The sequence below is a fragment of the Peromyscus maniculatus genome, chromosome 14 (genome assembly GCF_049852395.1).
Source record: "Peromyscus maniculatus bairdii isolate BWxNUB_F1_BW_parent chromosome 14, HU_Pman_BW_mat_3.1, whole genome shotgun sequence".
NCBI lineage: Eukaryota > Metazoa > Chordata > Mammalia > Rodentia > Cricetidae > Peromyscus > Peromyscus maniculatus.
In genome coordinates, this window is record NC_134865.1 from 85,144,619 (window position 1) to 85,213,803 (window position 69,185).

Genomic DNA, 69,185 nt, shown 5'->3' on the forward strand with positions numbered 1-69,185 from the left:
CCCTGAGTGGGGGAACTTCAGCAGCCATTTGGGAGCTGGTTGGGAATAAGAGCCATGCTCAGGAGGCGCCAGATCCTATACCTGCCCTCACAAAACCTAGAGGCCAGCCTGGGCAGCAAGACCGCATCTGGAGCCCTGGGCTGTGCTCAAGATCACACCAACACAGTACCTGGCCATGAGAGGCCCTTTACCAGGAAGCTGAGGAAGAGGTGAGAGACCTATTCTTAGCACCACATTCACCCAACCCGCACACTCTGGCACACACAGTGTGGTGGCTGGGTAAATTTCCAAACAGGGAAAGAGGGACTGTGTATTGGTACCCCAGCCTCTCAGAGGCTGCCCCCTGGACTGGGTGCCATCTAGCTTGTCTCAGGACTGATGCAAGCTGGCAATAACTAATAAGAATTGAGACAGAATTAGCAAAAAAAAAAAAAAAAAAAAAAAAAAACCTGAGCATCAAATGATCCATTACAAATATATCTAAACATGTTAAATGTGTAAGTAGCTACAAAGAGCACATGAGCAGGAGACCCCAGCAGGGAAGGGGAAGTACAAAACCAGACCAAGCGGATGCCCGGCATGGCAGCACACACCCAGCATTTGAGAGGCAGAGTCAGGCGGATCTCTCTGGTCTACACAGTGAGTTCCAGGACAGCTGGAGCTACTTAGTGAGACCCTGTCTCAGAACAGACAAACACTAAATGGGGCTGCCCATGGTGGTGCATACTGTAGTCTCATCATCGTGGAGGCTGAGGCAGGAGGATGGTGAGCCAAGGCCAGCCCGGACCTCAGATACACAAAGGCTCACCCTTCTGTTCCTCCGGAGTGCTGGATTAAAAGCTCTGTCAAAGATGCCAGATCTAAGAATTAGAATCATCAAATAAAAACTCTCTTGAGTTTTTTGAGACAGGGTTTCTCTGTATAGTGCTGGAACTCGATCTGTAGTCCAGGCTGGCCTTGAACTCAAGAGACCCATCTGCCTCTGCCTCCCAAGTGTTGTGGAGACGGCTCAGTGGTTAAGAGCACTGACTACTCATCCAGAGGACCTGTGTTCAATTCCCAGCACAAAAAGCAACCAACCTGTAATAATAATGATAATAATTAAAAACCTCTTACATCCATACTGATCCCACACATTTTATGGGGAATAGGCACTCACAGTGTGAAAAGATCTTACAAAATCCTAGGTAGGTGAGACTACAGACAGAAGGGAGCTTATCTGAGTGGGACACACGGCAATCATGTGTCTCATGATAGGCTACACCAGGAACCCAGCTTCCCACCCGAGATGACCTAACTAAGACATCTGCCTTGGATTACTGACGAGAAAGCTTTAGAGGAATCCAAACTGAAAAACCCTCTAGGAAGCAACTGACACCTTTCAAGTATCAAGGACATAAAAGCCAAGTTAATACACAGGAATTTGTCCTGGGGCTGGAGAGGTGGTACAGCGGTTAAGAGCACGGGCTGGTCTTGCAGAGGACCTGAGTTCGACTCCCAGCTCCCCCACACAGTGGCTCACGGCTGTCTGTCACTCCTGTTCTAGGGAATCTGATACCCTCTTCTGACCTCCATAGGGACCAGTCACACATCTGAGGAACGTACATACATACAAGGCAAAACATTCATCCACTTACAACAAATAAACATGTAAAATTAGAGAAAAAACAAAAAAGAATTGGTCCAGATAAAAGGCAGTGATGGGAAGGGTTAGCTAGCGAGGAGGGACCCGGGTGGGTCCTTGCTTGTACAGTGGCCCTGGAGACTCTGATAGCACTTGAGTGGGATTTGAGGACCAGAACAGCCACACACATGCAGTGCTGGTTTCCTGATTCTGATAGCTGAATTCTGACCATGTGAGATCCTTGCATGGAAAGTGCGCCCTGAATGCTTGCAGGTGATGGACCCTGGATCAGCAATGGACTCTTAAATAGTTCAGGAAGACACTGAAAACCTTTCTGACACTGTAGGACTGTTTAGAAATATTAATGCTTGTCCATTTGGCCTTACGTAAACTTCACCTCAACGAAAGAACACCTACCTAAGAAGTTTCCAAGCGTCCCACCAAGCATATTTTCTCTTAGTGAAAATCTTCCCATCCCAGGAGCTGTCCTCCACACTCTCGGGGTGTGATTTTTCTCCCATGTTACTTGGTTCTACTTACTCCTGTGTTATTTCATAGTTTTGAATTGAAGTTAATCAATGCAAATTTTTACAGTATTGTTTTACATTTTAAACGTTTTAATTAATATGTATCAAGACATATTTTAAAAGCTGAGTGTGATGGCACATCTGGAGACAGAGGCAGGTGGATCTCTGTGAGTTCAAAGCCAGCCTGGTCTACATTGTGAGTTCTGGGGCAGCCAGGACAATATAGAGAGACCCTGTCTCAAAGGAAAAAAAAAAAAAACGAAACAAAACTTAAAATATACAGAGCTCCTGCCGGGCAGTGGTGGCGCACGCCTTTAATCCCAGCACTCGGGAGGCAGAGCCAGGCGGATCTCTGTGAGTTCGAGGCCAGCCTGGGCTACCAAGTGAGTCCCAAGAAAGGCGCAAAGCTACACAGAGAAACCCTGTCTCGAAAAACCAAAAAAAAAAAAAAAAAAAAAATACAGAGCTCCTAACTTGTGTATTCTGGAATGTAATACTTCACATTGTAATAAGATTAGCCTTCCTTACAATGTACAGCATTCTGGGGACTCAAGTTCATTTCCCATTGCCCAAGTCAGATGGCTCATAACTACCTGTAATTTTAGCTTCAGGGCATCCAATGCCCTCTTCTGGCCTCCCTGGGCACCTATATTCTTGGTTACATGCATGCGCGCGCACACAGACACACACCATTTAAAAATAAAAATAAAAATTGTACGACTATGCAACATTCATGTGAAATTGCCTGGGTCTGATGAATTTTATGGGCTTGCTCTTTGAAAATGGTCTGCTTAATTGGCTTGCTTAGATTTTTTTAGGTATCTTCAGGCATCTGTTGTAATATAATTATGATTTTAATTATAATATGTTTCTAGAAAATCATCTGTTTGAACCAGGCTTTATTTATTTGCTTGGCATTCAAAACGTTCTCTTCCAATTAACCTTTCTCTCTATCTATGATCATTTTCTTCTTTTATGTGTTTTAACATTCCTCTTTCCTTCATTGGGTTTTCTAATTGTTTCCCTATTTTGATTTTTGTCCAAATAATTAGCTCTTAGATTTGTTTACCAGTTCTAATAATCCTTTTGTCTTCAAATCTATGCATTTTTCCTTTTATCTCCAATGTCTAACCTTTTAAAAAAGTATGTGCCCAGTGTCCCCATTGCCCACTTTGGTAAGAGCATCCTCTTCTGCATTAGTCCATTGTTTGTGATGATAACAGAGCCCCTGAGGCCAAATGCTTTATTTAAAAAAATTATTTAGCTCATAGTCTGGAGGCTGTGGTTAGTCTTTGTTTTGATTTTTAAAATAAATTTCTGTCACTTAATTTTTATTAATTTTGTGTGTATATGTGTTTTGTCTGCATGTATGTATGTATGCCTGTTTATCATGTGTCTGCCTGGTGCCCACAGAGGCCAGAAGAGGGAGTTAGATCCCCGGGGACTGGAGTTACATACAGTTATGAGACATGTGGGTGCTGGGAATCAAAGCTGAGTCCTCTGGAAGGGCAGTCAGTGTTCTTAACTGCTGAGCCATCTCTCCAGCCTTGTGTGATGGTTAATTTTAATTGTCAACTTGGCACAATCTCCAATCACCTGGGTAGAGAGTCTAAATCAGGTTTGCCATGAGTGTGTCTGGGAATCATCCGATTGTATGAGTTGGTACGGGGAGAATCAGCTGAAAGTGAGTGGCACCACACCCTGGATTGTTACAAAAGGGCCCTGGATTACATAAGAGTAGAAACACTGGGCTGAGCAGGAGGCATGCATGCTCTTATTCTCCCTCTGCTCTTCACTGTGGATGTGACAAGCTACGTTGACTTCCCCACGATGATGGGCTGTGACGAGGGACTGGCGCTGAGTGAAGACTTTCTCTCCTGAGTGACGTTTTGTCTGGTGTTTTATCACAGCTACAGAAGTGAAGCCAGGGCAGAAACTGAAAGCCCAGGGTCAGGCAGTGTCATTGACTGGGCCTCGGGTGAGGGTTCACTTGGTGTACTGTGTCATGGGGGCAGTGGGACGTGGGATGGGGTTTGAGAGGAGATCACAGAGTCGGAAAGCCAGAGTGAGATTGGGGCACCATGAGAACTGCGACATACCCCAAATTGCCTAAGAGCCCCCCATTGAGCCTCACTTCTTAAATGTGACACTACCTCTTAACATGGCCACTGAGAACCAAGCTCCCAATTCATAAACCTTTGAGGGAGTAGACCATGGCCACGCTCTAGCCACTCCTGTTGGCTCCAACCTGAAAGACAGCTACCTAGCTGTGAGAACGTCAGGTGTTCTACACCCCGTGTGTTCCTCACTGTTCCTGGACTCTCCTCGGAGCAAAGTGGGGCTGAATGACTCCTCTTCTTCTCCTCCTCCTCCTCCTCCTTTTTGTTTGTTTATTTGTTTGTTTTTCTTTTTTTTTTTTTTTTTTTTTTTTTTTTTGGTTTTTCGAGACAGGGTTTCTCTGCGTAGTTTTGCGCCTTTCCTGGAGCTCACTTGGTAGCCCAGGCTGGCCTCGAACTCACAGCGATCCGCCTGGCTCTGCCTCCCGAGTGCTGGGATTAAAGGCGTGTGCCACCACCGCCCGGCTATTTGTTTGTTTTTCAAGAAAGGGTTTTCTCTGTGTAGCTCTGGCTGTCCTAGAACTCACTCTGTAGACCAGGCTGGCCTCGAACTCACTGAGATCTGCCTACCTCTGCCTCCCGAGTGCTGGGATTAGAGGTGTGCCACCACCACCCAGCCTCTTTCCTGCTTCTGGCATCCTTTTCTAATAGGCCACAGCATCCTTAACAACTCACCCTCACCCCTGGAGGTCACTGGCACCAAAAAGAAAGAGAGCAACACCTCCGGTAACTCCAGCTAAAATCATTAGGTGAGGAGAGAGAGAGACAGAGAAAGAGAGAGACAGAGACAGAGAGAGACAGAGAGAGAGAGCGCACTCCTGCACAGAAGGGCCCCAAGCCCACGCGCCCCTTCTTCCCTCCCACGCAACCCCATCTTCTAACCCTATAAATGGCAAGCCTTGCAAAGCTTTTGATGTGGAAGCCTTCTTTTCCCAAACTAGGTTTGTACTTATCCCCCTGGGACATGCTGGGATCTGATGCTAATTGCAGGTTTGCAAGCAGTGAGGGTGGCAGTGAGGAAGTGTGGGGAGGATCAGCACCTGCTTGCAAAGTAACTGCATCAGGTGAGGTCATCGCGAGGTCGTCTGACAAGCCAGGGCAGGCTGGGGGCTCGGGAGGAGGTTTTGATGGCTCCCTCCTTGCTCTCACAATTCTGGAATCCCACTCTGCCAGCCAGGACCCAAACTCTCCTAAGGGACTGGCGGAGTGTGTGTGTGTGTGTGTGTGTGTGTGTGTGTGTGTGTATCAATCTGCATCAACCGTGCATCCCTCCTGCATGTGCCTCTGGAGCACAGGGCCTCAGCAGCCTTGAGCTACAGTGACTATAGGAGCATGTCTACGCCAGGCAGGGCTCAAGCTAAGCACTCAAGACCCCTATTGCATCACCGTACTTCCTGACACTCGGTGCGGCTCAGCAGAGCTGGTCCATCTTCTCACTCTGGGCTCCTAGTGTCACTGTCCTGGGCCCTCTCTCATCCCCAACTCCACGGTATGTCAGGTGCACGAGATGATCACTCGGGCCACTGCCTCACCACTGTATCCTGTGGGTTCCGGGAGCCCTGACATCTGCAACCACTGCCCGCTGGAATCCAGCTCAGGAGTGCCTGCAGTCACTTCTGGACCCACACATTGAAGAGTTAGGCTTCAGTTGGGTCCAACACCTGGCCTCCCAGGGGCCTGAGACTGCCACATCGGACAGAAGGGCCCAGGCTAAGACAGGGGAGATGTGAATGAAGAGCACCATGCTTTCCATAAGAATAGGGGCCTCAGCTGTCTCTCAGAAATGGCCAGTGACAAGCCATTTCACCTCCCATGAATGGGAACCAGTCTCGTGACCAGCCTTGGGAAAAAGACCCATCTGAAGGACAGCCGAACAGCTGCTGCTGTGGTGCTCGAAGGGGCTGGCAGCATGTGAGCAAGCACCAGTCAGCCCCAGACAGAAACCGCAAGGCAGTCCAAGGCTAGAGCCATGCACCAGGCCAGCAAGAACCAACCAGACCCCCCACAGACATACTGACTGACAGCAGAACCAGCGGGAGCCTCCGGTGAGCCCTGTGAGAATCTGAAGGGGCCTGACCCGTGGTCCTCCATCATCAGTCCCACCAGCCCTAAGGTTTCAGAAACAGGCGTAATCTCACCACACCCGGGATCCACACTCTGCTTCGCACTGTCTCCCACCACCAGGTGCAGCCCAGTTCCCCACTTGGATCAACTGGGCGTACCCCAGAACTTTATAACAAATTTCAGTGAGCATGTCAGGTCCCAGTTCCACGCCTGGGCTCTTGAGGCAGGAACATAACGATCACACAGGAAAGCACATGGTGATGGAAGAAGCTGCTGTTATGTAACAGTTTCCTCTGAGATTGAAACATTACATCCTTAAGCAGGGAGGCAAACAACTCTAAATAGCTTCAGGAAGTTCCTGAAATTGACTAGATTCACTAGGCCCCTCCCCTCCAGAGTAATCAATAAAAACTGAGAATTCCCCTAGGATTTAAGAGAAGCAAAGCGCAAAGAAGATTCTGAGGTCACACCAGCTGCCCCGAGGAGGCAAAAACCGGCTGAGCTGCCTGGAAGAGGGTTAGACCCACTGAGGCACCTGGAAAGGGCACTCTTCAGTCAGTGGAGCTGCCTGCAGGCTGTGTGATGTGTTCCACGTTGCCAGCATTGTGAGCTGTCGTCACCCACACTGGTGTGTGCTTTGGTGGCAAAGCTGTCATTTCTGCTTGTGTAACACCATTACCTATATTCCTGTAAGTAACCCCAATAAAACTCACAGTTCCCCAAGTTGGACTTTGGTAGTAACCATACTTTGGTCTGTCGTGGGTTCCCCTATCTGGGGTGAGTAGAAGTGTGTGTGGTGTCTCCCCAAAAAGTTTTGTCACACAGCACAGGCAGAGGAAGATGTGGGTGGAAAGGGACCCTGTGTCCATGGATTGATGTACTGACAAGGTGGCATGAATACCCACATTCATCTGCAACGCATCACAACAATCTCCACTGGCTCTTTTTGGTTTTGTTTCCTACAGAAATTAGCAGCTGATCCTAAAATTCATCTGAAGGTGCCCAAATACTCCAAATGAACAAAGAAACAGCGTTCTGACTTAGGAAACGTCTGCGGTAGAGGCTGGGGAGATGACTCCGCTGGTGACGCGTCTGCCGAAGTCTGCGTTTGGCTCTCTAGCATCCATGAGGAAATCTGGACATGGCAGCATGCCGCTGAACCCAGGAAAGGGGAGGCAGGTGGATCCCGGAGCTCGATGGCTACCAGCCGAGCCAAACTGCTAGCTGCAGGATCAGTTTAGAGACCTTGTCTCAAAAAGTAAGGTGGAGCTGGGCAGTGGTGGCGCAGGCCTTTAATCCCAGCACTCGGGAGGCAGAGCCAGGCAGATCTCTGTGAGTTCCAGGCCAGCCTGAGCCTGGGCTACAGAGTGAGATCCAGGAAAGGCGCAAAGCTACACAGAGAAACCCTGTTTCGAAAAACAAAAACAAAAACAAAAAACAAAAAAACCCCAACACATACAGAAAAAAAAAGTAAGGTGGAGAGCAATTAAGGAAGACACCAAATGTCTTACTCTGGCCTCCGTATGCATGTACAAACATGCATACCACACACAAAAACAAATTTACTATAGTAAATTACAGAAATCAATACAATGTGATAATGAAAAAAAAAAAGACAATAGAGATCAATGGACTAGAACTGAGAGTCTGGAAATCATCCAACACATTTATGGTCAATTGATTTTTCACTGGAGAATGCCAGCATACAAAATGGGAGAAATAGTCAAGTCCTTGTCTGATAAAGAACTTGAATCCATAACTGTGTGTACACCATACAATTCAACGATAAAAACAAAAGGCCAGGGGCTGGAGAGATGATGGTCGAGCAGAACACTTGCTGCTCTTGCAGAGGATCTGGGTTCCGTTCCCAGAACCCACAAGGGGGCTCACAAGCATGTGTAATTCCAGTTCAGGGCATCCAACATCCTTTTCTGGCCCCAGGCACCGCACGCACGCACGCACGCATGCACGCACAGTAAAATGCTGTGCTAGTAAGAACTTGTATACATTAGATAAAAAATAAATCTTGTTTTTAAATAGCTAAACTGGATGTGGTGGTGCACACTGTTAACCCCAGCATTTAGGGGCAGAGACAAATGGATCTCAGTGAGTTCAAGGCCAGCTTGGTCTACAGAGTGAGTTCCAGACCTGTCAGGACTACTTAATGAGACTCTGTCTCAAAAACTTAAATAAAAATGGCCAACAGATTTGAACAGATATTTCTTCAAAATACACATACAGATGCTTTTCCAGTGGCAACATTGATAGAGAAATGCAAATCCAAACCACAGTGAAACCCCACATTGCACTCGGGGATGGCTGTAGAGAGACAGACAGCCATGAGGCATAGAGAGGTTGTGCAGAGTCGCTTACATGTTGTTCGTGGGCCTGGGAAGGCACAGAAGCTGCTCTGAAATGTTTGTAGAGCCTTCAAATGTTAGGCACAGATTTTCCACACTTACACTCCTAGGTGTTGAAAAGGAGAAACAAACTTCTATGCCAACATAATCTTGTTCATGAACACTCATAACTGTTATCGATGACTACCCAAGCTAGAAATGTCTCTTTGCTTCTCCTGGGGATGGATGATGTCTGGTCCACCACACATCAGCATCCAACAAGGTTCTGGTCCTGGTACCACGTATCATTATGCTGAATGAAAGATAAAAGACAGTGATTCCGTTTATACAGAATGTCTAGAAAGGATAAATCCAGAGATGGGATGAATATTTGGTGGTTCTGGATCTGAAGGTGGACACAGAAGTGACTGCCCATGAGCAGGCATGTCCTCTGTCATGTAGAGGTGATCTGAGATCAGATTACTGTTAGCATGTATGAACCTACGTTTATGAAAGATAATTTAATTGGCTACCTAAAACAAATTAATTTTATGTATGTAAAATATACTTCAATAAAATTGAGGAAGCAAGCAAGGAAAGAAGAGGGAGAGAGAGGGAGAAAGGGAAGGATGGAGAGAGGAAGAGAGGGAAGGATGGAGAGAGGGAAGGATGGAGAGAGGGAGAGAGGGAGAGAGGGAAGGATGGAGAGAGGAAGAGAGGGGAGGATGGAGAGAGGGAGAGAGGGAAGGATGGAGGACTTAGTAGCCCTAGCGGCCCTGAAACTTCCCTCTCCTTGCCTTGCTCAGCAAACCCAAGCCAATCGGCTGGAGGGTGGTTGAGGTAGCTCAAGGTCAACCAACTCCAGAATTGAGGTGGGGTCATCCTAAATAAGGTCACAAGGGCCAGCCAGGCCTGGCCCAGATCATCAGCAGCAGCAGCAGCATCAAGCCAAGCCGTAACCCTGTGCTCAGCCATACCTGCTTATCTACTGTGCCAGGGTGAGGCGGTCTATGCACTGAACCTCACGATGGGTCTACCACCCTCACAGCTGATTGCAGCCCTTTATTCCAGACACTTGAAGATGATAGCTTTGGTGACCGCGGCATGATACGGGCTAGCCAGGTTGTTACTACAGGCAAGTCTAATTGATGAGGACCGCTCCCGAGCAGAGTAGAGTCTGGTTCCACTTACGATGTTTGCTAACCATGACTGGTCCCCTCTCTTCCCATTTTGGCCTGGAACCCAAGTAAGCTGATGAGAAATCCCACTGTTGAGCCCTCAACAGAAAGTTAAAGTCATACAGACTCCAGTCTGAGAGCACTCACCCTATTCCAGCATCAATTCCCCACCCTCCGAACATCAGCCCATCTCTCTGCCGGAGCCATTCTGGACTTGTGCCCTCCTGCTCCCTGGTAAAGGGCACCATGGAGGTGACCAACCACTGCACATATCTTGGCATGTCCTCCCAGGTCAGTGTCAGTGCTGACACCAATGACAGGTAGGGCTGCCATACTGTCAGCTGGATTCTGTTCAGTACATTACCAGTGCTCCTTCCTGCTCAGCTTGGTGCAGAGGGATCAGTAATGACTGGTCCAGAGAGGTTTGATGCCAAGTTTGTGCAGAGCTCAGGAGGCCTGGACATGCTGCCCAGGGACTTTCAGCTGTAGGTAGCCACAAGGCCTACAGAATGGAGCTGGTCCACAGGCCCAACCTGTGGCACAGCCTGGGGGTGGGGGGAGGTCACGACACCTTGCCCTGTGAAAAGTCATTCAGGGCCTGGCTCTTCTTTCAGCTCCTGAATTCCAGTCCCACACAAGTGCCTCTGTATGCAGAGGCCAGCAGAACCCCTTGGTGAAGGGCGCTTGGTTGATATCTGCAGATTCCCAGACACTGGGTGCAGGTGAGTGAAAAGAAACTGGAGCAGGCTGAGCAGAGACAGGCCCGGAGTAAACGTCACAGCCACACAGGCCGAGGAGGGAGGACATGGCTGATGCCAGATCTCTCCACAGCAGTGTTCAGAACAAAGGCACTTGGTGCAAAGCAAGACTCTCCTGTCGCTGACTCTTCTTAAGCAGGCCGTGATTGGCAGGGGTGGTCACGGGGGCAGGGGGTGTCAGTGAATACGCTTAACCAAGTTGAAGTGGTCCAGCTCTGAGAAATCCCGGGTTGCATCGGTCGCATTCTTAGGACACAAACGAAACAGGGCTGACCACGACATGTGTGAGGAGTACCTTCTAGGGGTCCAGGCCCACTTCTCACCCGGGCAGAGCCCAGTGGCCCAGCCTGGCCCCACATTCTGGACCATGGTTCCACAAGGAGGAGGGTCAACCTCGAGGAACATCAAGCCAGGGAGCTCCTTGGCTATGGCGGGCAGGGGGAGGTGGGGGGTGAAGGGTGGGATGGAGCTGCGTCTACGCTGCCAGGGCTACTGGAGAATTTTTTGATTTCTGGAGAGGGTGAGAAGGTGAGGGTCAGGGTAGAGGAGGAGGAGAGGAGAGAGTGGTTTCCCCAACCAGAGTAGACACCCCGAGGGCAGGACCTGGCTGGTTCCCCAGCCCTGGTGAACTGCTAAGCAAGCGGAGGGCCAACCCCCTTCCCAGCGTTGTGCCCCTAGGAGCTGAGCGGAACTGGGACTCCCGGACTTAGGCTGGCTCAACTCCCACTGTGCTTAGGTAGACTGAGGCACACAGAATTGCTACGGTGTGGCTGTTTCGAGTGAGGAAAAAAGTGTCACATGGTTCATCTTGACCGAGGCCAAGGTCCCCCAGTTGTGGAAGTCAGAGGGACCCACAGGAATGTGGACGGGCAGTGGGAGGGGACGTGGGAGGCCATGGTCTCCACAGCTTGCTAGTCTTCCGCTGGTGGAAGAAGCTCTTGGTCATCCCAGTGCTTACGTGTCCTCCCACAACTGGTCACGCACACGGGGACTCTCTCCTGGCACCTCTCAGCCCTGCTGATGCTCAGGCCCCCACCGGACTGCTGAGGTGGAGGTGGAGGTGGAGGAGGAGGATTGTATGTCTGGGAACTCTCCTGTGATGTCTTCCGACTGACTGGCTGAAGAGCTGGGCTCTGCTGTATGTAAATTAGAAAACGTTTTTGGAAGCAATTTGGCAGCGAGGATTCTAAATGCTCTGTGACCTGCAACCCAGCAATTTAGTGTCTAGGAATTTAAACAGCAAATTGGCCGGATGACTCAATCCCCACCTCCACCATCCACGAAGCCCGGGCTGTTTCTCAAAAGCAGAAACAAGCAAGAGAAGCTAGCAAGGCTGCAGGATGCAAGGTTAGTGAGGGGGTGGAGGGGTACATCAAGAAAGAAGTGGAATGGGGAGAGTTCCGATGCCCTCCCCGCCCGTAGCAGCGGGGGACTCACACGCACAGTGTGCGTGTGACAGATGTGCTCTGCCCGTCAACGGAAAACCACAAAGCGTGCGCCGAGCATTTGACGAAGGGTGAGGCTGCGTGATCGAGGCCACGTGACTTCGCATGGTAACAAGTACACATAAAGAGGACGGAGACCCAGGCGTAGGGGAAGCCTGTGCCAACTGCTCTTGTTTCTGTGTGGTGGGGTGAGATTCCCACCCCCAACGCCCACAGAGTTTCTGTACTTTTCGGTCTTTTCACAATTCTCCCCAGTGAACAAGTGTTACTTTATAATTGGAAATGAGCAAGCTAATTTTAAAGTGGATGACAACAAGGCATCGCTGGGAGAAAGCTACACGAGCCTGAGTGAAGTATGGACCCAGCGTGCTCACAGCTCAGAGGACGGGGTTGGTTACAGTGCCAGCTCAGAGGCTGATCTGTGCAGAATACCAGGCCAGTAAGATCCCAGCAAGATCCCAGCAGGAGCCGCAGCCACTCAGGAAATCAACCAGACGCTTCTCACAAAGCCAAACAGGAACTTCCTCCAACCAGCAGCAAGGCACTGACCAGAAAGAAGCAAAACCACCTTCCCAGAGCTGGAGAGATGGACCCTGAAAATCAGGACTTCCCGGAGCAGAGGCCTCAGAACAGTGGGGAAGCAGGCTGTGCAGGCAGTTTGTGGTGCTGGGGCTGGGGGATCGTCGTCTCCTACACTCCCTGGTAGGGAGGGAAGGGAGCCATTTCCAAAGCCCAGAGCATTGGGCCTTCCTGACAGTCCCCTGAGGAGGCAGCTGCCAATCAGGTAACAGGAGAGAAGTGACAATTCGGCCCCCAACCCAGGATCATGGGCTAAAGTGACCGTCACCAAGGTCAAGGCCACTTGCTGGGGGCAGAACATGTCTGCTGCACCATGCTCACCATCCTGATGGCTGGTTGACTGCTCTTTCTCTTACCTGTTCATCATGGCCAACTTTGAGCAAGACTGGCAAGCATGTCAAAAGGCAAAGCCAAGCCTGCAGAGGCAGAGCCAACCTCAGGATGAGAATCAAGGCTGACAGAGGTGCTGGAGGACCAGACATGAGCTCCTGCAGCTGCAGCCCAGCTGTGACGGGGGTGCTAAGGTCTCTTCCAATAGAGGAAATGGTGAACGGGCCCATCCGGCAATGAGAACGTAGAGGCAGAGCCCTAGGAAAGGGTCCAAAGGGACACAGAAGCCAAGGCCACCCCGACAGAAGTGGAGAAGAGCCGCGTCCGGCTGTGCAGTGGTCAGACACAGCCGAGCAAAGGCTCGCCGAGCTCAGGGTCATGACAACAGGAACCTAACAGAAGAAGCATGAGTGAGGGTGCCAGTCCCCCAAGTGCTTGAGACTCTGAGGCAGGGGGATCCAGAGTTCTGGCCATCCTGGGCTATACAGCAGGATGGTGGCATGGAGGACGGGAAAGGGGAAGAGAAGAGCAAGAGAGAGAGAGAAGGAAGGGAGAGGTCCTTGATACGGCTCAGTGAAGCAGCTCAGCACCAGCCCTGATGACCTGGGTTCCATCCCTGGGACCCGTAGTGGAAGGAAGGAACCTTTGCCCCAGGCTGTCCTCTGCCTTCCTGCATGCAGCATGGCACATGTGCACACAGATACGAATGAATACATAAATGTAAGAGAGCACTGGCTGGTTTTGTGTGTCAACTTGACGCAACTAGAATCAGCAGAGAGGAAGGAGACTGAGCTGAGGAAATACCTCCTTGAGATCCAGCTGTAAGGCATTTTCTCAATTAGTGATCAATGGTGGGTGGAGCCATCCCTGGGCTGGTGGTCCTGGGTTCTTTAAGAAAGCAGGCTGAGCAAGCCATGAGGAGTAAGCCTGTAAACAGCTCCCCTCCATGGCCTCTGCATCAGCTCCTGCCTCCAGGATCCTGCCCTGTTTGAGTTCCTGTCCTGACTTCCTCCAGTGATGAACAGCAGTGCTGAAGTGTAAGACAAGTAAACCCTTCTGTCTTCCCCAGCTTGCATTTGGTCACGGTGTTTGGTCACAGCAGTAGAAACCCTAGGTAAGACAGAGAGAGGGAAAAAGAATGCAATAAAATAGTTCATCCAGGAGCTTTAACCACTCCCCAAAGTGTCACACCCACACATGAGGAATAAAGAAAGAAGCAGAGGAAATAGCTGATGCAATAGTAACTGATAGTTTCCCCAGAATCAATGTCAACTAGCAAGCCACACCTTCAGGAAGCTCAGAAAACACCAAACAGGACAAGTGCTGTCTTAGTCACTTTTCTATTGCTGTGAAAAGACATGACTAACGCACCTTATGAAAGGAAGCATTTCATTGGCCTATGGCCTCAGAGACTGGAGTCCATGATGACTGAGCAAAAGCATGGCGGCGGCGGCGGCGGGAACAACCGAGAGCTCACAGCTCCATCTGTAATTAGAGGCAGAGAGAAGCACACTGGGAATGACCTGAGTCTTTTGAAACCTCAAAGCCTGCTCCCAGGAGCACACCTCCTCCACCAAGGCCACACCTCCTAATCCTTCCCAAACAGTTCCACCAACTAGAGTCCAAGCATTCAAACATATGAGCCTGTGAGGGCCATTCTCATTCAGACCACCACAAATGCCAAGAAAAACAACATCGTCATTAAACTTAAAGCCTCCTGCTCTGGAAAAGACCAGGTCAAGAGTGTGGGAAGACAAGGTACACGGTGGGATGGTGTAGTATGCAGAAGCCGTGTTTGACAGAGGATTGTCACCTGACATACACAAAGAACTCCTAATACTCAACAGTAACAAAGTGAGCAAGAAAGAAATTGTCCAAAGACCTGGACAGACACTTTGATGAAGAAGACAGATGGCAAGCAGCCTGTGGAAGGATGCTGGGCTCCCATGGCTGCTGCTAGTGAAACCCAGGGGATGTAATTTGGAGAATGAGGCAGCTGCACTCTTGAACACACATCCACTCAAACCCTGGGCATGAATGTTTATAGCTTACTAGAACCTGAAAGCAACTGGGGTATTCTTACAGTGTAATGGATGAAGAAGTATGGTCCAGGGGGTGGAGCACACTTCTTAGTTGGAAGAAGTGAGCCATCTATCCGTGGAAAGGCATGGGGGGAACTGAAATGTATGTGGCTGAGTAGAAGAAAGAGCCATTCTGAAGAGTCTCGACCCCATGTGATCCCAACACGATATCCCGGTAAAGCCGAAAACATTCACAAGATCAGAGACTTCTGGGGGTCAGCAAAGAGGGGTGAGAAGGGGACCCCGGGGATAGGAGCAGGGAAGTGGTTCAGTGGATACAGCACTGGTGCCTGAGTGTGGTGGGCCAGTCCCTGCAAAGGAGCCGCTGGGCATGGAAGGTGCCAGAGGCTGAGGGGTCAGGTAGTCTATGGGAATTCCACTTCCAGCTTAATTTTACCGTGAACCTAAAACTATCCTAAAAGTAAATCTTACTAATTTAAAGAAAGACATAAGGATACACTTACCCTACAACCCAGCGTTTACACTCTTGGACATTTGTTCCAGAGCAATGGGAAGGTACAGTCGCACAGACATCTGCACAGTAATATAGACCGGCGCTTTATTTGTAATTGTCTGGAAGAGGAAATAATTCACGTCCTCTAATGGCTAAACAAACCTCGGTAAGTTCATATAATGGCATAATACTCAGAAGTAAAGGGACACGCTGTCGATGTGCACAGTAATTTGGGTGATTATTAAGGACTCAAGGAAGAGAGTCAGTCTCAAAGGTTACTTATTGTATAATTCAACGCTTCTCTAAAATGACAAGACTATCGAAACCAGCAGTCGGGCCCTCTGTCTCTGTGACTTACAAAAGGAATTTGGCTCAGGATTCCAGAGCTTTCCGCCCGTGCGGCAGAGTTTTTCAACCCGTGCGGGGCTCTGTGGCTTTGAAGCTGCAGCAAAGAAAGGCACCTCTCTCATGTCAGCCAGGAAGCTGAGGGGGCAGGCAGGGACAAGACGTCCTCTGCAGACGCACACCCCTGTGACTCACGTCCTCCAGCCAAACCCCAGCTCCCGATGGCTCCTTCTGCACGAGCTCTCCGGTTCATTAGCCCACTGATGAAGCGGGCGCCCCGCGAGCCAATCAGCTCACAGCTGTACCGCCCAGGAGTCTTTGAGGGGGCTTCCTGTCCAACCAATAGCAGATGAAGAGTGAATTAGCGGTTGTCAGAGTCTGATGAAAGGGTGGAGAGTGTGACGCGGGGTAACAGTGGGGTTCTCCCGTGGGGGGCTGTGATCACACTCTGACACAGGGTTGGCTGTCTGATTGATTCTACACTCACGATGAAATGTCATGGACACCCACAGATGCAGGCCGGGAGACAAGTTACAAACACTGGCCCACAGTTGTGACAGCTTTTGACGATTTGAGTCCTGGCTTCGAGGATGCCTGAGGGCTGTCTGAGACACCTCCACGGAGGATGGCAGGCTTGCGCTTTGCCGTGACTCCTCATGAGACATAATTACCTAAAAGTTGAGAATTAAAAAAGAAAGACAAGGAGCTGGATCAACGGAACACTTTCTGTTCTTTAATTCCCAATCCCTGCTCGGTGGCTCACTATCATCCACATCTCCAGGTCCAGGGGATCCAGTGCCCTTTTGACCTCAGCACAGACATAGTGTGCATACATACATACAGACAAAACACTCATACTTATAAAATAAGATAAATAAACCAGTTAGATGTATTTGTAAGATGACCCTTGTTTTTTAGGCATAGAAAATGTCAAGTGGACCTGAAAACTCATACAGAGAGGTGAAGGACCGAGAATGGCCAGAACAACAGTTTAAAAAAAAATTCCAAGACTTACGGTAAAGCTGTGGTCCTCAAAACCATGTGGTTCTGGCACAAAGATGAAGCCCTGATATGTAAAGTCAATTCAATGGAAAAAGGATTTTCAACAAAAAACACAATAATAGGAAACCAACTGTTTGTCACAGACAAAACTAACTCAGAACACATCATGGACTTCAGGATTAACCAAAAACTACCAAAAAGAATCTATTTATAAAAAGGGGAAGCTGGGTGGTGGTGACACATGCCTTCAATCCCAGCACTCAGAAGGCAGAAGCAGGTGGATCTCTGTGAGTTCAAGGCCAGCCTAGTCTACAGAGTGAGTTCCAGGACAGCCAGGGTTACAAAGAGAAACCCTGTCTCGAAAAAACAAAAAACAAAACAAAACAACAAAAAGTTATAATTCAGAGCTGAGAGGGGGCTTAATGGTTAAGAGCGCTGGCTGCTCTTCCAGAGGACTTGGGTTCAACTCCCAGCACCCAGATGGGAGTTCACATCTGTAACTCTGGTCCTAGGGGATTCAGTATCCTCTTCCAGCCTCCACAGGCACCAGGCATGCACATGGTGCACAGACATATGTGCAGGCAAAACATCCATACACAAAAAATAAATAAACATTTTGTTTTGAGACAGGGTTTCTCTGTGTAGTCCTCACTGTTCTGAAAGTCACTCTGTAGACCAGGCTGGCCTTGAACTCAGAGATCCTCCTGCCTCTGCCTCCTGAGCGCTGGGATTAAAGGCATGTGCCACCATCACCTGGTTTAAATAAACATTTTTAAAATCAAAATAGCTTTGGAAAAAAGAATATGTGATGGCAAACACACACACACACACACACACACACACACACACACACACACACACACACTATTCCTTAGGAGAAATCCCACTTTCTGACAGCAGGAATGTACCAGAAAAATAGTGTCACCAGGGTGCTGTGTTCCCCAGACCCATGGACTCTTGGGGTGATTGTCTTCAGGTTACTCAGCTACACACAGCTCACATTTCTGTTGGCTGAATGGTGTGAGAAAGGGATCCTTCATTGCCCAGCACGGTCTACTTAGGTCTCACTGTCTCGGGGACCTGAAGGCTGTTCAGAAGACCAGCGGACAGCAGAGGGGCACAGACTCCAGAGTCCCAGGTAGCCACACTAGAGCACTCTAGGCTGCCGTGTGGCACTAGGGGACCTCAGAGTGGCCTCTCCTGCTGTCATACCCCTATTCTTTTCCTTTCTGAAATCTACCGCAAAAGCAAGAGGAAATGAAGTTTCAAGTGCCTCTGCTCTTGCTAGATGATTTAAGCCCTGCTGTACAAGTAGGTTGCCAAGATCTAAAAGAAAATTATGTGTGGGTAGTTTGTGAAAAGAAAATAATTTTAATGGTCTGAATGTGGTTTTCTGTACTTCTGGTTTTATTTTTGTATAGACCTAGGAGGGTCAATACCCTATTCAAATGGCTTGTTATTGATGTTTGCCACTAGGTGTGTGTGGGGTGTGTGTGTTTGTTTGGGCCTGAAACTCACTATGTAGCTCCTGCTGGCCTTGGATTCCCAGCAAACCTCCTGCCTCCGCAGCCCGAGCGCCAAGATTGCAGGTGTGAGCCAGCACACCCGGTCAGATACCTTCCAGGGAAGCTGTGCTGAGTTTGATTGTAACAGCTTCAGGGCTGTGCAGATGCCAGCCTCTTGCCTGTGCAGAGTGTGAATCGGTTGGGTTTGTGATGCATTCGAGAGCTGAGTAATACCCTCCATTTTAGAACATCTCTATCCACCCCCACCCCCACCTGAGACAGAAATCTTGTTAGGAGCCCCTGCCTCTGTCCCCACCCTCACGCCACCTGTCAGTTATTCTTCTACCTCCTATCTTCACCTGTCACTCCAAACAGTTCTTGAAAAGTCATCTAGTTTGCTTCTCTGTTGCTGTGATAAGACACTGGTTAAACCAACCTTGGGGAAGAAGGGGTTTATTTGCCTTACATGTTGTAGTCCATCATGGGGGAGGCCAGGACAGGAACTCAGGGTAGTAACTTGGAGGCAGGAACTGAAGCAGAGAGAATAGAAGAATGCTGCTTATTGGCTTGCTCCTCGTGGCTTGCTCAGCCTGCTTTCTTATAGAACCCAGGACCACCTACCCAGGGGTGGCACCATCCACATTGCACTGTGCCCTCTCACATCAACCATCAATCAAGAAAACGCCCCACAGCCAGGCAGAGGCGGCGCATGCCTTTAATCGGGAGGCAGAGGCAGGCGGATCTCTGAGTTCGAGGCTAGCCTGGGCTACAGAGCAAGATCCAGGACAGGCATCAAAACTACACAGAGAAACCCTGTCTCGAAAAAACAAAAAAGGAAGGAAGGAAGGAAGGAAGGAGGAAGGAAGGAAGGAAGGAAAGAAAGAAAGAAAGAAAGAAAGAAAGAAAGAAAGAAAGAAAGAAAGAAAGAAAGAAAGAAAGAAAGAAAGAAAGAAAGAAAGAAAGAAAATGCCCCACAGACATCCCCACAGGCCAATCTGATGTGTGTGTATGTATGTATGTATGTATATGTGTACACACACACACACACGCACGCACGCACGCACGCACGCACGCACGCACACACACACACACACACCACTTTACCAAACCCTTCTCCAATAGTGCACAGGTGTAGGCCCCTGGCCCCCAGCTGGGAGCACCTGCAGGGAGTTTGTGTGGGTCTGGGCCTGGCCATCGAGTTCCTCTTTCCTGCTTGGCGGTCTGTCAGCTACCAGAGGTTGCTCATTGGCTTCTCCACTGTGCATTTCTTTGATAATTAGGTTGGCTGGCCCTCTCTTCTGCAGTCGGTCACCTCCCGACCCAGCCACCTAAAGACCCTCGTCATCTCAATCCAACTTGGGAGCCCAGAGACTTCAGAGGTGAAAGATTCATCCTCCTGAAGGTGGCAGGGAAAGGCAGGAAGGAAGAGCTGCTGAGGGTCACCGTGACTGCAGGCGACAACCTCTGAGTAGAGATTGGGTGCTGGGGCTAAGCAGTGGTTGGGGACACGTTCCTGGTGGGCCATGGGTTGGCTGTGCCGCCTGCACAGGCCTCCCCGTGAATCCACCCACCTGAGGAGGGTCTTTCTAAGCTGAGTGCTCTCTAGCCCAGGCCCCTGCTCAGTCTTTATTTATTTATTTATTTATTTATTTATTTATTTATTTATTTATTTATTTTTATTTATTTATTTATTTATTTATTTATTTATTTATTTATTTATTTTGCTTTATTGGGGCTCCATATCGTTCCTAGTCTTCAGATTTGGTGATCCAAGGCCACCTGAAAACTTGATAGCCAGAGAGTGATCTGGGTCACCTATAGAAACAGCGACATTGGATGGTGCTGCCACTCCAGAGTTCTCTTGGTAGCCTCCAGGCCTATTCTCATTGTTTTACTTAATTTTGGAGTGGGGGACGGGGTGTTTGTTTTTGAGACAGGGTCTCACTGTGTGTAACCCTGGATGTCCTAGAACTCGCTCTGTAGACCAGGCGGGCTTTGAACTCACAGAGATCCACATGCCTCTGCTTCTCAAGAGCTGGGATTAAAAAGTGTGAAGCACCATGCCCAGCCTCTGGGCCTGTTTTAAATTAGCTTGTCCGCCCAGGGTTCTCTCTTTCATGAGCTACTACTAGGCAGACACATCTGGGTTAACATCGGTTAGAAATCAAAGCCCTGGACCTGATGGTTGAGCCCACGGGCCACACATCCAAGCAGCCCCTCCTAGAGGAACCTTGGGTTTTTTCTAGCCTAGAGCCCTTGGAATAGCCCCTGCTTAGTACTGCTCACTCCCTGCCTGCCGCCTTCCTCTGAGAGCACACCCCTTGGGGCATCTCTTCCCCAGGCTGTACCCCAGCCACCTCTGCCACAAGCTTCTGTATCCTCTGGGGCCAGAAGCCAGAAGAACATTGCAGGGCAGACCTCTCCCGCACGGGCCTCACTTTCTCCTTTGTATGCTGGTATAACCCAAGTCCCGGACGCTTTCAACCCGAGATCTCCAGGATCCGGCCGACCTGGACTTCTTGGATGACCTGGGCCAGGGTCCGATGGGCAAAGGGGAGCCCAGGTGTGTTTAGGAGAGATGAAGTCCACTCTGGAGTCACTACAGAACCAAGCCAGCCGCCTCCAGCTTGGCCTGTGGGGGTTAATGGGCCCAGCCACCCTGGGACCAGGTTCCCATGTAGATTCTCCTCACTGCTCCCTGAGGCTGGTTTCTTCGGAGATACAGCAGTCAGAGCTGTCGCCAAGCAGAATCAACTGCTGCGGTCCCTGGGGCCAGGCGCCAAAGCAGCAGCCAGGAGGGGCAGCCTGCTCATGGCGATGTGAGAGTAAGTATGTGAGGCATAGATCCGCGACCTCGGGGCTGTCCTGCACCCACATCAGCCTGCCAACCAGGACTTGGTTTCCTGGGTCAGGATGGCAGCTGGGATGCGCCCCAGGATCGAGACTTCTGATACCGCCTTCTGTTCTGACAGTGTGGGAGCGTAAGGGCAGTTTGACCCGTTACAAGGAGGATTCTGTTTCAGGTGCTGGGCTTGGGGCCCTGCCCCTGCTGTCTAGACTGCAGGACCAGCCACTGAGCACAGGTCACAGAAACAGTGAGGGGGAAGGATGAGGCTATACGTCCTCTGCTGAAGAGGTGAGCACCCACTGCCTGCGCCCCAGCCAGGAACCCCTCTGGGGTTTTGCTGTCCACCTCAGAATCCAGACCCTTAACCCTGGAGCCACACAGCCCGCACCTGCTGGGACACAGGAAGTCCCCTCGTGGGTTCAGTTGCCTGGCCCCACACCTATCTCTGCATGGTGCTTGGCTCATGTGTCCCTTCCTGGTGGCTGTTCTGACCACAGCTGTCATTACTGCACGGCATTTGGTTTCTAAGGGGGGATGAGAGGGTCATACCCTGCTGGGGCGTATAGCCTCCAGACCCCAGGTGGAAGCAGGGTCTAAAAGGCGAGGTGCAGACAGACAGTGAATGGGTCAGCTCCGGGGCATCTGCCTGACGTGGGGACTGTGGAACCCACCTCCCCCCAACCTTGCCCATGGACCCAAACTATCTTTCCCACGTTCCCAGCACGAGCATGTAGGAGGAGAGGAGAAAGGAGGGGCCTGTAGTTTCCCAGTGGCACAGGCCACAGCAGGCTCCTGGCAACAAGGTGCTCTATGGTAGAGAGCGGGTATTATCTGCAGCAGGGCCACAGGCCATTCCCACAAAGCCATTTTGCCTTTCTCCAACTGGGCAGCAGGATCCGTAGGTAGAGAAATGGGAGCAACGTCCTCAGTCAGATGGTCAGCGTGGAGGCCGTGACAGTTCCGGGGACAGCCACCAGTTCCTCCTCACTCAGTCAAGGAAAACCCAGGGCTAACACCAATCTCAGCGTGACAGTGCACAGCGGATAGCTGGGCACACGAGCGAGTTTTCCTTGCTGAGGAATCAACCTCTGCGGAGCTAATTATTCAACTCTCCAGAGGGAATGGGCTATTGTGGGGACAGGCCGGCCCTGGGGACACGGCCTGACCCTTGCCTGCGGGAACCCTGCTATCAGCTGAGTGGCCTATATTCCCCTGCAGTCAGTGGCCACATGGAGATGGGGCCAACACCAGAAGCCACACGAACTTATAACCCAGCAGGGACTCCAGACCAAGGAGAATGTGGAGTGAGCCAGGGGATCTGGGCCTGGGCCACATCAGCACAGTACAACTGCCAGCATGAGCTGGCTGTAGCCAGTCTGTCCCCATCCCTGTTAGGTACCAAATTACCTGAGTGGAGACCAACTCTCAGCCACTGACCAAGCCAGGCCCGAGCAGGGGACAGTGTGTCAGGGAAGCCAGGCATCTGGAACGGATGCAGAACACCGGACAGTAGACGTGGAGGGAGGGGCAGGCCTGCACACACATGCACAAGGGGCTCTCCACGCAGGCCCCGCTCTGCTCGTGCACTTGATACACACGCAGCACGCGTGTGCCACTCCCACGTTAGCCTCCAGGAGCACCTCACCTCGGGCGAGCATGAGGTAGACTTCGCCCCATGAGCCCCCTCTGGTCTGTGGGGCCTTTTCCGGCACCAGTCAGGCAGGTGTGAGCATGATGTGCACGCCCCTTAGGAATGAGGAGCTCCTGCTCATCCTGAGACTGACTGGGTTCTCACGGGACCACGACTGCCACCACAGGCCCTCTACCCAGGGTTCCTGTCGGCTGATGGCATCTCCATCCTTCATCCCTGAGCTGCATCTGGACCGTGTGTGTGTGTGTGTGTATGTGTCATGTCATGTGGAGAGAGATGAATGGTGTGTGCGCACACGCATTTGTGAATACATACAGAGGACAGAGGTCAACCTTGCCTATCATTTCTCAGAAGCCATCCACCTTTAGTTTGAGGCAGGGTCTCTCGGCCTAGAACTTGCAAAGTAGACTAAGCACGCTGGCCAGTGAGCCCCGTGGATCTTCGTGTCTCCCCGGGGCTGAGGGGACAAGCATGTGCCGCACCTGGCTCTCAGTGTGGGTACTGGAGATCAAAGTCATTCCCCATGCCTAGGCAGCAGGCACCTTACCAACTGGGCTCTCTCCGACCCTGAACTTCTGTTGAGGATCATCGTCTAGCTCCACAGTGTCTGCTGAACTCACCTGAAAATTTTCCTTTGGAGTTCCTTTATTTTCATTTCTGTAAGTTGTTTCTTTCTCAAGCCCGTAAAGCTGCTGCAGTTTTCTGACCTGTCAGTACTTCCAAGGCATCGACTTTGAGCACGGTAGGCAGCCTCACTCTACGGTTGATGGCCGAGAACCCATGCATGTGTATGCATGTGCCTCTGCCGTCTGTCCTTCAGGCTTCCTGCAGGTCTGGGCTTCTTGGCCATGGTCTGCTCAATGACCTTGAAAATTCATTTATGAGATGGGGGATAGAATTCCAGGATGAGGGTGGTCTATATTTATTTCTACCATGTACTTGAGGACTTCGAGTTAAGTATTACCATCTAAGAAGAAATTTGAAGCCTAGGGGACTTTTTTAGCCAGCATAATGGTGGGAATGTAGGCCCCATGTCTTACCAAGTCATGATGCAGACCATGACTCCTCGGGGCAGCCTTTCATCTGGACTGCCCAGTGCATCCACATCTACAATTGCCAGCCTAGAGGTGCTTTGAAGATGGTGGGAAGACAAAGCAGGGACCATGGAGACACTCATCACATGCACTGAAGTACAGAGAAATGGCAGAAGGTATCCCTGGGGGAAAGACCAGCAGTGGCCAGGCCAGTCTGTTCACCCAGCAAAAAGTAGGGTGAGACCTCTCAAGAACTAAGCCGTCTTTCTGCTCCCCATAGCTCTGAAATCTGGCTTTGCTCTTTACTTTCTGCCAGTCTCTGCCCCTCAGAGGGGGTAAGCAGCTTGTGTACAAACTGGCAGGTGGCCCCGGGGTTGGCTCCCGACACTCAGCCCTGAGGCTCTTCCCACATGAGGCAGAAAGACAAGGGCGCAGAGAAGTCTGATTCTTCCTTGGGTTTCCTTCTCTCTAACTTGACCTGGGGTTTCTTAGACCTTGTGAGTTCATCACTGATGCGAGTTTCCTATTCCACAAAGCCTCTCTTAGCTATGTTTAGAGCTAGAAGGCCAGGCACCCACACTCCCCACACCCTATCCCCAGAAGGGTACCACCAAACAGGCGTCAGCTACTACAGGACTCCAGCAATGCCCGAGGCCCAAGTCGCCTGCTGCGCTGGGGTCAGGACCATCTGACCTCAAAGATCCCACATTAACATGGCCAAACACCCAGGCCATGCCCCGCCTCTTCCTGTGCCCCAACTACAAGCAGAAAAAAAAGGAACATCACCCAAAGAACAGGGAGGCCAAAACGTTTAAGTTATTAAATCAAATATACAGAGTGATTCATTTAATATGTACATATTTACAGAAATGCACTTTCACAAGGAGGGTGGCCGGGGCCGGCAGGTGGGCAGCGGCCTGGTGCCCACGGCAAACGCTGACAGCTGGGAGGGGGTCTGTGTGAAGGCACTTGTCACAAGCTTCAAGACTGCCGCCATCCCGGGAGGGAGACTGAGCAGTTGGGAAGAGCACTTCTGAAAGCACAGTTGGAGATCTCTGGAGAGTTCTGGGCAGGAGGAAGCAAGGACAGCAGGCTGGAGGGGCTAGCCGAGGCAGGGGCCGGGTCTGCTCGCCGGCCTTAGGCCACGCCAGTGACCTCCAACCCCACTGACAACCACAGGCGCCACCAACAGCTATGGTAACCGGCATCACACGGGCCACCACAGGTCCCACGGACAGCTACAGGCCAGCCCAGCAGCCAGTGCCACCGGCGGCCGTGAGTGTCACAGCCCACAAGCCAATGGCCTCAGGTGTTCCTAACGGCCACAGGTCCCACTGACATCCACAGGCCAGGCCACTTGCCACGGGTGCCACGGACAGCCACAGGTCCCACTGAGAGCTACAGCTAAGACGACAGCCACAGTCCCACTGACAGCCTCAGGCCATACTGTCAGCCACAGGTCCCACTGAGAGCCGTGGGCCACACTGAAAGCCACAGATCTCACTGAGAGCCACAGCCCAGCCCACAGGTCTTCTGGGCTTTTGGGCCTCAAGCCAGAGAGAAACCCAAATGAGGAATAAAAAAGAAGATTCTGTAAACAGCGACAGCCTGTGGTAACAAACATTATACGATTTGGTGAGAACACAACCACGCCCTGCTCTCCTGCCACAGTGCGTGCGGACACGGAAACTTTACAAAAATAGCGATGATCCGAGAATACTCCGTTGTTTTCTGCCTGACAGCCATTGAATAATTTATACAAGGTTAAAGAAACGTAAAAAATAAACATTTGTTTTTTGGTTTTTGGTTTTGTTTTTTACACAAAATAAAGAAACTATGCACACGGCCTTGGCCTCCTATGGTCCGGCAGGCATCTCAGTGCCGGCAAGGGTTCTGGGTGCCAGCCTGGCGGCCGGCCTACTCCCTGCCGGCGCAGCGCACATCCTTGGTGCTTCTAACCGCGCGGTTGTCCACTTTGGGCCCCGGAGCCCAGCAGGCTGGCCTTCCCAGGGAGCAGCTGGGGTCTTTGGTGAATTTGTGTGAGAGGAACTTCTCTGCCTCTGGGGAGTCCCCATCTCCACGGCCCAGCTCCTCATCCTCCTCGTCCTCCCCAACGGCCCCGTGGCCGGCTGGCCCGGGCAGGGCCTCGCCTGCCCTGCGGGGTGGCGGTGTGAAGTTCTTGCACGGATAGAGTACGTCCTTGTGGCCCCCGGCGCCCAGGCCGCTGCTGCCTGGCCGCTCAATGGGGTTGCGGATGGGATTGAGCGGGGCCCACTGGTTGTTGGCGCTCTCATCCCGCGGCAGCCGGCTCCTCTCCCGCTCTTTCCTGCGTTTTCGGGTCCACCACACGCAGATAACCACGCAGGCAAGCCACAGCACGCTGAACACGCTGCACAGAACAGGTACCAGCAGACCTAGGTGGGAGGAGAGGCAGGAAGCACCACTGTATCCCTCCGGTTCGGTTCGGTTTCTAGAACGGAACTGGGTGGCGGCAGCTGCCCCATCCCTCCGAGCAGCGTCTACCTGGCAGACTCCCGGTGGCCCGAAGTCTGGGAGCCCCGCCACCCCAGCTCACCTGTGGAAGAGCCGCCCACAGCAGCGGTTTCCACTTTGACCTCGGTGACGGCCAGCAGCAGTGAGCTGTTCCCTCGCTGTGTGATGGCGGCCACGATGGCGTGGGCCGTGCTCTGGATCAGGCTGCTGTCAGGCAGGTCCCTCGCAGGGCTGAAAGACTGTAGCAGAGGATGACACTTGGGGCGCGGCCCAAAGGTAGCCTCCGGGGCGCCTGCCATGGCCACTGCCCAAACCCTGACCAGTTCCTAGCCAGATGCACAGAGGGTTGCCAGAGGCAGGGCTGGATCTGTGCTGTGCTGCACATGGCCAGGACCTCAGCAAGTCTGGAGACCGAGAAGTGAGGTCACTGGGGTAGGATGATCTTGATGCAGACGGATTCAGGGCGGGGCCCAACCCTCCCTCTGCCAAAACCCTGTATCCTGCGTGGGGACAGCTGGCCTTTCTCGGTCCGCTCGGCTCCCCCAGCTCTGCACCTAAAGAGCTCCAAAAACAAAACCGGCCTGGCACCCAACCTGTACCCAAGGCGTTTCTTTTCTCCCCCGCCCCCGAATACTGTGCCCCTCCATCACCACATGCCACAAGGCTACCTTGATCTCCTGCCTCACCCTCCTCTTAGCTAACACCCACCCCTGCCATCCCAAGGCTGCCTCTTTCAGGGACAGTTCCAGAACATCCTCTCCAGCCTCCTTCCACATGCCAGGGATCCTACCCAAGGGCCGGTGTCCGCGGCTTCAGAAACCAGGCAAAAGACGTCCTGGGAGTCGCTGTTCGCGCCACTTCTGAAACTCTATTTCCCAGAGGTCTAGTGCGCGTCTTGTCATTTCTGCCTCTCTGCCCCGGGCCTGTCAACGCCTCTGTCCAGCCCCGCCCTCCACACCCTGCAGTTGGCACTACCTCACCTGGACAAGCTCCCTGTCCACCCCACGGGGCTCTGGACCACATCTCACAAGAGAATCCCATCTCACAGCCTTGCTGCTTTCCCATCAAGCAACTGACTCCATGGGCTGTCAGGGACCACCAACCACCTGAACATCTTGGTGCTCGTCCCTCTACACAGCTCTGGCCCCTGCCCTTCCGCCGCCACCACTGCCCCACCTGGCCCCACTTAGCGGCCCAGGTGCCCAGGGGGATGCCGACCTGGTTCCTATCTCAGCTCCCACGGCTCCCTGTCTCCATTCTGCCATGTAGATGCCTCTGCTCCTCAAGTTTGCCACTGACCCACAAGAGGCCCGAGTGTCACTGCCACTGGGGGCTTAGGGGCCTGCTCAGGACAGGTCACCACCCACACTCACCACAGCCACCTCCACGGCACTGGCCCCTGAGGATGCGCGGTCACAGAGCAGCAGCAGGAGGCGGTCTCGGGCCACGGCCCTCGTGGCAGGCAGGGCTCGGATTCCAGAGCAGATAGCGCCCACGGTGGTGCCCTAGACAGACAAGCAATAGGTCAGCACGGTCTGGGGCCGAGATCTGAGGCCACTCATCTCTCTGCTGGGGGTGGGGAGGGGGCTCCATCCACGAAGCCCGAAAAGGAACAATGGGAGCCTACCTCGCCTCCCACCCAGTCTATCTGTAGGCAATGGGAGGAGCTTAGGGAAGTAGGGGTTGGCGGGATGGGCGTCATGGGTTCCAAGCTCCTCTGGTTCTAGGAGATAGGCAGGCTACCTCTAAACATCCAGAGGTTGAGGCTGGGACACGATCGGAATCAGGAACGTTCCTTTTAATGGCAATCCACTACCCAAAGTAGAGTGGCCCACAGCACCCCTGCAGTCTAGGGTCCCTATGTCCCTCGTTATCTAGGTCCCCAGGACACTGGATAAGCAGGCAGCCCAGACTGGACCTATACTCTCCCACTTGCCCAACAATACCTGGGCTCAGCGCTGTCTCTTATGAGCCCACTGATGGCCATCCGGACCACCAGGGGCTTCTGGACCTGTGGGAGCTGAGCTGTGACAAGTCAATCACTCTAAGGGGAAGCTTTAGAATCCTGGGTCCCCCGGGGCCGCTTACCTGAGGCACTTGGTCACGGTTAAAGCGCAATGTGAGGCGTGCACAATTGTTGTCCAAGTGGGTGGTCCGTGGCAGGCAGGGGGTGCTGGGTGGGAGAGGTTCCTCAGCGGCACACTCCCCCCAGTTCTCACAGGGTGGCTGCAAACACTGGCCTAGGGCTTTCTCCCGGCACTGCTGCCCTGGTGGGCACTGGGCATTCAGAGCATTGGGCTGGCCGGACAGCAGACAGGGCTTCCATCCACACCACACCTGGGGGGGACACACCCAGGAGAGACCCATGGGAGTGGGGAACCACAGGCAGGTACAGGCAGCACATGAAGATAAGACATGGTCGGCTCAGTGAGTCTCCAGTGTCTCCACCACCCGGGGGCCCTCGGGAGGCAGGCAAAACTCCACTCCAGAGAGGACTTTCGGTCAAAGCAGTTAAGAGCTGGGCAGAGCCAGGGACAGGCGTCAACTTCCCTAAGTGTACAGGGAGAGAGGCGGGCCCAAGGGCCCTCCCGGTTTATCCCCTCGGATGACCCTCAGAAGTGGGCAGCCTTATCTACCTACACCCCGACCCCTGCATCAGCCTACTGATAGCTGAGTGAGCCCAAAGGCTCAGCTCTCTCAGGGTCAGAGTGCAGGGGCGGGTGCCGGAGGGGCTGCTCCCACCTTGCTGCAGTCCCGGTGGCCATCCAGGCAGCGGCAGCTGTTGCAGTCTTCTGTCCAGGAGCTCCCATGTGGGAAGGACACGCCCCGGGACCAGCAGGGCCTCCTGAGTATGACCACTGTGGGGAGAAGCAGGCGGTGGCTCAACAGAGTAGCCGAGCGCCGGAGGGTGGGCCTGCTCCATGCCCCGACCAATTCGGTCACAGCCGGCCTACCTTCCTGGCACCGGGGGCCGGAACGTCCTGGTGGGCAGCTGCACCGGTACCCGTTGATCTCATCTACACACGTGGCTCCGTAAGCACAGGGCGAGGACTGGCACTCATCGATGTCTGCAGGGAGAGCGGTTACGTGTTTCTCGGGGCAGGCTGGCGCCCCCACACGGGGACCAGGACGCGAGAGCGGCAAGACGGTGCACACACCTCGGGCCACCTGACCCACAGCGACCTAGGCCGGGACAGCTGCTGCCGCTGCCACTCTGCCCGTCTGAAGCCTTCTGACCCACGGGCCCTCCCTCACCCTCCTCCACCCACCTCTGCGTTCCACTCTCTCAGAGCGGCGGCTGCAGTCAGGGGTGAGCATGAGCATTCCACCCCGTAGCCCATACTCCTCCTCCCAAGATGCAACTGGCTCTTCTGGGAGGAACTAGGGACCCACAGGACACAGACATGTAGGAGGGAGGCAGGACAGGGCTGTGGCCACGTGGCCTATCAGGATGGGGATGTGTGTGTTCCCCTGCTCTGGATGCTGAGGTTGGCTGGAGGTGGGCCCCAGGACAGATTTCCCCCAGCCCAACTCCTTCTATCCACCTAGGCTGCTTACTGATACGGCAGTCGGGACCCGCAAAGCCAGGTGCACACTCGCAGCGGAACCAGTTGACACCGTCGACGCAGATGCCCCCGTTGTAGCTGCAGGGGAGAGGGTGGTCGTAATGGGTTCCCTGTGACGGGCCCTGCACCCCACCCCCGGCCCCCTGGGCTGCCACTCACCAGGGCAGAGGGTTGCAGTCATTGGTGTCTGGATTTGAGGGGGAAGACAGGGTGGTTAGATCGGCACACTCTTGCCCAGCACACCTCTGCAGCAGCCCTGCGTGCCCGAGGCTCACGGGCAGACACTGTCCTGTCCGTACCAGCCTGGCAGCGTCAGCAAACAAGTGCCAGGAAGGTTCCGGGGGGGCCCCAGGCAGGCCACCAGGAGGGGGCCTAGAGCTGGAGTGGGAGCTATTACTCAGCAGGGGCCCCAGACTGCACGGTGGTGGATCGGGGGAGGAGGTAGATGGACACTGCAGATCTGGGACAGGGGGCTGAATCAGAAAACGGCAGAACAGGGCGGGGATGGTGAGGTGGACGGACGGACAGGTGGAGTGGGTCTTCCGGGCAGTCGCAAGGAGGGATGGGGAGCTGGGTGAAGGGAAGAAGAACCCACGGGCCTCCCCCACCTGAAACCCCTCCAGCTCACTGTGTGTGCAGGTGCGGCCCTCCCAGCCATCCCGGCAGATGCAGGAGAAGGAGTCTCCGCTGCCCACACAGGTGCCTCCGTTCACACAGGGGTTGGGCAGACAGCTGCTGTTCTTGGCTGCAAGGAGGGGGAGAGGGCGTCTTGTGATGCTCCCCCGCCCCCCGTAGACCTCGGGGAGACAGGCGGCCTGGGGGCAGTGCGGGCAGCAGAGCCCCCCCTCCCCCCCCCGGGCCTCACCAATGGTGCAGGTGCTGCCTTTCCAGCCTGGGGGACAGGCGCATCGGAAGGTGTCACCGCTGTCGTAGCACGTGCCGCCGTTGCTGCAGGTGTAGGCGTCGCACTGGAACTCGCCTGCAAGCAGGCACACGGGGCCGCTCAGCGGGCAGGCCGTACTGACCGCAGCAGCAGCAGCAGCAGCAGCAGGGTCCTGGCGGGCAGCCCCCTCCACCCATGCGCAGGGACCGGGGCACTCACGTGAGTGGCAGGTCTTGCCCTTCCAGCCGTCGTCGCAGGCGCAGTAGAAGTCGTTCACCAGGTCATAGCAGCGGCCGCGGCTGTGGCAGGGGTCGGGGAGGCAGTCGTTGGGATCTGGGGGGAGGACGCCGGTCAGCGGGGGTCACCGGCGCTGGGGAGGGCTTCACGGAGAAGAGCGAGAGCTGGGCCCCGGCACGTGGGAGCCTGGGATTCCACCCCATGACTTCAGGCCCACACACGCAAGGCTGAGGAGGTCAGAGGGGTGGAGCCAGGCCTGGGGCAGGTCCGGGGAAGGCAGGCGTGCAAGAGTGCACACTCACTGATGTCACAGAGTTCGCCTTCCCAGCCGCTGGGGCAGAAGCAGCGGAAGGAGTCCACTTCATCAATGCACGTGCCCCCATTGCGGCAAGGCTGGCCCATACAGTCGTCAATGTCTGTGGGAGAGGTGAGGTGAGCTGTCCCCGCCGCCGGCCGGCTCGCCCCACCCCACCGACTCCGCGCGCCACTCACTCTCATGGCAGTAGGTGCCCGTGAAGCCGCTGTCACAGACGCAGGAAAAGTTGCCCCCGGGCAGGCTGACACAGTGCCCATGAGGGCCACAGATGCCAGAGGGCGCCACGCCACGTGCTCTGGACCCCGCCTCGAACCCGCAGCCATCAATCACTGTGAGAAAGAGATGGGCAGGGATCAGATCCACCTCCACCGGGGGGTTCCCACCCTGCCTGGGGCGGCATCCCGTACCTCTGCATGCCCCACCAGGGCATGTCTCCCTGGGCACTGAGCAGTTCTTTCCACCAAAGTCTTCCGGGCAGGCGCAGTAGTAGTCGCCCTCGAGGTTGTAGCAGCGAGCACCATTGAGGCAGGGGCTTGGCTCACAGAGATCCACATCCACCTGCAGGTAAAGGAGGGTGTGCATCTGTAACAGTCCAGCTCTGGGTAGAGGCGCTGTGTAGTGTGGACAGCCAGGCCTCAGCCTCAGACCAGACAGTGCCAGGCCGGGCTTGAAACTCCCGCCCACCCGAGAGTGTCCAAGAACCATCAGCTGGGCGGAAACACCTGTGGGCCACCAGCCCCTCCTGCCGCCCGCGCCTCCACAGCAGCCAAGCTTCCTCTGCCTCCCACAGGCAGCATCCGGCCTTGGCTCCTCCCGCCGGCAGGAAGGCCAGCTTCTGACCCCCATGTTGCCAGGCTGCCCTCAGAGCCAAGAGCGGTCCTTCCCGCAGCCAGCACCAACCACCATGCTCCCTGGACCTGAAGCCAGGACGTTGCCGTGGGCCCCTAAGACGCCCACCCAGCAGGAGGCTTACTCTTTTCACAAAGGCCTGAGCAAAACCATGTGCATGCAGCTCAGGACGAGACAGGCCACCCGACAGGGGCGAGGGCACCCACTCCTTCCTAGGCCCACCCTCGACCCATGATGACCCCACACCATCAAACACTTGATTCTGCCTTCGGGGAACCTTCCTGCGGGCTGCTTCCGGGCGCGGTCCCATTCGAGGGCGTAAAGCACGTGAGACCGACCGACCGTGTGAGGAAGGAGGAGTCTGACTTGGCTGATGCTGCGAGGCCCCTCCCAGCCAGGCTGCTGAGGGCAGTGTGGGCAACACTCCCTGCACACACCATGAGACAGCTCCCACCAAAGCGAGGTCACTTACCTCGCAGAGCGGCCCGGAGAGGCCCCGTGGGCAGTGGCAGCGGAAGCCGTCCACCAGGTCCTCGCAGATGCCACCCCGGCGGCAGGGGCTGCTGGCACACTTGTCATACTCCAGTTCGCAGTGCCGGCCTCCGAAGCCCCGCGGGCATACACACTGGTACCCATTCACCAGGTCCTAGGTGGGCGGACGGGGGGGTGGGTGGGTGAGCCAGCCTCACGCACCCCCACCCCATCCCCCTCCGGCCACGTCCCACCCTTCCCAGTCCTGGCAGGGCACGCCGCAGCCCCCTTACCTTGCAGGTGCCGCCATGCTGACACTGCCCGTGACAATCGTTGACGTCTAGGGGCAGAGGGGGCATGTGGGCAGGGTCAGGGGGCCCCCCCGCTGTGCTCCCCAGCCCCACCCACCTGCGCCACCCACCCATACTGACTGATATGGCAGTTGATGCCCTTCCAGCCCGGGAGGCAATCACAGTAATAGCCGCCAATCAGGTTTTTGCAAGAGAAAGCATTAAGGCACGGCTTCCCTTCGCACTCATTGGCGTCTGTGAATGAGACAAGGGGAGCTGTGGGGCTCAGGCCCCACGTACCCACTGTGCCCTGCACCTGGCACCCACAACCCTAGCAGTGCCAGCAGCAGCAGCAGCAGCAGCAGCCACATGCACAGCACACAGCCCATGCACAGACGGCCCCCAGGGAGCCCTTACCCAGCTGGCAAGTAGCCCCCACCCATTGCTCCGGGCAGATGCACTCAAAGCCGTCCACCTGATCCACACAGGTGCCGCCTGCTGCACATGGATTTGAGGCACACTCATCAATGTCTGCAGGGGTAAAGAGAGAGAGAGAGATGTAGGGGCATGGCCAGCAAGCAGGAAGGCGTAGTAATAAATGGGTACAGAGCGTGGTCAGTGCATGTGGGATCATGTCTAGTTAGTATAGATGCATGGAGTGGGTATGGGGTACGGCGGCATGGCCAATGAGCAGGGGCACAGCCCACGGGGGCTCAGTCTGCAGTAGGGAAGCATGGTCCCATGTAAAGAAGCAGGAATCTGTTGTCACTTGGCCCATGTCCACCGTACAGTGGATTCGACCACTCCATCCAAACCGCCGGGGGGCTGCCCACTCCCTTCCTTGTGCGGCCCCCGGACACTCACCAAGTGCACAGGTGGGTCCACTCCAGCCCGATGGACAGTGGCATTCAAAGCCAGATGGCACTTCATGGCAAGAGCCCCCGTTGGCACACGGGTTGGAGGCACAGGCATGCTCAGCTGCAGAACCAGAGTGTGAGCAGAGTGGTGCCTACCCAACTCAAACGCTCTTCCCCAAGCCCACGAGACCCAGAGTTCACCGGGGTCCAGTCCACTGAACAAGGCAGTGAAAAAGAGGGCCCACTCAGGCAGGCTCCCCGAGAAACGGCAGCATTCCAACGTACCCCGCTCGCAGTTCTTGCCCAAGTAGCCATCCGGGCAGGCGCAGAGGTATTGGTCAGGCTCAGCGTTGATACAGGTACCCCCATTGACACAGGGGTGGTGGCTGCCACAGTAGTTCAGGTCTGGGCACAAGGGTAGGGCTCTCAGGGATGGGCCCGGCTTCAGAGCTGAAGGCCTGGCCCCGCCCTCGGCCCACCATCTATCTACCTTTGTCACAGAGAAGGCCACCCCAGTTGGTCTCACAGTCACAGTGCCAGGGCTCCACACAGCTGCCATGCACGCAGCCGGGGTAGGGGACACACTCGTCACAGAACTTCCCCTGCCAGCCATAGCTGCACCTGGGGGACCGAGCAATGAGGCCGTCAGCTAGGCAGGTGAGTAAGGGGTGGGGGTGGGGGGCGGGCAGAGGAGTGCGGGCCACCCCCACCGGGCCTCGGCCCTGGAGGCCAGCTCCGAGCCAAGCAGGGGTTACGGCCTGCCGGCCAGCCTCACCGTCACGGGCATTCCCGGCCGCTGGCCGAGATGGCCAGCCCAGCTGTCCCGTCACTCCTCCCCGGGCTATTCTAGGAGTCAACCCTGAGCCAGGCCCCACAAGCAGGCGCCGGGAAGGAAGGCCCAGCTGGGGGAGGACCCGGGGAGACAGTGCCAGGTCCTGTTCACCAGGTGCCGCTGGGGCCACAGCAGCAACCAGGGTCTGAGGAGGATGAGGAGACACCAGGAGAGGTCCCGGCCACCCTGGTCCAAGGTCTGTGTGACCTTGGGTGATGCCCATATTCTCACTGCGACTCCCAGGAAAGTCCAACCCAAGGGCTGCCTAGCCAGCCCTAGGGCAGGGCCACATTGAGCGGAGGAGAACCCAGAGTGTGCAGCTGAAGATCTCAGCTGAGGCCATAATCTTAAGGCCTGGTTCTGCCCACACTGTGGGTTAGGTTCCCTCTGGGCAGTCCCTCAGGACCTAAGTAGGTGGCCAGCACAGAGCCGGCAGGTAAGAACACAGGGCTCCGGTAGGCTGCCCTCTGGGCCCTGGACAAGACTCTGGGGGCTCCTTCCTTGAAGGCTAAGGTCCTGTGGGGCAGGAATGACGTACAGGCCACGTCACTTCCATGCTGACACCCGCCACAGGAGTTATTTTTATAGAAGGAAAAACCACAGCCCTTCCTGAGCTGCCCTGGAGCCACGCATTCAAGCAGTTATCAGCCCAGCTCACCCAGGCTCACATAGGGAAACTGAGGCTGGCTCCAGGATCCAGCCCAGCATGCCCAAGGCAGGTCCACAGTAGGCCTCCCATCTCTACTTAGAGTCTTCTCTACAGGTGATACGGGGAGTCGAGGGGCAGGGCGGGACTGCGACTGGCCTTGGGTCATCCACCAGAGAGCACCACAGCCAGCTCGGCGGCCCGGACCCTGTTGAGTCCCAAGGGCGAGTTCTCCACCCTGGGCGGGCCATCCCACACCAGACCCCACCTTGTGGCTTTCCTGCCAGCAGTTCCAGGGCCTGGGGAGGGTGGCAGGAAAGCGCAGCCATCTCCGCAGTAGCATCCGGTTGGGGAGGGGTGTCCTCTGCTGAAACCTGAGCCCTGGACAGCAGGAGGCCATTGGGCCTCACCCTCTGGCCCAGGGAGAGGCGGGCGGCACCCACCTACTGCCCCCTACCTTGGTGTCCTCCCCCAGCGCTCATGTCTGTGTGCTACCCACAGCCTTTCCTTCTGCACTGCGGGGAGACCGACTTGTCTCTCATCTCCCTCCTGCCCGGCACTGACCACACAGGGATGCTGGCACAACCATCAAGGGACGAAAAGGCACCCTGGGCCAAGCAGTGAGTGTGGGGTGGAGGGCAGGCCCTCGTCTGCCCAGAGCTCACGCCACCTCCACCACCCTGCTCAGAGGCAGGCAGAGAGCCATGCCCATGGACAATTTCTGCGGCCCATCCTGCCCCACGTCCCTCCTAGGATGAAGCTCTAGAGGAAGGTACAGCCCATCCTGGGCCAGGTGCTCCACACACACTGCCTCGAGTCCTGCCAAGACTGAAACCACAGTGTGCGCAAGTGACCCTGGCGGACTCGCACCGTGCATACAACTTTTTGCCCCCGGACCAGCCTGGCTGCTGTCCACATCACCACCCACGCCAACGCCACCACACCCCTCCCCAGCCCACCCCAGCTCCCCACTCCCTGGCCATCTTCTCCAGACTAATCAGCGCACGCCTGTATAAGTCGCTTAACTCCACGGGCTCCGCTGTCCTCATCTGAAAACACACCGGGAGCGTGCCCGCCCCTCAGAGGGTAACGGATGGTGAGAACCGGGACGGCAGGAGAGCCTTGGCGGGCTACTGCAGCCTGAGCGCTCCTCATCCCCAACCCTTTCCCCACTCTCCGACACCTGAGTGTGCCAACATCTGCCCCCTTCTGCTCTGCTGTCTACCCTACTCACCTGGCCTCACTACCCGCACAATGCTTCACAAGCCTCAGAGGGCTCCTACTCTCTACTCGAAGCTGTAGGACCCCAACTCTGGCCCCCCTTTGACTCTTGAGTACCTTGTCCGGCCCCCCGCCGGTCTCTGCCTACACTCCCAGCCCCGCCTCTCCACCTGACCACTGGCTGGAAACCTAACCTGGACGGCACACGTTCCGCTGCCGGAAGGCCGGGCCTCTCCAGACACCCTTGCACACTCGCACACACTGGCCTGCCTCCCCACAGCCATCCCTGCCTCAGCCACCACAGCTCTGCCGTTCAGCAGCTCAAGCTGGCAGGTTTGCAGGTCCCTCCTGACCGGCCACCCTCTCCCTCCTACACCACACTCACCATCAAATCCCGGCTCCGAGGCATGCCTGCAGGGCCTGCCCACCTCTCCACCCTGCGGGCCCATCACTCTCCTTTTGCGGCCGCCCACACACCTTTTCCTCATCGCCGCCACCTACGAGGTTCTTCCTACCCAGTGGCTGCCTGGTTCTCCTAAGCCTCTCCTGACAGGGCCCCTCTTCTCCCTCCTCCGCAGCAACTACCAGTCTCTCCAATAAAAGCATGCCACTGTGGCATCCTGCCGTGCTCCTCAGGGCAGCGGACTCCTCATGTGTATGGCGAGTTCACACACACACACACACACACACACACACACACACACACACACACACACCTTGGCCTCTGCCCCTGGGTGGTGTGACTCCCTGGCCTCTGGGTGGTGGTGTGACTGACTCCCTGGCCTCTGGGTGGTGGTGTGACTCCCTGGCCTCTGGGTGGTGGTGTGACTCCCTGGCCTCTGGGTGGTGGTGTGACTGACTCCCTGGCCTCTGGGTGGTGGTGTGACTCCCTGGCCTCTGGGTGGTGGTGTGACTGACTCCCTGGCCTCTGGGTGGTGGTGTGACTCCCTGGCCTCTGGGTGGTGGTGTGACTCCCTGGCCTCTGGGTGGTGGTGTGACTCCCTGGCCTCTGGGTGGTGGTGTGACTGACTCCCTGGCCTCTGGGTGGTGGTGTGACTCCCTGGCCTCTGGGTGGTGGTGTGACTACCTCTCTCGTCCCCTTCTAGCTGTCCTGCGGGGAAAACGTCACTGGACGCACCACAGGCTCGGGACAGCACTGCCCCCTCCGTGGCCACGAGCTTCCTAAGGGCAGGGTTCCATGTCAGCGCTGCCGCGGTGGCGTCTGACTCCCTACCCGAGGCGGCACCACACTTCCGGGCCCACTAACACCTGCGGGGTGCCGCAGCTGCTGCAGGCTCAACAGCCACGCGGTAGAGAAGGGCAGCCATGGCGCTCACCTGCACTCCCCAGGCACAGTGCATCCCCCGTGGAGCAAATTACATCCTTGTTTACACACGGCTGAAACAGAGGGGCAGAGAGAGGCACAGCTGCAGCCGGTCACGGCCATGCTGGCGCGGTCCCGCGCGCGCATGCGCATGCCCGTCCCGCGCCCCCACGCGGGGAGACGCCTCACCTTCTTTGCACTCCTTGCCCATCCAGCCGTCCATGCAGGCCTTGTTTCCGTACTGGTCGCAGGTGTAGTGGCCGAAGAAGTCGTTCCGCGGCCGGCAGAACTTGTTGCAGGTTGCGCTGTAGTAGTTCTCGTCGCAGCGCACTCGGATCTGCAGCTCCAGGTGCGCCACGTGGCCGCTGAAGTGCAGGCTCTTCCAGCGGTCCTCGGGGTTGATCATGCCGGCGTGTGACACCCGCTCAATCAGCAGCTCCTCTTTGGGGGCAGCAGAGTCAGCCAGCAGCATCAGCCCCCCCGCCATTCCCCCAGGAACACAGCACAGGCCTACCTAGCAGGCAGCTTTAGGGGGGGCAATGGGGGCAGCCAGGCAGAGGAAGGCTGCCACCCCTGCAGGAGCCGGGGGCAGAGCGCAGTGGGGACACTGTCCAGGCCCCCACGGGGAGGTCGGGCCAGAAGCCCTGACCAAGGGCCCTGGAAGCTAGCACGCCCGCTCCGCTCTCACAAAGATAGGGCCAGGAGGGCTGCAAGCCCTAAGCTTCCCACACCCACTGGGCACCGCACCGACCATGAGTTTACCATTCTCTCTCCTTTCCTGTACTGCATCTGGCTCCCAGAAGCACCCTACGGATACGTCTTAAGACAGATTCTAGGACCCCATTCACATGGGCCACACCGTCCCAGAGCTGTGCCTCCCTCCCTGCGCACTGAGGCAGGCCCTGAGCAGGCTGTGTAGCACCTTCCAGTGTCGTCTGGGGATTTCTATGGCAGCTGGTCACAGAGCCCGCCCCCCCCCCCCCCCCCCGCTCCACTTTCCCCCCACTGCATTAGTACAGGCCCAGCTGGGTACTCGGTGCCTTGGACTAGACAGAGCTCTCCTCGCTGGCTTTGCCTCGGGCCCACTGGCTTGTCCTTGTCAAGGCCCCAGATTGCCTTCCTTGGCCCTTGGCTGACCCCTATCCTGAGCTCCCTGTTCACATATCCTTGGTAACATCTCTCTGGTGGGCCTGGGTTTCCTCCCTATCATCATGTGTGGCTCTGGAAGGTCTCAAGGGGTCCATTTGACCATAACTGCAGGTCCAATCCATCAGCCACCCTAGGCCTCCACATTCGAGAATAGCCAGAACCTCTTAACCTCTCAAGCTGCCTGTTTCAGCCTCCCTGTCTTGGTACACACGGCATCCTCTTTGTTGGCTTCAACTCTGGCCTTGCAGACTGTCCACACTGCAGCCTGAGCAGTCCCTGCCCAGAGAGAAGCCAGTATCTTCACTGACCCCAAAGCCTGCTCGATCTGAATCAAGCCTTACTGATTCCCTCATCCCCCAGCCACGGGAACGCCACCCGGATCTTCAAAGGCGGCCTCTGGGCCTTTGCACTTTCCGTCCACTCTCTGCTCGAGGGGCTTCCCTACCTGTCTTCTCTTTTCCTTCCTGTACTGCATCTGGCTCCCAGAAGCACCCTACTGATCCATCCTCGTCACTAAAAGGCTGAGATGACCCCCACCACATACACACACATCACAGGATAGCCAGCCTTGAGGTGGTGACCCTCAAAGCTTCGTGTTCTAGGACAGAAAAAAAAGGCCACAAAGCCAGAGAACCACTTGAGGGTATAATCCCAGTCCACCGTACCACCAACGCGGGCACCAAAAGAGCACACTGAAGACGCCGGCATGGAGGAGCGGTACACACAGCTCTACAGAGCCACAGACATGGAGAGCTCCTTGACACCAGAACAAGGTGTATGAGCCGCTGCCCCCAGCAGACAGAGGACCACAGGCCTGGCCACAGGCACTCTGGCCCAGCAGGCCAGCTTCCCAGCACCCTGGGGAAAGTCTCGCTGGCTGGCGGCTCCCCTCCACTCACCCTCTCCTCCCAACACAGGGCGCACTCACCATCTGGAGTGGTGTCATTGTCCCAGTCCCAGGCCTCCACGATGAGGGTGAACGAACGCTGTGGACAGAGGGTGATCTGTCAGGTGCCTGCGGGTCCCTTCCCCTGCTGGGGCTCTGGGGCAGGGTGCAGACCCCAGACCCGGGAGGCTCTGGGCTGCTCAGGCCCAGCAGAGTCTTGCCCCACGGCTCTAGGCTCCCCTCCCATCCCATGTGCGATCCCTGTCCCCCAGATGTCCCGGCTCAAAGGCAGAAGAGTCTCCCTGGCCGCATCTCTCAGGAAGCTTTGTCTCCTTGTTCCTGGGCCCCCAGTTCAGCCCCCCCTGTGTAAGCTCCCAAAGTCAGCAAGGGGCGAAGGGAGGGACGCAAGCATCTGCGGGCAGAGCACTCCCACTGAGGATACATCCCTGCACCTCGCTGAGGTCCGACCTGAGTTTGCAAATGTGTGGTCCTGTAATATTAACAAGGCCACTCGAGGACAGTACTCTGGCCACCCGTCAGTCCCTCTCACCAGGCACATAGAGGTGCTTACCCAGAGGCCCCAACACACACAACCAGCAGAGAGTATGTAGTGAGACCCATAACCATCACCCCAGGACAGAGGTTGGGGGGGGCCCTTGCTGTACAGGTGGGGGACACTGAGGCTCAAGAGATGTGCTGGGTACAGCCTCAGCCCATCATCATGGCCAGCCCCCACCATCTGTCCCCCCTGCCCCAGGCCACGGTGATGAGGTCTGCTGTTAGCTGTCACCTCGGCAACCTAAGACCTGCCCCCGTGAGCGGGTGGCCTGATCCCACCATGCCTTGTCCCCCAAGCACCCCTTCCTCCGTGGCTGGGCTATGCTGAGCAAACTTCATGGTTTCCTGAATGGTTGAGAGTCCCACTGGCCATTCCTCAGCTCCGGCACCCTCCCCTCAGACTCACTGGAACCCCATCTAGCCTGCTCTAGGCCCTAGGCTTTCTAGAACGTTCCCTCCTCCCATTCCCCACTCGGCCTGCCAGACTCAGCCTCCTGGGCCTGGCACTGGGAGAACCCGACCTGTTGCCTGTCTGTTGGCACCTCAGCGTGGACACCCTCACTTCCTGCTCTGGTACCTCCTCTGAGCACCTGTCTTTAGACACAGGGCCTAGGCCACTGTGAGCGAGGCCAAAAGCAGAGGGCCACTGGTCCCCTCCAGAAGCCTCCTTGGCTCCACGAAGCCACCACCAGGTTTCTCAATGCTGTCCCCTAAGTCCCCGCCTCACCATGACTCCCATCCTAACTGCTCTTCCAGGGCTCTCGGCAACCACAGGGCCTCCCAGCCCTACCCACCGAAGCCTAAGAAACCCCCGTGTGCTGTCCTCCTCCGCTAGGATGCAGAGCCTCCCCGGGGCGCTCTACGGTTTCTACCTTCACTCCAGCACCCCAGCCACCCTAACTGCCTGGAAGGTCATCCTCAGGGCCTCCCTTTGTCCACGTCTAACTCCCCGGTGACAAGCTGGGCTCCCAGCCCTGCTTCCCAGGCCTTACCTACTCTGTTCCTTTACCCCCCCACTCATCCAAGTGCACAGCACAGTTCAGACACTGCCGACAGCCCCTGAACCAACAGCTGGAGCCAGAGAAAGTGAGAGACGGGCCAGGTCACACAGCCCCAGGAGAAACAGGCTACAACCCAAGGGAGGAAGGAACACAAGGACGAGGGATGGGGGCCCGAAAGGAGGCTGAGGGGGGCCGAGACAGCGAGGAGTGTGGAACGGGGGGACCACAGCACCCGGCACCACAGACCCCACCACGGACATCACCACTGATTCCCATCAAAACAGGTGGTCAGTGGGATCTGAGGCCAACAGGTTGAACAACACACTCTGCTGCTGGGTGGCAGCTGATGGGCTCTAAGTGGGCAAGGCCGGGCTGAGCCTGAGGTCACTGCCTTCACTGCTACAGGCCAAGCCCACCAGCCAGAGGCTCTAGCCACAAGGCAGGCATAAAAGCCTGGGTCCGGATTCCCTGCACACACCTGGGTTTCAGATGAGCCAGGAGCACTCCCAGGAAACCCACGCCAGACACACAGGTAGGGTTACCACCACTTCAGCCTGAGCCCAGGGCTCCGGTTACCTGCTCCCGCAGGGACGTGGCCCACCCGCCGCCCAAGAGGGCCCGTCGCCCGCCAGCTGGGCTCCCTACACCTGGACGGCAGGAAGTCATCCAGGGAGAACCTGAGCCAGCAGGCAGGCGGCACCTGTGGCTTCTCCCCACCTGCCACACCGGCCCCCCAGCTCCGCCCTTCCCCCAGCCTCTCGAACCGCATCCCTCACTACAAATGGCAGCGTACCTCCCTGCCTGGGGAGCCAAGCCCTGCAGCTGACAAGAGGGATGATGGTGCCCGGGCTGGAAGCCTGTGGGAACATGAGGCCTCAGAGTGAGTGGGGGCTGGGAACGCCGCTGGGGGACTATGGGAAAGACAGAGAGCTACCACCTGCCCAGGTTCCCCAGGAGGAGGGAGAAAACCCTGGTCCCTCCTCCTGGGCCATCTGCCTGCCTGCCTGCCTCTGGAGGTCTATGCAGCAGAGCCTCTTCCCACAAGTCCGGCCCCAGCCTTGCCCCCAGACGCAGTCCATCACCGTCTGGTCCAACTCCAAGCCTAATTAAAAGCCCCTCACCTAGTCTCCAGACAGCTCACAGGACAGCAGCATGCACAGGAAAGGCAGGCCTGAAACCAGGTGCGCCACACCTCACGGCCAGGTGCAAGGCTGGTTCTATCCCAGCATCCAAACTGGGCCCCTGACAGGGCAGAACACTTGCTGCGAAATGCCCCAAGCTCTAAGCGCAGACCTACTTCCTGAAACCAGAGCTTTGGAGAGGCCTAGGCCTCTGTCATTGTCACCCAAGGGGCTGGGGGAAGGGGGAACTCCTCTTAGGCTGTGGTCTCAGGACCACAGGAAGAGACAGCAGGCCACCCATGCCAGAGCTTAGACAGTCACCATCAGACACCAGCCAAGGCCTTGCCTGGGTGTCCACGGTGAAGAGGGAGGAAGTCGGGGAGCCAGCTAACACTCCTAGCCATCTGGGATTGCAGCTAGCCCAGGATCGGGATGGATATGCCCATACCCAGCTCAGGATGGGGTGTGTGGGCAGGGCTAGTTCAAGGCTTTCAGGCTGCTAATAAGGATACCTTCTGGGTTTGGGAATTAAAGTTCCTCAAAGGCCAACTACCTCCAGCTCAAGCCCTTGCCTGGCCCCCCCAGGACCTGTCTCTGGCCCAGCCCATCTCCCATTCTACCCAGATACCATGTGGACTCCTGAAAACCACAGTGCCCTTCCTGCCAACCCAGATACACAACATCCATTCTCCATCCATCCATCACACTACATACACGCCTGTTTTCCAACCACTTCTATGGGCCCGGGACAAAGGCCCCATCCACTTCCATGTCTAAATCTTCCTCTGGCCAGGTTAGCTCTTTCTGCCTCCTGGCCACTTCAGGGTGTACTATACAGCCTTGAACAAGCCCCCACCCCCCGCTTACCCATAAGGGAGAAGCACCACCTGCCCGTAGCTCCACCTGAGGAGGACTGTGGGTCTCACGGGGATGGTGTGGGTGGCAATAGACCTTAGCACGGGTGCGATGGAGAGGCCAGTGCCCATACAGCTCCAGAAGGCATGGAGGGAAGCGTGGCCTTTTGGTGTACATGCAAGGCACAGATTCCAGAATAGCCCACCTGGGTCGGATGGGGACAGGCCCGGTGTCCACACCACCAGATCTGCTCCAGCACCCTCCGCTCTGATTAGTCCCAACAACCTCCACCCCTCCATCCTAGGGGGGCATCCCTCCTCTGACCACTTCGCCACCCTCAAGTACACCGTGGCCCTTCCTTTACACACCTCGCACACACTTGGCCATGTGCTGGACAGCCAGTCAGGGGAGAGGAAGGACTCGGGCCGGACAGGGCCACATTGGAGACTTCAGAAAAGAAAAAAAAGCATGCTGGGCATCCGACAGCCTCATCCAGCTTCAGGAGTCCCAGTCAAAAAGGCAGGGCATCCATCTCAAGGGAGAGGAACCGGGTTACAGAACTATTGCCCCACCCCCCCCAGCTCTTCTGAGCCACGGAAACCAGGTCAGCCTCAGACCCACCTCACTTCCACTCGTGACCCCAGATGCGCCACGGAGCCCACACTCGACCGTATTACTAGTCTTCCAGCTCAGGGAGTGCACACACCACTGGTCTGCCACCAGGGAAGCAGACTGGAACAGGGCCGCACCCCTGGGCTCAAAAGGCAAGCTGGTCAGGCAGAAAGCCTGCAGCAGGGACCGCTCCTCTTCTGGAAGCCTTCGCTATATAGGCCAGCAACCCCCTTGGCACCTCACTCGGCCACCCTGAAAAAAGTGCCATCCACCAGACCCCAAAGGAAAGCTCCTGATCCCCAGAACCCTCTGCCGCCACCTGCTCAACCACAGAGCTCAAGCATGTGCGGTGGACATGGCTTCCCCTCTGCTGGGCATAGGCAGGCACCAGAGCCACTCTGGGGAAAACACATCTCCCGGGGCCATCTGCGACGCGCGCAACCCGGTGGGGGTTGTTGCACCTCTCCACATCTAAGAATTCACTCAAAGAGGCTCCGCTGCAGGTACGGAGCCAGAGGGCCACCCCGAGCAGAGGGGGACTTGTGAGAAGCTGGTGCCTGCTCTCAGCCACCGTTCACACCACCCCATCTCTCCACAGGGCCCTCCTGGCACCAAGGAACCCAAGTCCCAGCTGGTCCTTGCTGTTCCCAGAAGCCGAATGCTCCGGTGCGCACCTGGATCCCAAATGTACCCCGGTTTGTGGGACAGAGCTGAACTTGTGGCAAAACCGAGCAGCTTGGCCGCAGGGCTGGTTGCCGAAGAACGGAAATACCAAGGAACTGGCATCACGGCACCAGCTCCATGCCTGGCAGCCAGGTCATGCGGCGAGAGGGGAGAAGGGGGACCAGAACTGTCCCCCCGCCCCAAACACAGGATACCCTTTGACCCCTCCATCCAGGCTAGAAACATGCCCACTCCTGGGGCACTGAGGGAACCAGCTGGGGACAGAACGAAGGAGGTTAAAATGTCCTCGACACCAGGTAGGTACCCAGACTCCAAAGAAGGCAAGGGCCTGTCCCATCCCGTCCCACACCAACCGGCCGGCCAGCGGGGCAAAGAGCCACGAGGGACACGCGTTGGCCCGCCACATTCCTCCAGGCCCTCCCTGCCCCCACAGCACGGCTGCCAACTTGAGCAGAAAACACATCCTCAGGTAGCGATTTGGAGCCACGCTGGCTTGGGCCCAAGTGCAGATGACAGGCTGTGGGCCCTGCTCAGACCTGCCTGCTGCGCCGCTGTGCTGTGGGGGCGAGGGGGGGCAGGGCCAATAGTAACTGCCTAGGGCCCCTCCCATGCCTGCCCCTGCCTTTCCCACTGCAGGGACACAGTTCCTATCACAAGCCCCCAGGGGTCAAGGATACCTGGCTAGGCGTGGGAACAGAGGATGGATACCCCATAGACGGAGCAGGAGTCCAGGGGAGGATCAAGATGGAGGCACAAGCTGGGTGGCCTCGGATGAAGGAGTTGTCCAGGGCTCCGAGCAAGGGAGACCCTGCCCGCCCAGTCTTGGCCATTCCTGGCCCCCAGCTCCAAGTCTCTTTCGGGACCAAGGCACCAGGCAGACCCACTCCCACGGCTCTTCGCAGCTGGACCAAGCGCAAGACCTCACCCAGGAAACCTCCCGGGTCATGGCCTGATACCCCACTCCCTAGTCACAGGGCCACCCATACCAGCTGTTCTTAACCTGGTTCTCCAAGCTACGTCCACATTCCCTAGTCACAGGGCCACCCATGCCAGCTGTTCTTAACCTGGTTCTCCAAGCCATGTCCGCATTCACTGCCCGTACCTAATTTCAGACAATCAGGTGAGGGTATAAGCCAGAATTGAACAAAAGCAAGTACCATAAGGCACCCCTCTCCCGGGCCTTTCCGCCACAGGCACGAGGCCTGTCTCCCCCTGATGCTGGATCCCCACCACCTTCATCCTAGCATGCCCAGGCTTGGGCTCCTGCCTGACCTGGCCACCCCTAAGCAGACAGGATGCTTCCCAATTCCAGAAACGAACAAGCAAAATGAAACATCCACAGACGGCGGTGCCACCGTGGGTTACAACTTGGAGCCTAGTTAGTGTCTCTTCCTTTGGGAGGGGTGGTCTTTCCATCTGCAGCAGCTTCTGCCAACACACACGCACACGCGCACACACATACACACACCAGGCCATCCCTGCGCGGGTCCCAGGCGCCTGTCCGTGCCCCCGGGCATCCAGGAAACTGCAGGGCAGGAGCAGGCTGGCCGCGGGCCCGGACGGCTCCGCCAGGGCCTGCCCCAGACCAGCCCCAGCACGCGCAGCGCACATGCCTGCGCAGCCTGCCGGGCCGCAGGCGCCTCGCACCTCCCCACGCACAGACACGCGCAGGGCGACAGAGGCACACTCCGAAGGCCGCCGAGCACGCAGATTCCGGCCACCCCGCCCCGCCACGACCCCAAGCCCATTGGCCCCCCGGGGTACCCCGCGCGCCCACGTGGCCAGGCGCGAACCTGGCCGCAACAGCACGCGCCCCAGGCCCGCCCGCGGCGCGGCGCCCCCTGCCGGCCCCGCCCCGTCTGGGCGCGCGCCGCCCGCACCCGCGCGGCCGCAGGTGCTGAAGGGACCGCGGCGGGCGCCGAGGCGCGCAGGGAAGCTGAGCGCGGGGGAGGGGCGCACGTACCGGCCAGGCGAACTGAAAGGGAATGACGACGAGGCCCGGGTCCTGGTGGCCGCCGGTCCGAGACCGCGCGCGCGCTCGGTCTCCCGCAGCGCCCGCCGGCGGCAGGTAGAAGGAGTTGCCACCCAGCACGGGCGTGGCGCCGTAGCCGTAGCTGCAGGGCCCCGTGGGCGTCACCTTGGCCTGGTACTCCTTAAGGCACACGCGCACGTACGTGTCGCACTCGTCGCGGCCGCAGCCCCCCGCGCGCGTCGTCCGGCCGTCGCCGTCACAGCAGGCGCCGCTCAGCAGCTCCCCGTTCACGTTCCGCAGAGCACTCAGCTGCAGCTCGAAATAGCCCATGGGCCGCGCCGCCTAAAAATAAGGCAGCGGAGAGTGCAGGGAGGCGCGGGCCGGGGTCGCCGAGCCTCTGCCCCGCCCCCACCCCCGCGCTGTTCCTAGGGCTCCGGACCGCGGCCGCTCGCGCGCCGCCCGGCCTGGAGGAGCGGCCCGGTGCGCCCCGTCCGCGCCCGTCGCCACCGCGCGCCCCGCTCACCTGCACGCACAGAAGCAGCAGCAGTAGCAGCCGCCCAGGCAGGCGCCCCCAGCCGCGTGCCCGCATCGCCGCCTCGACCCCGCCCGCGGCCCCGCCGCCGCCGCCGCCGCCGCCGCCCGCGCCCGCTACAGCCGCCGCGCCGGCCTCCAGCGCCCGCCCGCCCTACGAGCCCGGCGGCGCACAGGCGGCGGCGGCCGCACAGGCGGCGCGGGCGGGGTCGAGCAGTGCGCGCGGGCTGCGCGGCGGGCGTGCAGGGGAGGCGGCGGCTCCGGCTCGCTGCGGCCGCGCTCCGGCGGCCGGCCCGGCTCCCACCCGGCGGCGGCGGCGGCGACGGCGGCGGCGGGTCCCGGCCTCGGCTCTGCGCGCCCGCGCTCCCGGCACCGCAGCCAACAAGTTCGGGACGAGACTGACAGCTCGCTCGCCCATTCGTCACCCGCGCACCTGCATATTCATGAGGGGGCGGGGCCTCGCCGTGGGGTGGGGCTGTGGGGGGGTGCTGGGGGCGCCCCTGGCTTTAAAGGAGGCGAGGGCGCGGTCTCCGCGCGGGGCGGCGGGGCGCGGGGCCACCGGGCAGTGGCTTCTCCTGTGCCCAGGCTCGCTGAGGTGTGGCCTCTTCTGCTCCAGAATTCTCCTCCGGGTTAGCAGCCTAGGAGTGGGGCGCCCCCTGAGGTCACCGTCATGGTCCCCTCCCATCAGAGCGCAGCCACTCTCGCTCTGCTCCTGGTCCCAAAGGAGATGCTGCCTGATGTACGCATCAGGATTTTGCCCCCACGCAGGGCGGATGGGGCCCTGGGACCCGAATGAGCCCAACTCCTGGTGCGCCCCCTTCCCCGAGGAATCTCCCCCGCTCCTCAGCCTCCTGCCACCTCCAGGCAGGCTACAGGGGGCGCTGCTCCCCTCCGACGCCCAGCCCTCCCCTCCTCCAAGCGCACAGGTTGAGTAGCCAGTCAACAAATGCTCCTTCCTGCAGGCTGTTTCGGAGGTGGACGTCGTCAGACTCTTATCTGCAAGGAACTCGCCGGCCAGAGATCCAAATTTGGGGAGAAGGAACTGGGAATAAAGGACAGTGGTCCATATCAAGAGAGCTACCCAAAGAGGATTTTCCAGCAATCTGGGAGTCTAGGTCACAGGGCCTGGGTATCCCACCCCTCCACTACCATCTCTTGAGCCTGTTCCTAGGTGATCACCTCCTCCGCATGTCAATACCAAGGGTTCTTCGTCTACAGACGGCCTGTGTTCCATGCAGCAGAGCCCTTTCCAGTGCCAGTGGTAACCCCAGTGATTAGAAATCCCCATACTTGAGGTGGTGATGTGTTACCCTGCCCTTCAAAACCCCACAATAGCTGGGTTGTCCTCTCTCCAAGGCTCCTCTCCCAGGTTTCCACGACTGGACCAAGTCACTGCCAGAGGACTTACTGAGGGAGGGGGAAATTCTGATACTGGTGAATCAGAGGCACAGTAAAAGTGGGCCAGGGACACGACCCTGCCTCCTGGATATTGCCTGGCAACCTGCACAGGGAGCCAAGCCCTGGGAATGCCTTGGGCAGTGCACCTGTCCCACCAGTGTCTAATGCCTCTCCAAGATCTCCGGCAGAAGCAGCAGGCCTGCAAGGGTGGGCCAGCATCCCCCATGGCTCTGCGCACTCAGAGTGCTCCCACCCCAGCCTGAGCCCAGGAAGCCCACAGGCAGGTAGGCCAGTTGGGGGGCCACGACACAAGCCAGGCCTGGCTACACACCGGGACGGCCACCGAATAAGGGAATTGGAGTGTGTTAAGAGTCTTCCCGACGCTTGCATCTTTCCAGAAGACAGTCCCTTTGCAGATTCAGCCTCACTTTCCCTCCGGCCTGGAGACAGGGAGGCCTCAGAGGACACAAGAGCCTTAGCTTTCCAAGCTTGCCTGTGCTCACCATCTCTCTAAGGCACCCAGCCAAGCTGTGAACGAGGCAGCCACAGCCCTGACCTACCTGCAGGGACCTCTCTAAGGGTGGATGATATATTGTAGACCAGCAAACCGTAAGAGTCTAAAACCAGGTGCCTCCACACACACCCCCACTCCCACTCCCACGCCCCATGAGACCCAGAGGGTGGGGCAGCAAGATGAGGAGTAGAAGTAACACAGGAAGGTTCTGGGGCTCAGAGAACCTGACAAGGGCTTGTGAGGACAAAATATCCAAACCAAGGTGGGCGGTGATACTGCAGTCTTCTGCTGAGACCAGTGGGAAGTCACAAAGAGCCTGGCTGGCTGTGTCACACCACGACTTACATTCTCATCGAGATCCCTGACAGTGGCCTGGAGGGGGGCGAGGGGAGGTCAGGGCGATGCCACGGTGCCGTTGAGAGGCACAGGTGTCTAGGACAGTGTCTAGGGTGTCCAGGCAGTGCAGGGGCTGGGGCGGGGGGGGGGTCAGCATGAAATAGAACCCAGGGATAACCCTGCAGCCCATCCCTGTGTGCCTCCCTGTTTCCTGCTGTCAGGCGGCTGTGGGAGGACAGGCCAGCAGGCAGAGCTGGGCTCTGCTGACACGGACTTCTTCTGTGTGACTGACTCAGCCTACTCCCACCCCCCTGCTCAGAACTGTGGGTGCAGTGGCTCAGGGAAGGATTCTTCATCAGGCCAAGACACAGGACTCACCTTGTAGGTACGCAGGCTCCCAGGGGGTCTGTCCAACAGCATGCCTTGGAGAGCAGGGAGACCTGGGTCTCCTTGCTTAGAAGAACAGCCGGAGACTCTCAGGGCAGTAGATTCAATACCTGGGTGACACCTGCCCTGACCAGGTGTCATCACCACAATGGTGATGACCTCCTCCTCCTGGGCACCACAACCTTACCTGGTGGTGACCAGCGGATGCTGAAGGTGTGAAAGGTGGCCACTTGGCATTGAGAGGGGCCCTCCCCTGGAAATCCCCTCCCTGCACCGATTTTGGCAGCTTCCAGGCAGAATTGCCGGGGGCAGAGGGACCTACACGTGGAGAACTGTCGCCTCACACACCCTTCAAACCGTATACTTGGGGGCTGGGGAACCCTGACCTGACCCTGCGGGGTCAGCTGCTCTGCCTGTTCAGGAAGGCCTTCATCACCCACTGGACATGACTGACTCCCGCCTGGCGGCTCTCGCCAAGATCCCTGACACTCGAGAGGTCTGGGCCTGTTCTGAATGGGTGCTTAGCTCGAGCTGGATAGGCACAGAGGGGCCTCAGGACCAGGCTGAAGGATGAGGCAGCCCAGGATTTGGACGGAGCTGGCTGGGCTCAGGAGTGAGCTATGCTTCCGCCCATGTCCTGTGATGCTAAATATAGCGGCCAGGGAGGGGAGTTTCCGGTTACAGCCCCCCCACCCCAAGCCGGGAAATCGATGCCAGCTCCATTAAGCCCAGCCGTGGTGCCTGCTGACCTGCCCGCCAGGCTGCAGATCAGAGTGAGGGACTGGACTTTACCCAAGCCCAGGTGCCCTGTCTCCTAACTCATCCTCCTGCCCTCCAGAGCCCTCCCCCACTCTGCCCGTCAGACAGCGAACACCCAAGGGCAATCCTGAGGGTCATGGGATTCCGATGGTGGGCATTAGGCAACTGCAGGATGTCAGGGCAGGGCATAGATGGCAGTGGCTGGGTATACTCCTGTCCTGGGACCATCAAGGTGAAGCTGGATCACTGTGCCTCCCTGTATTCAGCTCCTGGACACACACCACATACCTAGGGACCCTTCCCTAAAATGAAAAAGAAAAAAGAAAAAGAAAGAAAGAAAGAAAAAGGAAGAAAGAAAGAAAAGAAAGAAGAAAGAAAGAAAGAAAGAAAGAAAGAAAGAAAGAAAGAAAGAAAGAAAGAAAGAAAGAAAGAAAGAAAGAAAGAAAGAAAGAAAGAAAGAAGAAAAGAAAAGCCGTGGTTGCTTGTCTGGCTGGCCCCACCTAAATTGCTACAAATATTTGCATACAGGTGGTGCTATCTGAGCAGTCCACATGCCACAGCCTCCTCAGGGTGGTGCCTCAATGTCACACCCACATGGGGCATAGGGAGGGGGTGAAGCCAGTGCCCCCCATCCTCCAGGGCAGGGCAGGGGGCTGTAGGAGGACAGAGGGCACCCCACCCACCTCAGCATCCCTATCTCAATGTCCCGATTAGGATTCCAACACTTCAGCTCCTGGCCTCACAGAAGGGGACACTGAGGCACAGAGCCCCAGGACATGCTCACAGACAGCTCATCACCTGAGTGCCACTGTACTAAGTTACAAGGGGGAAGAGGGCCTCTCTCCAGGATACCTCGTGGCCTATAAGATGCTGACTGGAGGGTTTGAAACTCTGGGGAAAGGCACAGCTGGGCCACTGCTCTGTAGCCTGACCTTACCCAAGACAGACCAACTTCCGGATCCCTCCGATGTCCCCCAAGGCACCTTTCACAGGGCGGCCTGAAGTACGTGCCTGTGGTCCAGGCGGCTGGCTAGGTGGGACAGCATGCCCTTTTGTCCACGGCAGGCACTCTGGGGACCTGGAGGACGGCTCTGAGCTATGTGCATGCCTCTCGTGGCCCCACCCTCAGGCCAGGGAGCAAGGCCAGCAGCGCTGTGAGCTGTCACACTCCTGAGGCAGCTCTATGCAAGGACCAGGCTGCCCATACCAAGATGACTGCCCCAGATGCTCATCATGGCCAAGCCTGCAACATTACTTGTGTCCTACAGGCCAAGTGAGGTCCCCTCAAGTCATGGAGAGGGCACTGGAGACACCAGATACAGAGTGTCCCTAGCCCGGAGTCCCCGGGCAATGGCAGTGCTGTTCTAGCCCAAGCCCGGGCATGGCAGAGACCCTCTATCTGCCCAGATCAGGGGGTATACACTCTCTGGAATGGGCAGGGCTGTACCCATTTCCTCTCATCTGAGGCCACATTCAGTCTCTCTATTCCTGCGGATACAGCTCACGTTCACAGGGAATGGTGGCCCTGCCCCAGATTGGACACTTAGCCTGGTCCCCTCCCGAGCTGGCTACTCCACCTGACAAGCCCCAGGCTTGCTGCGCCAGCCCCCTGACGGCCATCTGCCTCCCAGAGCGTCCACTTGCACAGTCTGAGGAGGAACAGAGGGGTTTGTGTGGAGACCTTGCTGCCCCTCAAGACAGTGATCCTCACCCCAGTGGCCATCAGTGAAAATTATGCAAGCTTTATTGAGTGTGTAGGGCAGGAAGGTGAGTGGACGGGACCAGCCTGTCCAGCCCCAAGGTCTCACTGGAGACTCAGGTGGGGAACCACGTGGCTAAAGAACCAAGAGATAGCGAAGATAACACCAAGAGTCTTGGGGACGTTGGGGTTGTCGGCAAAGGCCTGGGCCTCGTCCAAGTTCAGATGTACCACCTCGATGAGTTCCCCCTCCTGAGCCAGGCCTCCACCAGGCCCACTTCGCTGGGCATCTGTCACCTCTGCGTAGAACATGGTCTGCCTGGAGCCGGTCAATCCTACTCCAGACCTGTCAGGTGGAACAGGAGCGCTGAGACACCATGACGACCCTGCCAGCCCCCCTGCTTCCATGCCTCTCTCTCTCTCTCTGGCTTTCTGATGGGCGGAACTCTTTGAGTGGCTTCACCCCTCCCAAATACCACTCCTAGTGGGGACATCCATGTCACGTATGCCCCCTTGAGTGGGGGAACCCGATGCATGTTGGGCATGCATTCTGGCACTAGACTATCATATGGCGGAGGTAGGGGGAGGTGTCTCACGCCAATTAGGAAAGGGATGTAAAGAGCACTGAAATGATTTTGATCATTGGGCTGGAGAGATGGCTCAGCCACCAAAGACTAGACTCGCCATCCAACGGTCAAGACGAATATGATGACTGGCATTTAGGGAAAACAAAAATGTCAGAGCATCTTACACACATCATGGACCCAGGACCCTGCTCGGCTACCGGACTGAACTCATCCCAAGAGAGATACCCAGGTAGGCCTGGCCTAATCGGGTGAACCCACACAACAGCTTCCAGCTCAAAACTGGAGAAGTCTGATGCTTTCTGCTAACAGAGACCAGAACAAGCTGCTGTGTTGTAAGGAGACACATGACAGGGACCTTCAGGCACCACTGAGATCTAACAGTGGTTCCTGGTCAACAGCTAGTCAGGAAGTGGCCGCGATCCCACAGCCACAGGAGTTGGAGTGTGCCACCTTTGCACCTGGATGGATCACAGATGTGGCTGGCAGCCCTGAATGAAGCTTATGTGACCCTGAGTGGGAGACCAAGGACCCTGGACATAGACTGGATATGCAGAAGCCATGGGGTCATAAGCAAGCAGAACTAGAGTCTGTGATAGGCTCTTAGAATCTGTTCATTAGGCCCCTGCCCGTGATGCCTGCCGGGTACCCGACCAGGGCCTGACTTCCATAATTGCTAAGGCCCAAGCCAGCCCGGCCCATATCGGCAGCTCCTGATTGATTGGGGAGCCATGAAGAAATCAGAGACCGGGTGTGGTGGTGGGGATCACAGACCTCTTCACATAAAAGGGCAGATTCCAACCCAGTTCCAGACAGGGACAGGTGGGGAATCTCTCAGCAGGACACTTCATGGAGGCAGGAGCAGAACTGGGAGATACTCAAGACCTCCCAACCCCCAAGAGAAGGACCCACCCTCCCACCCCCCACTCTGCTCCAAGACTGACCATGCCCATCTACCTCTTTATCCCCACAGAGCCCTACCTGATGGCCCATTTTCCCGACAGTCACAGCCTGCACCTGTGACTGGAATCAGCCACCGGTCTCAGTTCCCCAACTCATGAGGGAGACAGCTCCAGCCTGTGGTCTGGTCAGGCTCGAGGCTGCCTCCAGCCTGGGCAAGCTCTAGTGTCATTCACACAACAAGTCAACCACAGTCAGTATGACTATGAAGGGAGTGAGTGGCTTACTTCTGGTCTTGGCCAGGGAACCATTAAGCGGGTAGGCTCTGATCTGTTCAGTTCCAGTGAGGCCCACAGGGACAGGTGCTCCGACTTTTCACTTAGCTTTACCCTCAGTCATGCTTCCTCACAGCCACACCCTCCTCTTCAAAATATAAATCTGAGCAGGATGATCACTAGCCGGCTCTCTAGTACTTTCAGTTAGGACACAGCCCAGAGGCCCTGCCTATGAAACCTCTCAAGACAAGGTTCCCTTGTCCTCAAACAGCTGCCAGGACCCCCCACCCCAAAAGCCAATTTCCTTCCATCCCGTCTGTCTGCTCCACACACTAGCCAAACTCCTATGAAGGTCAGGCTCCTTAGATTCCCCTGCCCTAAACACTGTCGTGTTGGGAGTTGAAGGATCCAGGAATCACTGTCTGTCCAAATGGAAGACAAAGAAAAGGACACAGACCAGCCCTTCAGAGGCGATGGTCAACACTGGATCCAACATGGTCCAACCACAGCTAGGTGCTACAGAGTGAGGTCTTCAGGGATGGAGGCAGGGGGGCCCTGGCTGGGTGGAGAGTGCCAGGAGAGAGGTGGCAGGGACTCTGGCCCTTCGTGGTTGAGGTTGGGCTCAGGCCCCTGGAAAGGTGGTCAGAAGGTGGTGCTCAACCTTGTGGGGTGACAGGCACCCTAAGACCCTTTTTCTGCCCTAAGATCTCAGTGGTCAAGGATCCACACAACATCCCGAGGCAAGGGGTGGCTTCCCATTTGAATAAGGTAGCCCTGGTTGGCTGCCCGAGGGAGGCATGAGTGGCTGGCACCTGGGCTTTGGAGGGGTAGTCCCTCCTCCTTCCCCTCCCCGGGACTTGTCCTTCCCTCTCATTCCTGAGCCACCGGCAGAGAACAGAGCTGTGACTCACCCCACCCCCAGCGCCCGGTGCTTTAATCCCACAGGAAGTGGGGCATCTGTCGGCAGCAGCTGCCACCCAGAGCCCAACCCCACATGGCCGAGGCTGCAGGGTAGAGGCACAGGGTTGAGCATACTCCAGCACCAGCCCCAAAGCACCAGGTCTGGCCCAGCCTAGGAGCTGGGGCACGGTCCATCAATTCTCTTCCAGTCCTGTGCTTGTCTACCCTCAGGGACAGGGTTCTCACCCACTCCCTGATAGTCTTTCCTATCCTTTAAACCACACTAGGTAGCAGCCCACCCTGCCAAGCCTCCTTACATGTACGTGGCAACTTGGCGCAGGTCGGCGGGGTCCAGGCGATAGCCACACTCTTCCCAAGCCTCCTTGCAGGCCACTTCTTCTAGTGAGAGCCCAGGTTGGTCCACAATGCCGGCACAGAGTTCCACCATCACCCCCACGGAGCCAGGCAGTGCTGGCTGAAGCTTCTGGGGCTGGTCCTGGTCCACAGCTGCCAGAGAGCCTGGGAAGAGGCGCTCCACCTCGCCTGCATATACAGCTGGTATGGGGGGGAAGCGCGGCCACATGGTGGTCACCTCAGAGTAATTACTCTGGGCCCGGCACCTCTTGCTGGACCTCAGTTTCCCCCAGAGCCACCACTGCATCAGCAGCATTCCTGGAAGCCCGCTGCGATTCCCCCTTCCCAGCTCCTGCCCACCCAGCTGGTCTCACCTGGCCGGAACTGCTTCACCAACACCAGGCTTCTCTGCGAAGAGTTGAACATGAGAATGGTCACACTGCATGGGGAATGAGGCTCAGTAAGAACGCGCAGTCAGGCCAGGGCCCTGACCGCCTAGGTTCCAGTTCACAGAACAGGGGCAGGGGGAGAAAACAGGCTGGGCAGCTGGGAGAGTGGAGGCCTCTGCTGGCCGGTTTCCCAACTGTCACACCCCTCACAAACCGCATTAGCCCACGCCCTGGATCCTGAGGAGAAAGATCAGCAGACCTCTTCGGCCCTAGGAGGGCTAGCCTGCCACCAGGGGCCTGGTGTCCTGCATTCCTTAGCCACCAGGCCTCACGGACATGAGAACCAGAGACTAGGTTGAGGTGGGAGGTGTTTGAAGACACCAAGGAGAGCAGAAACTGGGGGACTGCCTAGGACAGCCCCTCTTACCTGTCATGTGTTTTCATGAAGTCCCAGGACTTCTGGACGCCGTCCTGAAAGAGGCAGGGTAGCAATCAGGAAGGGTGAGCGGCTGCCAGCAACAGATGGAGGTACATGGGCCAGACAGACCCACTGAGGCAGCTCCCAGCAGGGAGGCTTGCTGCCTGCCGACACCCATCAGGAATGGGGACTTGCCGCAGCAGGTGGGGGTAGATGAGGTCTCCCCAGAAGTCAGGGTAGCCTGGTGTTCCGGGAAGGGTAAGGTAGAAAGCCCGGGCAAAGGGCAGGAAAGGCATTTCATGAGCACAAAGTACTACAGAAGCCTATGTTGCCATCAGGTGTGGGAAGGAACTAGGAGGATACAGGAAGGGCAGGTGTGACGCCCTTAGGTGGGGCAGAGAGGATGGCAGGTGGGCAGAGCAGAAGTCAGGTGTTCGCTGCTGACGTCCCCTTGGGCCACTGGACAGTTCACACCGAAGTTGTGCGCCTGGCGGTGAGTCCACGCCCCACCCTGCTGCGGGCTCAGGCTACCTCTTACACAGCCCGTAGTCCTGCTGATCCTGCATGTGGGGCAGGCTCCCTAGATCCATGCAGCACCCAGGAGACAGGTAAGGCGGGCCCTGCAGTAGTGGACAGCCAGACCGGATGTCAACAGTGCTTTGTATACCAGGTCAGGAAGCCCCCCCCTTTCATCATCAAGATGCCACGTGGTAAGACAGGCTGTGTCTGGGGGCTGGAGACCTGGAGCCTATCCACCCCTAACCCTTCCTGCTTACCCACCTTTGGGTCACTCAGCTGAGCCCTGGCCAGCCTACCACAGACGCTGGGGCTCCATCCAAGCCGAAAAATAGACAGGGGCCTGGGCCCCAGAGACAGAGCGGTGGGCAACGAAGAGGGAGATGCTGAGGAGCCGCCACAAGGGCTTCCTCGTGTTGGCCTACAGGTGGAGAAGAGTACTGCTAGGCATGGGTGCTTCACCTCACAGGCGAAGGTCCCAAAGCAGGAAGACCGAGGCGAGCCTGCAGGCAGAGGTACCCTGGGAGGGTGGTAGCAGCCTGGTTTCCAGGGGGAGAAGAGAGCCAATGTCCTGGGCAGGTCAGGCTGCCCAGGAGGCCGTTGAAGCCCCACCCCACGAGGCGAGCCCGGGCCTGCCTGACATCCAGCCACCCAGGCAGGCTCCAAAGAAGGCTACCCACCCAGGCTGCAGCGAGCCTATCTGTCTTGCCTACCCTCACAGCTTCCATTCCCGTAAGTATCACTCCAAAGGACCCTCTTGACCCAAGGTCAAACGTTTTGTTAGAGCCGTGGGAAGAGCCGGGGAAGCTGGCATTGGCAGTGGGAGAGACAGACAGGCCTCGGATGTCGAGGTGGACATAGGCTGAGTAGGGCCATTGGGCCCCTGCTTTGGGTCTGACTGTCTACCAGACCTCTTTTGGCCAGGAGCAGCCGTCAGTTAAAGGCTGCCATTCCCTAAGCAGTTCACAGCCCAGCCTCAGTACCCCTCAGCTCCTGAGGAAATGCTACCCGTCCCCCGCCACCGCCATGAGTGTGGCTGCCGCCTGCTCAGCTGAGCTCTGGTTACCAACCCCATCAGCGGAAATGTGCTGGTGGGCTGCCAGCCAAGGCTGCAAAACTATCCCACAGCACTTCCCAGGAAGTAAGGGAAGCGCTGTTGTCAGGGGCCATAGCAGAGCTAGCCTGGACCACCCTGTTCCCAACAACTGCCCACCAGAACCTCAGGTCCTGTGTACGAACGGCCACAGTGCCCATCCCCTGTCACCAGCCAGTGAAAGGGAAAAGGAAAGCGGCCCCCATGTCCCTCAGCTGAACCCGACTGCTCCCCCAAGCCTGTACTACCCTTGGCTGCACTCTGGGAGAGGAATTCTGTGTCCTGGGGTCAGGAGGACCTGTGCCCAGCAAACACATGAGGGCCAGGGGGGTTTTCAGGCTGGAGGCCGCCACACTGGACCCTGGTGACAGGGATGGATGTGACAGGGAGGATGGGGGGGGCAAACACCAAGCCCTGGGTGGTTTGACCTGGGCTGAAACCCAGTCAGGGCTACGCTGATCAGGTCAGGAAGGCAGTGTGCATCTGATAGCACGGCGAAGGGAAGTCAGCAGAGGCCGACTAGACAGGGCCAGCAGAGCAGAGAAGGCCCACCCTGCTGGAAGACCACGGGGTGAGACGAGAGAGAGGATGCAGCAACCAAGCTCAACAAAGGTTTTCTGTGGGCCTACTATGTACCCCACGGTGCCAGCGAGAAAGCTATGGACGGCCCTGTTGCTCTGGGAGACACCTGGGAGCTGGGAAAGGTTGAACTGGGGAGGCTTCTTGGAGGCAGTAGCCTTTCCGCTAAGGCTTGAAGGAGGAGCTAGAAGGAATGAGCAAAGAAGGGTGTCTCCCATCCCAAGGTGGGCTTCTTTCCCCAGAGTTCTTCCTGCCCTGAGATCCAACTGCATAAAAGTATCGACGGGCAGTCAGAAACGGAGGGCCAGTCAATCTGCCTTGGAGGGAAGAGGAGTATCCTCGAACGTCCTTCCTTGGCCATTCCAGGTTAACTGAGTCTGAGAACCCGTGGTCAGGACAGCAGGAGGGCGGAGCTCGGGCTCAGAGAACCAGTTCGGGGCGGAGGCGTGAGCCCCGGGGGCGGAGCCAAACCCGGGGGCGGGACCACATAGTCGGTGGGGTTAAGTGGGGTGAGCAGAGAGAGAGGCGCGCGAGGGGCGGCAGATCACCTGGCGGTAGTGAAGCCTGAGAGGCCGCAGGTAGAGCGAGCGGGAACAGAGGCCCACGGTCACCCCCTCGATGCGCTCCATGGGTGGCGCAGTGGAGAGTCTTCCGCAGACAGGAGCTGGCGGGAGCGTCTACGCACTTCTGGGCATGCCCAGTGCGCGCGGAGGGCGGGCCGGAGGGCGGGCCCCAGCGCGCAGGTAGCACCTGCGGAGTGCAGCGCGCAAGGGAGGCGCGGTCAGGCCGGTCTCCAAGCCCTACCGAGGGGATGAGAACCCGGTAGGGTAGAGGAGGGCTTTGTGGTCCTTGAAGCCTCCAACGGGTAGGAATCAAAGGGGATCGCCGGGGTAGGTGAGCCGAGCGGATGCCTGCCTGCCCCTGGTTAGTAACAACGCCCCCCCCCTCCCCAAGCTTGGGAACCAGGGCGATCACTGGAGCATACAGAATGGGGAGAGTAGAAAAGTCAGCAGAGAAAAGGCTGATGTAGGAAGGCTAGAGGAAGAGCCCCAGCCCAGGTAGAGGCTGACCTGGCCTGGACTGCCCCCCAGTCTGAGAGAAAGTGCGGCTTGTCTCTGGCTGTTTCTCTTCACAGAGGCCATGTTGCTCCTTACCACACTGCACACATTCACCCAGCCAGAGAGGGAGGGCTTCAGAACTCCTCCATCACAATGTCAGTCTAGATGCATCCAAAGGCCCAGGCCACTCCAGATTCAAGGGGAGGGGAATTCACAATATGGGGCACATGGGGCACAAGAGCCATTCTTGAAGACTAGCCACATACCACACACACACACACACACACACACACACACACACACACACGCCTACCCCTCCTAAAGCACTGTGCTTTCCAGCTTTAAGCCTGGCCACCAAGTGTCCTGGAGGTCCAAGTGACCACCAACCAGGGGCCCCTCTAGCAGCCCACCCCAGCCAAAGGTGTCTTCCTCCCATTTCAGAGGCCTCTTTGCATTCCTCCCTAGGGTGTGTGCAGACAATAAGGACCAGTCGCCGGTTCATCAGCAGTGCAGGAGAAGGCGGAGGTCACAGGGCCTAGTGTCACTGGCTGGCGGCTACATATGCACTCGCTCTGAGCACCTGGGCCTGCCTAGCAGGAGAACAGGAAGAGCCCACAACTCCACAGGACAATATGATCACATCTGGGGCCCCTGATAACTATGGCCACTCTCATCTCAGGGCCTTCAAGCAGCCACACCTACAAAATCCTCTTTGCCCCTTTAGGCTCCATGTGAACACAAGCAGGCACACAGTAGGGCAGGCCCTATACCCAGGGAGCTGTAGGACACAAATGGTCCACCCACTGCTGGCTCAAGGATGGAAGATGCTCTCAGACCGTGTCCATCGCCTGGACATGTCTAGGTGGGCGCTGGGTTCTGTGTTATCTAGTGGGAGGACAGGTAGCCTGTGGGTCTGGAGACTTAAGGATACCATACACCATGAGGATCCTGAGAGACAGAGTGGCTGGAAGGACTATGTCAAGGCTGGGAGGCCAAGGAGCTCTGGAATACAAAGACCTCGCATTTCTGGTAACCTGACAGAGCCGAGACCCTGCCCCTGTTTTCCTGTGGGTCAGCTGTGGCAGAGCAGACATCCAGGGGAAATACCCATTCTCAGCTCTCTCCATTGCCACCCCCATTCCAAGCAGAAGTCATGCCCAGCACCCCTTGTTGGAATGTGCTTACACGTAGAAGGGTGACTGTGAACAGGTACAAAGCCCTAGCTGGGATCAGCTTCCTCCAGCACTGGTGGGTTGCTTTGCTATCTGATTATCTCCAGGGGCTTGTTCCACCCACCTGTAGGCCACTGAGGGCTTTGTGGGACCTCACTTCTGCCTGCCTCCCTTGTGCTGGACAAGAGCCTGGGTGCTGTGCTGGCCGGACCTTCTGAGTGCCTGTGTATTTGCTTGGGACGGCTGGGCCAGAGTTGCCAAGGAGCTGGGGATATAGGCCAAAGTCAAAGTGACTTCTAGGATAGAGAGAGGTAAGCGGTGCTGGCCCCAGTGGGTGGGGCTAAGGCTGGGAAGTTCTCTACGTGGCTGTCCTTTTTCTGCATCTGAACTTTTTCCAAAACGGATTCCACCCCACCACACACACTTCTCAGTGGTTTTGAGGGTCTGCCCAACCTCACCTGGAACTCCTAACCCATCACCTGACCACAGCCTCTGGAGTGCTGGGATTACAGTTGTGAGCTGTACCACAGTGGACTCAGAACAGATAAAGGTGTTTACTGTTTGATGATGCAAGCCTGGTGACCTGAGTTCAATCTCTGAACACACACAAAAGTAGGAGAGAACTGACTCTACGATAGTTGTCCTCCGTGTGACACCCCCCACCCCCACCCCCCACCCCCGCTGCCACCATCACATACCGTGTGTGTGTGTGTGTGTGTGTGTGTGTGTGTGTGTGTGTGTGTGTGTGTGTGTAAATAGGCATGCCCCTCAGAGTTGTTGGGTGTCTTCCACTGCCACTGTCTACCTCATTTTTCCTGCCTCTCTCCCCAGGAGCTGAGCTTCCAGACATGCACCCTGGTTTTGTTTGGGTGCCGGGACCCTCACGCTAGTACAGCTTTGTCCTCTGCATCATCTCTGGCCTCTCAGAGCAGATTTCAAGAGGAATAGGTCCCATACTACCAGCCGTGGCCTCAGCCTTCCTGAGCACGTCTTGGGCATGCATGCATATTCTCTGCCAGACTCTGTGAAGAGTTGCAGCAGGCTTCTGTGAAGAGTGAAGGACACAGAATCAGGATATTGCCAGGTTTTCTGGCCCAAACAACTGGAAGGAGGCCAGTCGAGCAAAAGCAGGTTGTGGTGTTTTGCTGTGGGGTGGAGATTGGGCTTTGGCCTCTCCTGACTATGAGGCATCTCAGGGGACATGGGTGTCTACAGCAAAAGGGTGAAGTTGGAGCCTTGCGAGGCACCAAACAAAAAATTAATTCAAACGGACCAGAGGCTTGGGCAAAAGAACCAAGGTTTAAAACTCCGAGGGGGAAAAAGGGCAGAAACTCACGACATTCAACTCGTCAATGACAGCCAAAGGGAAAGCAGTCAGATTGGACGTCATGAACATGCAAAATCTTGTGGGGCCAGTGGTGGCACACGCCTTTAATCCCAGCACTTGAGAGGCAGAGCCAAGCCAGTCTCTGAGTTCGAGGCCAGCCTGAACTACAGAGTGAATACACAGAGAAAACCTGTCCAAACAGGAGGAGGAGGAGGAGGAGGAGGAGGAGGAGGAGGAGGAGGAGGAAATGTAAAGTCTCTGTGCATCAGAATGCGACTGTGAATGGACACACGAATGTACAGATGTATATACCCTGCCATGCAATGGAGCACTGCTAAGCCTGAAAGGAAATTGTGGCACATGCTACAAATGATGACCTCTGAGGCGGAAAGAAATAAGCCAGTCAAAAGAACCACGTGCTTCCATTCATATGAGGTCCCAGGAGTAGTCCAATTCATAGACGCAGCGGATAGAAGGGGTCTCTGGGGGAGGAGGCGGGGGGACAAGATTTTAGTTTGGGATGATGACAGTGTGCCACAATGAGCACAATGACAAGAGAGTTTAATGCCACTAAACTGTACACTTAAAAGTGGTTACAATGGCCAGGAGTGGTGGCGCACGCCTTTAATCCCAGCACTTGGGAGGCAGAGGCAGGAGGATCTCTGTGAGTTCAAAGCTACCCTGGTCTACAGAGGGAGTTTCAGGACACCCAGGGATACACAAAGAAACCCTGTCTTGGAAAAAACAAACAAACAAAGTGATTACAATGGAACCTGTAACCCCAGCACTGAAGAGGTGGAGGCAGGCGATGCAGGAGTTCAAAACCGCATCTGCTACATGAGACACTGTCTTAAAACAAACAAACAAAAAAAGTTCCAACAACAGTCAATTTTGGGTGTGCCTTAAAAGAAAACTGGCGGTATCAAAGTTAGCCTTGAACTTTCACCAATCCTCCTGCCTCAGACTTCCCAATTAAAGTGCTGGGGTAACAGGTGTGCACCACAGGGGAGCCCCACGGTGGGTGAGTAGCTGAAGGGATAGCCAGCTCTGGTTCTCTTTGTACACATAAAGCACTGCTTTGAATTTTGCTGGGGCATGTATTACTTTTTCAATTAAAATCGTTTTAAAATGGTTAAAATGGTAAATGCTGTATTTGTGTGTTTTACTCCCATTGAAACATTGTGAGGATGTGATCTAGCTCTGAGTCACTCCTCGGGGGCCCCTCTCCTGTTGGATCTTTCCCTAGATGTCTTCTAACACACGCTGCTGCCCCAGGGTCCCTTGCAGGCCCCTCCAGTACACAAGACACGCTGCTGCTTTCCTCCCTGGGATTGGGCTCTGTCCAGCTGGCCGCCTCTTCCTGTGAGCTGATCTCCCCACATGTCACTGTAGACTCTGGGTCTCCTGGAGACAGCTGTGCTGTAGACTCAGGCACCAGGAGCCCCCGGTCTCCCTGCATGTTATCAGGCTGTGGATGGTCCTCACCTGCCCTCATCAACTCCGTTGCTCTGTCCCAGGAAGTGTGGTGACACCAGAGGGTCACATATAGGCCTACACAAGTGAGTCTGTGCATGGAGGTGAAAATGGAAATGAGCTCTTGTGCTGCTGACATCTTTGACCCGAAACTGAGGTCCAGGCTCTTCCTGGCCAGCTTAGGAACGTCCCTAGATGGACAGTCCATAGCACGGATATTGTAGACAGGTGGCCAGGATCTGGGCTTCAAATGACGCTTGGAGGGGGATAGAGCTCGGAAAGGTTGCCCCCTCCTCCTGCTGGGGTGCCCAGACACTCGAGCGCATGTTCAGCCAAAGAAGAGGTGTGCAGGTAAGGGACCAGCCCTCCTGGTCACTGGCTACTTCTACACTGCACTGCCCCAAGGGTGTTGACAGGGGGCGCCAGCGCTCCCAGCTTCCTACGAGGGGCTTGTGTCTGAGGCAGCCTGTCCGTAAGTGTAGTCCTCAGTTACAGGTGAGCACCTGAGGGCCAGGTGACACTACCCTACCCTGCCCCTCTCCACCTTTGTGCCCAGCCCCGTCCCCCAGTCATTACAGGCTCAGCTCTTGCCACAGGGCCTATGCAGACTCAAGAGCCAAAGTAAACAGAGGGCCGGGGTCTGCAAGACTTGCTGGAGCAGGCAGCTGCTGGACCAGCTACATGGTGGGGGGGGGGGGCAGTGGCCAGGCCCTGCTTCCCCTCCACTCCTGCGTGCAGGCAGCAAAATGACCTGGCTGGTCTAGCCCCCACCCCCCTAGGGCACCCCTCTTGTGGACGTGCTCCTGTCACCTCAGACGAGTGGCTGGACCAGGGCCCCACATTCTTAACCTCCAGGCGCCCCTACGTCTCAAAGGGAAGCAGTTCAGCCCAGAGCCCTGGCCTGCTGGTTTCTGCAGGAGCCCACCCGGAAAGCACTGGTCATGAACAATGCCTGCGTGTGACGGGTTTTCCCTCGGTGAGAGAAAATAGTTCCATAGAATGGCAGTTTCCTGCATTTGTGCCTGGGCCTTAAGGGGTGACTCATGCTTAGACCTCCCAGAAAGAGATGGCCTCAGAGCCCCTCCCCACCCCCAGCTCCGAGGCAAAGCAAGGGTCCGTCTTTCCCGGCAGCCCCTGCCCTCTTGGGCTTTGGGTCCCCATCCCAGCACCAGGCATCACCTGGGCGAGCAGACGACATGGGAGCTTCCTGGTGGAAGCCTAGGTTCAAGTGCTAAGAGCTGGGTGGAACCAGTGAGGGGATGCAGCAGATTATCCAAGGACGAAAGAAAGGTCTAGGGAGAGAGGCCAGTGGCTCCTGGTCCTGATAAGGCCACTGTTCTCTGGACAGGGCCCTGTGATGAGGACTGACCATGGTCGAGAATAAACGGGGCCATTGGGGTGTGGACATCCCTGGACGTGAGAAGGCTGAGCAGTGGCAGCCATTAGGACCCCATGAAGGGTCAAGCCACTGTGAGTGGCATGCAGCCCTGAGAGACCTGGGCAGCGCCCTGGAGTAGTGAGTACAGCTTCGGGAGAGCTGACAGCTATCCCCCAGCTTGGGGCCATGCAGGGCCGTCTTTTCAGGCCACAACTGTGAAGACAGAGCGTGCAAGGGTACCTGGCTCCTCTGCCCACAGCTGGCACACGGGCAGCACACCTTGCCTCTTGGCATGCTCCAGGAGCCCACTAGCTCTGGTTCAGCCCTCAGCCCACCAGGCTGCCGCTCCAGGTCTGTTTCCAATGCAGTGTACGGGAGGACCACTTATCTGCCAGGTCCTCTGGAAGCTCCCATGGCCCTCCCTTCTTCCAATCCTTGCCCTTCTCCTCGGGACCTCACGGTACTCAGAATGATGGTTCCAACCTCTTCTGGGCTGACTGTGGTCCCAGCTCATGCTGTTGCCCCAGGTCCCTGGCTCAGGCAGGGCTCGCCCTGCCCTCTCCTAAGATGGCCCATCTTGACTTCTCAGACAACCTGAAGGAACACAGAAGATTCAAGTTCAGGCCTAAGTGCTCTCTCCCAGACCTTGTGGCCTCCGGCTGACCACACTAAGGGCTTCCATGCTCTGTTCACAGGCGTCAGTATGGTAAGGCTTCCATCCCTAGAGGACCCGGGACTTTGAGAGAGCTGGCTGTTTGTAAGGGGCCACTGGGCTCTGCTCTGTGGGATGCTGTTTGCCCGTGTCTTCTTCCGTCAGCACCAGCTTCACATCGTGGCTAGAGAGTCTCAATAGACAAGACATGCCCAAGGGGCAAGGATCTGGTTGGGTGTGGCAAGAAGCTGGTTGGGTGCCCATCAGCTCACCTTGAGCATTCCCGCCCCCCTCTGCACTGAGGTGAGTGTGTAGGGAATCTCTTCTCAACCCAGGGAAGCCTGATCTCCCCAGCCACTTGCTGTCGTTTTTGGGATATCCTAGCGTCTTAGAAGAATCCAGGCCAGGCACAGGAACTCTGGCTTTCTGGACAGCAGGGGCAGCTCTGCCCACTTGCCTGAGCCTTTCGTTACCAACTCCTTGTGTGTAATCCCTATTCGGAATGTCTGCGTGAGATCCTGGATCTTGACTGGGGACTGAGGCCTGGAAGAGGGGAGGCCTGAAAGAGCTGTTTGTTAGTCATGGGCAGCTGGGTAAGGACCACGGTGGACTGTGGACCAGAGGGCAGCCTTCCCTCTTCCACAGAGCTGACTCTTGGCCAGGTGTGGGTCCTCCAGAGATGAGCAGTCTGGACCACGGCCAGCCCAATGATCCCCGCAATACTCAGGAGAGTGAGCAACAAGAGGACTCCACACAGTCCATACCACAGCCCCTTTCTCAGTTGAGTCCCAGTGGATTGTTCCTGCAGGGGAGGCAGGGGGAGAGGAGTTTCCACACCCGGACATCTGAGTTCCATCCAAAACGGCGGTTCTTAACTTCTCTGAGCCGGTGACCCCGCGCCCGGGATCAGTAGGAGGCAGCAGACCTGGAAGGGGCATGGCAGTCTGGGGACCTTCCTCGGCCCCTCCCCCAGCTCTATAGGATCTGATCTCACGAACCCAGCCCCCACCGCCGCTTCTCCAGGAGACATTCCGGCTCTCCCATCCACCCAACTGGCCTCGGACGGAGACGAGCCCCCGAGACAGGACCCCAGGCCAGGCTGGCCTCCGAATCCTGGTTTCCTGCAACCCGCCCCCTGCTCGGTCCTGCAGGAAGTGGCCGCCTCCTGAACAAAGGGGCCGGCGGACAATGGCCATTGAATTGGGCTGGGGAGCTCGTGCGGGGACAGGCCGCCAGCTGCCTGCGCTGATAAGACCCTGCACACCCGGCCCAGTACGACACGGAGCTGTGCGGCCGTCCCTCCCCACCGTGCGCCTCCACGGTAACCCACAGAAGCCCTGCGCGGAGAGACGTCCAAAGCTCGTCCGGGCCTGCGCGTGGGTGGCTGGGGACCAATGGGAAGTCGGCGAGCCCCGCTTTCGGACCAATCTCGGTAGCGAGGGGGGCCGGGGTGGGGTGGGGTGGGGGAGCCGCCCCGCCCAGAGCCTGGCACAGTTCACAGCTTCGGAACCGCCTCTTCTGGCTCCGCCCCTAGGGCAGCTGGCGGCGGGGGGGGGGGGGGGGGAAGGGGGGGTTCCTCCCGCACTAAGACCGCTGAGCAGCGCCCGGCTCCTGTGCGGCTCTTGAGTTGTTTTGTGTGATGTTTTGAAAAAAATTTTTTCTCCCAAAGCCTCAGACGTCATCCGTGTTGATGCTGGGAAACATCCTCGCAGGGCTGCGCTTCTCTCATTATTTTGGGTGGCATGGATGCCTGCGTGGCAGGCAGTATCGCCTGGTTTTCTGCGAGGAGTTGAGGTGCTGGAGGGTAGCCGTGCTGGCTACCGCGTATATGCGCACAGCAGGGGAGCATCTGACACGCCCTTTGTCTTGCCCTCAACGTGAAGCCAAGGACATATAAAACCAGGCTATATTCCCGCTCCTTGTTGACATTGAGGATTATCCAACAGATAGACGATGTGCGCCCTCTGGGACCATATCTGGAAAACTCCTTGGGCCTCCTACTGCTCTGGAGGCCTGAATGGCTCACACTGGAGCCAACTCCAGAGAGGTGGGAAGTTGAGACTGCCTTTTACCCAGCCCCCAAGTCCCCACCCTAACCTGGGGCAGCTCTGAGTGAGCCCACAGAGCGGTGATTAGTATACCTGGCAGGCATCTGTTGTAGTTGTCAGGAAGCGCTCAGCTGTCATGGGGGAGGGACAGAATTTGGCAGGAGTAGGGACAAAGGCTGTACGTCTGTGGAAACTGAGACAGACCTCTATACCTGGTCAGAATGAGATGGCCCTGGTCATTTCCAGTCTCGGCAGACCCCAGGCAGATGGGGCAGGGAAGGGTCTGCTTTCCTTGGCACTGTACAGCTCACAGCTCTTCCTGCTTCATCTCCACGAGCAAGCAGCCCCTACCCCAAGAAGTTCGGGCCTGCTAGCAGCTCCTCCTCCCCGCAACCCCTAGTCCCGAACTCAGGAGGGCGGGATGCAGTGGGTGGGGACAGAGGGACCCTCGAAGACTGCTGAAGCCCCCGAGGGCTCTAACTCGGTTCTGGTGGAAGAGAGCCAGGAAGGCTTCTTGGAGAAGGGAGCAGAGAAGGATGCAGCAGCAGCAGCAATGTAGACTAGGGTCAGGGAAGAGCCCGGTGCTGGGGAAAGGAAAGCACGCGGGAGTGGCACAAGCGTGCTGGAGTGCCAGGGCTTGATGAGTCGCTCTTAGCCTGTCTGCTCCACTTCTTGCATTGAGACCATTATGCTGGCAGCCCTGGTGAGAAGGCCAGCCCATGTGGTGACCACCTGCCAGGGTCCCAGGACTTAAGGCCGCGGTGCCTGGAAGACAGGGCAGGTGTGTGGCCCTGCCAATGCAAGGGTCAGGCTAAGCAGTCCCTCTGTGGCTCTGCCTGTGGGCAGGCTGGGTGGTTGTGGCCATAGCATGGCACAGCACTGAGGTATGGAAGGGCTGCACTGAGAGGTCACCACGGGACTTTGGGTGGGGCTCTCAGTAGGCTTCATCTGCCGTCACATGGAAGACTGGGTTAGCGTGCCCTTCCCGGGAGTGCACCATCTCCTGGGTACCTGTGCACTCCTGACGTCGCCTGGTTAATCAATACACCTGTCACATCCTTCTTTGCCTATCTGGCCACCTTCTCCACACTGCCCTGATTAGAAGACCCTTCCCCTGGCAGCTGTGCGAGATAACCGTGCACTCACCAGGTCCTTTCTTGCCACACTATCCAAAGGTGCAGATAGACAAGCCATGGGACAAATGTGTCCCGTTTTGTGAGCCATCCAGGCCAGGCTATGGACACCTAGGTCTGCAAAGACAGATGCCCACAGGTCTCCTAGCCCTACCACACAGTCTGCAGGAAGTGGGAAGCCCTTGGCTTCCAACTCTGCCCTTTATCAGCCTTCATGGCTTCCTGCTGTAAAAGTGGCCTGCTCCCCCACCTTGGCGCCAGGACGTCGGGTCAGTGGTGACTCACCCAGCGCCCAGCATGAGGACTCCTTGGCCCCATGTCCTTCTGCCTACCTTCACAGCACTTGCGCCTAGCCATTAGGTCTCACAACAAGCTGGCTTCTTCTCCAAGACCCTCACAGCTGGGCTCACCACTTCTGAGCCATGACCTTGCTTCTGCTGGACTGCTCCATTCTGCAAAAAGTGTGATACCCCAATCTCTGGACACCTCCTACCCACAGAGACCCATGATGTCCCTTGTCATGGGGTCCTGCCCACACCTCCCCACACACTATGTCTTCATCAGTCGTACCCTGACATGCTCTCTGTTGCCACCCAGGTCCAGAGTAT

The 69,185-nt window shown here is 56.8% G+C and overlaps 2 protein-coding genes across 4 annotated transcripts; both read right to left on the reverse strand.

Moving 5' to 3' along the window:
- Positions 1–24,674: 24,674 nt before the first annotated feature.
- On the reverse strand, positions 24,675–47,378 carry Jag2 (jagged canonical Notch ligand 2). Of its 2 annotated transcripts, XM_076551535.1 has the most exons (26): positions 47,228–47,378; positions 46,696–47,046; positions 39,944–40,001; positions 38,056–38,307; positions 37,880–37,940; positions 34,334–34,464; positions 34,129–34,248; positions 33,851–33,964; positions 33,404–33,517; positions 33,128–33,241; positions 32,990–33,036; positions 32,698–32,871; positions 31,784–31,934; positions 31,553–31,705; positions 31,363–31,476; positions 31,043–31,156; positions 30,806–30,919; positions 30,569–30,685; positions 30,100–30,127; positions 29,933–30,018; positions 29,329–29,442; positions 29,117–29,232; positions 28,463–28,711; positions 27,748–27,879; positions 26,457–26,613; positions 24,675–26,295 (listed from the first exon to the last, which is right to left on the reverse strand). In XM_076551535.1, exons 1-26 carry the CDS (start codon positions 47,291–47,293, stop codon positions 25,799–25,801), a joined length of 3,744 nt encoding a protein of 1,247 aa, XP_076407650.1. In that variant the 5' UTR covers positions 47,294–47,378; the 3' UTR covers positions 24,675–25,798. The 2 variants fall into 2 exon arrangements, with proteins under 2 accessions (XP_076407650.1, XP_076407651.1); XM_076551536.1 differs by lacking the exon at positions 33,128–33,241.
- Positions 47,379–52,351: 4,973 nt separating this feature from the next.
- Positions 52,352–59,042, reverse strand: Nudt14 (nudix hydrolase 14). Of its 2 annotated transcripts, none has more exons than XM_006988011.4 (5): positions 58,885–59,042; positions 56,158–56,201; positions 55,716–55,780; positions 55,305–55,542; positions 52,352–52,674 (listed from the first exon to the last, which is right to left on the reverse strand). In XM_006988011.4, the coding sequence occupies exons 1-5, from the start codon at positions 58,963–58,965 to the stop codon at positions 52,434–52,436; spliced, it is 669 nt and encodes a 222-aa protein (XP_006988073.1). In that variant the 5' UTR covers positions 58,966–59,042; the 3' UTR covers positions 52,352–52,433. The 2 variants fall into 2 exon arrangements, with proteins under 2 accessions (XP_006988073.1, XP_076407652.1); XM_076551537.1 differs by lacking the exon at positions 58,885–59,042 and adding an exon at positions 56,929–58,618 and having other exon boundaries at positions 56,158–56,768.
- Between the last annotated feature and the right edge of the window lie 10,143 nt (positions 59,043–69,185).

What these genes read in the sequence shown, in the direction of transcription:
- Jag2 (XM_076551535.1), bottom strand. Translation starts at nt 47,293, where the DNA reads ATGCGGGCACGCGGCTGGGGGCGCCTGCCTGGGCGGCTGCTACTGCTG. An exon ending in TCTCCGGGCCGCTCTGCGAG is followed by an intron (nt 31,935 to 32,697) that starts GTAAGTGACCTC and finishes CTTTACCTGCAG; the next exon opens with GTGGATGTGGATCTCTGTGA. An exon ending in AGGCAGCACCTGCACCATTG is followed by an intron (nt 30,686 to 30,805) that starts GTGAGGCCCGGG and finishes CCCTCCTTGCAG; the next exon opens with CCAAGAACAGCAGCTGTCTG.
- Nudt14 (XM_006988011.4), bottom strand. Translation starts at nt 58,965, where the DNA reads ATGGAGCGCATCGAGGGGGTGACCGTGGGCCTCTGTTCCCGCTCGCTC. An exon ending in TTCATGAAAACACATGACAG is followed by an intron (nt 55,781 to 56,157) that starts GTAAGAGGGGCT and finishes TTCCCCATGCAG; the next exon opens with TGTGACCATTCTCATGTTCA. An exon ending in GGTGAAGCAGTTCCGGCCAG is followed by an intron (nt 55,543 to 55,715) that starts GTGAGACCAGCT and finishes CCCCCATACCAG; the next exon opens with CTGTATATGCAGGCGAGGTG.